General features: G+C 40.6%; 1 protein-coding gene and 2 pseudogenes across 1 annotated transcript; 1 reads left to right on the plus strand and 2 right to left on the minus strand.

Annotated features, from left to right (window-relative positions):
* Nucleotides 1-36,365: 36,365 nt before the first annotated feature.
* LOC116861405 lies at nt 36,366-36,465 on the minus strand (annotated as a pseudogene).
* Nucleotides 36,466-43,239: 6,774 nt separating this feature from the next.
* Nucleotides 43,240-44,809, plus strand: LOC116861400 (translation initiation factor IF-2-like; the record flags this gene model as incomplete). Its single annotated transcript, XM_032847943.1, has 2 exons — nt 43,240-43,812; nt 44,686-44,809. Coding segments are annotated over exons 1-2 (697 nt in total), but the record flags the coding sequence as incomplete, so codon positions are not given.
* A 7,604-nt stretch (nt 44,810-52,413) lies between these two features.
* Nucleotides 52,414-52,569, minus strand: LOC116861402 (annotated as a pseudogene).
* Between the last annotated feature and the right edge of the window lie 19,520 nt (nt 52,570-72,089).

Genomic DNA, 72,089 nt, shown 5'->3' on the forward strand with positions numbered 1-72,089 from the left:
CCAGAGCATGAAGAAGGCAGACAGCTATGGGTGCAAGAGTTCTGCCTGCAAGCTCTGAGGAAAAGTCAACTTGAGAATACTGCAGGGGCAGCACAAAGTTCAGGAGTGAGTCAGGTTTCCAGAAAAGTGGAGGCAGTTCTTGGAGAAGTGGAAGGTGGGTGTGAACATCTTCCAAAAAGAAAATGGAAATGCTCAGGAGGAGAGGAGCAGGGGAGTTTGGGTTAAGGAAAAGGAAACCCAGAGCAGAGGGGCGAAATGTAGGAAAACAGTTGTCCCAAGACAGTCACACCTTGGCCAGGAACCAGAGAAGGCAACAAGATAGAAGATATGGTGGGCTTAGCTGACAGCCAAATATCTCCCCAAAATAAAACCCAGCAGTCATCTTGTAGCGAGGAAAATCCCAGGCCTCTGTGAAGGAGTGAAGCCAGGCTTGCACTGATTGTCCTGTTAAGGGAATCCTGGCCTGTTCCATAGGCATGTTGGGTTAGCTGCTTCTGTGACACTCCTGATGCATGCCAGAGGGACTGGAACACTCTAGCACCTTTGGAAGGAGAGAGCCACGTGCGGTTTAAAGGTGCTTTCCTCTCTTTAGCTGCCATCTTGCGTGACGGAGTAGTAGTATTTTCCATTCACAGGTGAGGCTCAGAGGGCTTAAGAACTTGCTCCAGGCCCTCAGCTAACAAATGGTAGAGGCAGGATTAAGCAAGAATTTTCTCCAAGTTCAGTGTTCTTTGAGATTATAATCCTCAATGTTCTAGGACTATCAACCTCTTACTCACCTCAGACCATGCAGGGAGATGCCAGTGCAACATTCGTAATGTTTTTGAAAATAATAAACTGATCGTTTGTATTCTATTTAACGGCCAAAGTGTAGGTCCTCCTGATTCACATGGTGTACAGGTTGTCAATGAGGGGTGAAGACTGCCCATCTTAGGGATGTTGCAGGGGCCCCTTGGATTGTCACATTGACTCTCAAGTGTTACTGGCGTTAGTAGGGGAAGGTCAGGAATGTGGAGATGTTCAGCAGTGCCTGAGACAGTCCCATCTAATCAATAGTCGTCTTACCCCACATGTCAGTGCTGCTCCCACTGAGAAACACTGGCAGAGCAATGTGGTAGTAGCCTCCAAGATGGCCCCCGCTGATCCCCATCTCCTGGTATTTACACCCTTCTCTTGTCCCTCCCACACTGGAGTAGGGTTGGTCTGTGTGTTGGGTAGAATATGGCAGAGGTGATAATACGCCACTCCTGAGATTAGATTATCTGGAGTCACTCACTCTGGAGGAAGTCATGTCATGGGCAGTCCTACTGCAAAAGGCCCACTAGTGAAGAGCTGAAGCCTCCTTCCAGCATCCACCTGGGTGAGCTTGGAAAAGAATCTTCCAGTCCCAGTCAGGGCTTCAGAGACAATGGTCCCGGGTGCAGTTTGACTACAACCCACCCGCTAAGCTACTTTTTGATACTTGACTCTCAGAAACTGTGTGAGATTATAAACATTTGTTGCTTTAATCGCTAAATTTGGGGGTAATTTCGTTCATGGCAAGACATGATAAGACGGCCACACCCAGGAGACTCCATTTGTAGGGCTCTAACATGAGCTGTAAGAATGGTAATTCAGGATGTGACATAAAGGGAGTTCACAACTACCTAACAAGAAAGGGGAAGTGGGAACTCTTCAGGGAGGAGTTGAGAAGATAAGAGAAGGAGAAGAAAAGAAAGATTTCATGTGTTTGGGTTCTAGCTTCTTCCTCCAGAGCCACTAAAGTGTTGTACAGTTTGCTTGCTGCACAAAGATACCTTGCCAAGGAGTCCAGTAAGGTTGTGTGTCCAGGCCTCGTTCTACTCACCACATTTTGCAGCCTGGCCCAAGGGTATATTCACCGGAAGGATGTCACTGTCTCATTTTTCCAAAGGTTCTATATGGGCTAGTTGCCTCCCTGCCCCCTCAGATGTGGTTAGAGGTTTTCCAGAGCAGGAGGCCTTTCCTAACTTCTCCGGATAAACACTGTGATGATTTCAAGTCCCTTAACGGAGCCCCGGCTTTAACATGCCACAGTCCAAGCTGTTTCCAAGCCCAGCTGGAAATAGCTGAGGAGCAAGTCCAGGTTGGAACTAGCTGAGGAGAGGAGGCCAGAGAATTGCCCCTAACATCTCCCTTGGCTTCCATGTGAAGTTCCCACATGACCCTTGCTGGGGATGACTGAGGAGAGAGCCGGTGACCTGCCAGGAGCTTGCCGAGGCCCCAGGGTAAGAATGGACTTTCCCAACCATGTTGGCTGGGGAGGCAACCAAAGGATTTGCAGTGCCAGCAATAGTCTAGATCTTGGCTGAATCAAGAGAAAGCACACCAGTTTCATAAGCAGAGATTTCAGCAACAGATGTCAGTGAGGTATGCCTGTAACAAGGAGGGAGAAGGGACATCATCCCCCAGCCATCAAAGGCCTATTTTAACCCAGCAGCACCAGGAGAGCTCAAGGACCAGCACCTGCTCATCCAGCCTCGCCTCCAGAATCATTAAGGACATTAAGAAAGACCCGGGGTTGGGGGAGGGTACCCAGAAACAACGCATATTGACCCAAAATGCATGAATTACCAAAAAAACCTATTTTAAAATGAAAGATATTAAAATGTCTTTAACTGACAAGTCTGTGCCGCAGCCTAGCTGCTCATGGAGTAGACTAGAGAGCTATAAGAAATAGTTCATAGAGAAATTTGCTAAAGCTTTTAGTTTTTTTGCACTCTCCAATTTGTAGTGGGTTTTTTTTTTCTTTTAAGAGAGAGAAAAGCACAAAAGTGGGGGGACAGGAAAAGGGGCAGAGGGAGAGAGAGAATATCAAGCAGACTCTGTGCTAAGCAGGGAACCTGACACAGGGCTTGATCCCATCACCCCGAGATCATGACCTAAGCCAAAATCAAGAGTCTGGCACTTAACAGAATGAGCCACCCAGGCACCCCTGTAGTGGGTTACATTTTTGCCCTCACTATAACATCAGTGTAGTAATTACAGCAATTACCTCATTCTTTCCCTCTGAAATTTTTAAAAAAGAAAACACTAAATGCAAATGCAGACTTCCCTTGGCTATAAATCTAATCCCTGCACAGTCAGTCACCCCAAAGCATATTGTCTAATGTGAATGAATGCCAGAAATATTGTGCGTTCTGAACTTCAAATAACGATACTGGGATGGAGCCCCGCGTCAGGCTCCCTGCTCAGCGGGGTGTCTGTCACTCCCCCACCGCAACTTGTGTGCTCCCTCACTCTCTCTCTGTCTTACTCTCTCTCTCCTAAATAAATAAAATCTTTGAAAAAAAATAACAGATTGAGGCAGACACAGGTGCAACAGTGAGTGAGGTATTAGACAAGTTAGAGCCGCTTCTGCCACACCTGATAGTCATTTGAGTTTGTAGTAAGAGATCATTTCCTGTCACTTCCTTTTGTGAGGTTCTGTGCTACTTAACTATCCATGGCTCTTCACCTGTTCTTATCAAATGTTGTTGCGTCTAAAACTGGGGGGTACAGCAGCCTTTTTGTACTTAGAGGGACTCAATATCACCTACGATTGTGAGAGGAGGCTTAATGAATTATCAGCAAGGGTACTCTGTAGGGTTCTAACAGTTGTGCTCTGTAAGACCTGCTGTAAGGACCTTGCCATCTAATTACTCATCAGTCGTCAAAACAGTGATATAATTAAACTGATTTTCACACTACAGCAGAAAGCTAATGGTTTTTTACTCTTCTCTAAAAGATACCCAGGAATAGAGGTGACATCTCAGCAACTTAATAAATTATTGACAGTTAAGATATTCATCAGGACTCTAAAATCTATTTTAATAGAGGAACACATCAAGCTGTCTGAAGTGAGACACAATGGTTTTATTATCCATGAGCATAAAAAAAAAAATCTTGCTTTTTTTCCTTCACTTTTAAGGTAGAAATTCTTATTCTTCTCAAGGGTTGCATTGGTCCTATGATGAAGAGATGCTCAGAGCATAGGTACATAAACCCACATAGACCCAACTCATATTCCATGCATTGTGCCAGCAATGTGTAAGGAAGGAAAGAGACTAGTGAACTCATAAATATAAAGCAATTTGAGATTTCCCATACAAGTTATTCTAGAAATGCCAAATATCTCGTGTATGACAAACCAAGAATTGAAATTTTGGTTGTCATGTTCTCTACCACACAGAAAATGCAGAGTCAAAGACTTTCACATATCAAATAAAATACACATGGAGAGCAAGGGGGAATAGGGTTCATCTTGCTGAAGTTCTGTGAAGCCAAATTATTTAGTTGGTTGTGAATGGAAATAAGATATGGTTGTGAACGTAGAAAACATAACTTTGAGAGAGATAATCTGCTTTTTAGAAGATGAACCTATGGGGTACTGAGGTGGCTCAGTGAGTTAAGCGTCTGCCTTGACTTGGGTCATGATCCCAGGGTCCTGGGATAGAGCCCCTCGTTGGGCTCCCCTCCCTGCTCAGCAGGGAGTCTACCTCTCCCTCTCCTGCCCCTGCTCATGTGCTCTCTCTCTCTCTCTCTCTCAAATAAATAAGTAAAATGCATAAGAAAAAGAAAAAGATGAGCCTATGATTCCACAACAATGACACAGAAACTGAAGTGTGATTTCCTTGTCCTTATTACATTTTAGCTGTCCCTGAAACTGAAGTAATGGAAAAATTATATTCCTATGTACAAAGTGACTATAAATTATCCATTCATTACAGAACATTTTGCCCCTTATCTATTTAGCTACAATTATAGCCTTGCTCTCCAGCATTTTAAAAAAACAGGATGTTGGTTAATAAAAATTCCACTTAAAAGTAAGCACTCATTTTCTCTGAGCTAGTCTTGCTCTTATTTTGTCCCTTATTCTTTCCTCCTAAGCTGGGCAAAAGACGTGTCCCAGTGATCTAACTTTCCTTTTCAAAAATTAGCAGGAGTAATACACAACCCTCTAGCTAAAGTTACCACTCTTTTTATAGTCTTCTGACATTGTCATTCAGTAAAAAGTTTTATATGATGAGCTCTCTAATGCACTGAATCTAGATAGATTAGTAAAACACCAGATAATAGCATTTGGCTGAATTACGCTTTTAATAAAAGTAGACTTTAAAAAATAGTATAAAAATATACTTATTCATATTTTATCTACCTGTGCTCTATAGGTCTATAATTTCTACTAGATTACAAGCTCTGTGAAGGTAGGGACTGAGCCTGTCTTGTTCACTTCCATACTCCCAAAACACAGCATAGTTTCTAGCATATAGTGGTCCTGCAATGCATTTATTTGCTCATTGACTAATCTTTATTGAGTACTACTCCATTCCATGCGCTGTTTCTAGAGGCTGGGGATATAGGCTTAAAGAAAAAAAGAGGAAAAGAAACTTTCTGTTCTCACGGTGGTTTATTCTAGTAGGGATCAACAAGCAAACCAATAAGTAAAACACACAGTAAGCACTTTGAGAAAAAAGCAAGCTGCATAAGGGAGGCAAAGTGATGGGTATGAGATGCTACCAGATCCTGGGTGGTTATCACGGAAGCCTACTACACCGATTCCCCTTTCTGGGTGAGGCACTCATTCCCTAGCTGCCATGAATATTGGCTGCTGACCAGTCACAGCTGAGTCCTCTCCAGGAACTAGTCTCTGCAGGAGGAAGCTGCCTTGCCCAAGGTCATGGCCCTCATGGGGCAGAGCGACCTACATCCGATGACCGATGACCGATGACTATCTCAAGTGGCGGTACAGATCTCTTGTATGGACTGGAACAATTCTGAGGATCCATCCCAGCTCCAGAGCTCCCAGTGGGATCAGCTGCGGATTCTGTTGTAAACGCATCAACAGCTCAGCTGCTCCCACTTGCAGTGCTGCCTCCATCGTCCTCACCCATCACAGACACTGGTCCCAAGTGCACTCCCCCCAGGTCTCAGAGTGGGCGAGGGGGAAAGTGGCATTTGGAGTTCATTCCAAGGAGAGTTGTCAAATAGGCACTTGGTATGTAATTCTGGAGTTCAGGGAAGAAGTGGAGCGGAGGATATAAATTTGGAAGTTGTCAGTAGTAGCGAAAGCCATAGGACTAGATAAAAACCACCCAGGGAGTAAGTATAAATAGAGAATAAAAGAGACCCAAGTGTGGATTTGGGAGCCCTCCAATGCTTAGAGATTAGCAGGGATGGAAAGAAACAGCAAGGAAAACTGAAAAGAAGTGCCATTATGATAGCAGGATCGTGGAATGGTGTCCTGCTTGGAGAAGGAGGGAAGATCAGCTTGGTCAAATGCTACAGACAGATCAAGTTGATGAGAACTGAGTTGGATTAGATTTGGCAACCTGGAGGTCACTAACGACAAGAGTGGTTTCAGTGGAATGGTGGGGCAAGAGCATGATCTGTGGAAAGAGGAGAACATATCCCAGTCAAGATTTACTCGATGCCTGGGATGTAAACTGGCTTTGTACTTCTTCCATATTCGAGAGGGAAGGTTATCTGTATTCCCAGTGCCTGGAACAATACCTTATATGTAGTATGTGCTTAATGCATATTTTTTTTTTGAACGAGTGAGTTACACAGTGCCATTTTTGTATGTGTGCAAGCCTCGCTGACCTTAATAGTATATAATTTTTAACATGAAAAGAGATTATAATCCTTCACTAATTCAACCACCTCTTTTTACAATCCAACAAGGCATAGCCTGGGGAGATTGCCACATAGCTAAGCTGGGGCCAGAATTCAAATCTCGAAGTTGAGTTCTTCATTTTAATCACTGCAACATTCTGGGATATGAGAACGTTTGCTTTTATATAACTGTATGGGCCTACAATCACCTTCAGTTCAAATTAGAGAAAAATCAAAGATTGTTTTCATGATGTTACAATAGTTACTCGCCTAATCCCTCGGTGAGATTTCTTTTTTTTTTTTTTTTAAGATTTTATTTATTTATTTGACAGACAGAGATCACAACTAAGCAGAGAGGCAGGCAGAGAGAGGGGGACGCAGGCTCCCCGCCTAGCAGAGAGCCTGATGTGGGGCTCGATCCCAGGACCCTGAGACCATGACCTGAGCCAAAGGCAGAGGCTTTAACCCACTGAGCCACTCAGGCGCCCCTCAGTGAGATTTCTTAATGCTTCTGACTAGAGTACGTCGCATGAAACTTTCTGATTAAAAATGTTACTTTTTAATTTTGTATTTGTATTTGATAAAATGCTTTATTTGATTAAATGGATTGTGTTTACTTCAAAAGTAACTCTTTGGAAAAAAATAGCATGGGATTTAGGTTCTGTTGTTCTCACTCTAAGCAAAAATTACCTTGCTTCTTTTCAGATAAATTTTTAACAGAGTAATGAAGCATAAACTTTATCGTTTGAACAAACTTTAAAGCACTTTTATATACGTAGAAATCCCTTGATAAATGATTTCAAATGAAGCAATTTGAACTGAAATAAATTTCTATTGTACTAGGCACTTGTACTCAAAAGGGTCTACTTTATTTCCAGAGAATCTAAGTATTTGACATCAAAACCCAGACAGTAAAAAGTGCACTATTGTGAATTTCCTAATTTATTTTATAGAGACAGGTTTCGAATGTCATACTCAGAAAAATACTACTTGTGGGTAATATCACTGAACCAGGCTTTGGCAAAAACTTCAAAAAGAAGCTGTCAAGTGCAAGGAAAGTAGAGACCAGATTAATAAAATTTTAGTCTGGTAAGTTTTGCTATTCGATACTGCTAATGCAGGTACCAAAATCAAAAATATAATTTACTTGTCTCATTGGCTAATATGTTGTATTTCTCGTTTCTGGAAGTGTCAGGTATTCTAGAGAAAACAGAAAATATCAGCTGTATTCAGTTTGGTCATGGAGACAATGAGGAAGCATGAAGTAAGCCTATTTATGTTGGGTCTACACAGGCCAAGACAAAAAGAAAGGAAGCCTTTGTGTAGATAATTCAGACTTCGAGACCCACCAGGCAACAAAAACAGGATTTTAAAAATCATCCAGTGTACTTCAATAAAGTTTATTTTAAATAATATAAAAGTTTCATTTGTAACCACCTAATGTAATTCATTTGGGCAAGGATACAAAATCCATTGGGTGAAAAGTATTTGGGGAACAGGATATTAATCTGGCCTCAAAGAAGCATCTCATGTATTACTTATTAAGGATACTGGGAAATGGTACTCTTATAAGGGAAAGATGCAACAAATACACACATTCATACACATATAGGCATAAATACATCAGTTTAAAAAAAAGTATATACCTCTCTGCAACTTGTTTTTCAAGTAATACCTGAAAGAATTTCTAAATCGACCAGTATCTCTATATCTAATTTGCTATCTCTATCTTTTTCAGTGACTAGACATGCTGTGGTTGTCAGTATAATGTTACTATTTCAACTGATTCCTCCACTGAGGTACATTTTCTTTTTCCATCCAATCTGCGACCTGTATGGACAGCAGTATGAAATAAGCATCCTCGTGCGTATTTCCTGTGTGCTGGTCCTTTATGTCAAATGAAATTAACATCTAAGAATGGGTCAAAGTGTGCCCATGTCTTATATTAATGCAGGTTATCAAATTGCTTTCCAATGGCCTGATAACAGTCTGCAGTATTTCCACAGGAAGTATGAGATTCTTATTCTTCCTTAATCTTATTCCCACCAACAAAAGATTTTGCTCTATAAGTTTCCCACTTGGGTGGAGTAGAAAGTGATATCTCATCGATGCTTTAATTTGCATGCTCTCTCCATGTTTCAGTTTATGTATGTACTTAATTATCTGCCTACCTCACTACCTACCTACCTATTAACCATTTGTCTTTGCTCTTCATATTCCTTGCCTCATTTTCTTTTGGATTGTTGGCCATTTTCTTGTTAACATCTAAGATCACCTTGGGGTATTTTGGGGGTTTGTTTGTTATGTTTATTTATTTATTTGAGAGAGAGAGAGAGCAGGGGGAGGGACAGAGGGAAAGGGAGAGAAGCAGACTCCCCACCGACCGTGGAGGCTGTGGGTTTAATCCCACACCCTGAGATCAGGATCTGAGCTAAAATCAAGAGTCAGAAGCTTAATGGACTGAGCCACCCAGGTGCCCGTAAGATTACCTGGTGTTATCAGAAATATTCATGCTTTGTCACCTGCTGACAATTTTCTTCAAGTATATTATTTTCTCAGTTCATATCATTTATGGCATCTTTGGTTATAAAAGTTCATAATTTTCTGAATACATATATGTTGATATAACATATAGAAAGGTACTTTAGGAGTGCCTTTGTTAGTTAACAAGCCTTCACACCCACTGAGGGAGAAAAATGATTTTACAGTTTTCATATGTAAGTTCTTTGCTTTCCTTATCAAATGTATTTCTAAGTTTTTCATTCTTTATAGTAGGTTTGTTGAGGTATAGCATATATACCCTAAGTAACCCAATGTAAATATATAATTCAATCTTTTTAGTGAATTTATATAATTGTACATCCCTCACCACTCTCCATTTCTAGAACATTTCTACCACCCCAAAATGTTGCTTCTGCCCATTCAGTTAATGGCTTCTTTCGTCTCAGCCCTCGGCAGCCACTGATCTTTCCGACTATAGATTTGCCTTTTCTGGAACTTTCATATAAACAGAATCATACAATATGTGTTTTTTTTGTTTCTGGCTTCATTTTCTTTGTTTAATGTTATGAGGTGATACTAGTTTCCTGAGGGTCCCATAACAAGTGACTACCAACCAGGTAGGTTCAAACAACAGAAATCTACTGTCTCACAGTTCTGGAGGCCAGAGTCCAAAGTCAAGATATGGACAGTGCTACATTCCCTCTGGAGGCTCGACAGAAGAGTCTTGCTCTGCCTCTCACAGCTTCTGGTGGCCGCCAGCATTCCTGGGCATTCTTGGCTTGCAGCCACATCCCTCCAGTCTCTGTCTCAGTCTTTATATCTCCTTCTGCGTGCACCTGTGTCTTTTCCTCTTCTGTCTTTAGATCTCCTCTGTCTTTCTCTTATAAGGACACAGGTCCCTTGTCATTGGATTCAGGGCCCACTTGCATAAAGGATGTGTTCTTCATCGGAAGCTCCGCAACTGAATTATATCTGCAGAGACCTTTTTTCCAAATAAGGTAATATCCACAGGTTTCAGAAATAAGGATTAAGACAGTCTTTTGGAGAGGCTGCCATTCAACTCACTACAGAGGTTCATCCATGGTGTAGAACCTATTCATGTTTCATTCCTTTTTATTGCCAAATAACATTCCATTGTACAGATGAACCATAGTTTGTATTCACTCTTCTGCTAATTGACGTTTGGACTGTTTCTGCTTTTGGCTCTTATTATGAGCAATGCTGCTGTGAACATTCATGTGCAAGTTTTTGTGTGGACATGTTTTCAATCCTCTTGGCTCTATAGAAGTGGAATTGCTGAGACTTATCGTTACTGTATGTTTAATCTTCTCAGATATTGCCAAACTATTTTCCCTAGTGACTATACCATTTTCCATTCTCATCATCAATTTATGAGGGTTCCAGTTTCTATCTACCTACCAATGTTTCTATGGACCATTTGTCTTTGCTCTTCATATTCTTTGCCTGATTTTCTTTTGGATTGTTTTCCATTTTGTTGTTAATATCTAAGACTACCTTGGGGTATTTGGGGGTTTTTTGTTTGTTTGTTTGCTTGTTCTTTAGATTTATTTGTTTATTTGAGAGAAAAAAAAGAAAGAAAGTGAGCAGGGGGAGGGGCAGAGAGAAAGGGAAAGAAGCAGACTCCCCACTGAGCATAGAGGAAGTAGGCTCAGCCCCACAACCATAGCATCTCCAGCATTTGATATTGGCTCTCTTTTTATTACAGTCATTTTAGTGGATGCGAAGTGGTAGCTCATTGTTATGGTTTTAATCTATGTATTTCCTAGCTCTGTTCACTTAGAGAACCTGAAAACACTGATGTTTCTTTTTTTTTTTTTAATTTTTTTTTTTTTTTAAGATTTTATTTATTTATTTGACAGACAGAGATCACAAGTAGGCAGAGAGGCAGGCAGAGAGAGAGAGGAGGAAGCAGGCTCCCTGGTGAGCAGAGAGCCCGATGCGGGGCTCGATCCCAGGACCCTGGGATCATGACCTGAGCTGAAGGCAGAGGCTTTAACCCACTGAGCCACCCAGGTGCCCCAACACTGATGTTTCAATAGCAATCAGCCACACCTAGTACCCAGATCTTGGCTTGTAAATAAATTTTCTTTTAAAGCAAATCAATCTTTCTGGGGCCTCTGGGTGGCTCAGTCTTGTTTTCAGCTCAGGTCATGATCCCAAGGTCATGAGATTGAGCCTGCAACAGGCTCCTTACTGGTTGTGGAGCCTGCTTAAGAATCTCTCTCTCCCTCTGCCCCTCCCCTCTTTCTCTCTCCCTCCTTCTCCCTCTCTCCCCTTCTCCCCCCCGCAAAAAAAAAAGAAAGGAAAGGAAAGAAAAGAAAAGAAAAAGAAAAAGAAAAAGAAAAAGAAAAAGAAAAGGAAAAAGAAAAAGAAAAAGAAAAAAAAAGATATGTACTGGGTCACCTGGTTAGCTCAGTTGATTAGTCTGACTTTGAATCAGGTCATGATCTCAGGGTGGTGAGATTGAGCCCTGCATTGAGCTCTGCACTCAGTGGGGAGTCTGCTTGTCCATCTGCCCCTCCCCTAATCGTTTTCTCTCTCTCTCTCCCACTCTCAAATAAATACAATCTTAAAAAAAAAAAAAGAAATAGATACATACTTATCAATTCCAATGTAGTTAAGGTATTTTTACCACTTTTAGTTATTTCTAAATTTACTGAATTATGATCAGAAAACCATAATTAGGTGTTCTTTAAGGAAACACATATAGTAATTTTTAGAAATCTTCCATGGAATATAAAAAAGTGGATATTCTATATCGGAAGAACTTAAACATCCTCTCTAAATCTATATACAGGTGATTCTCATTATTCCCGGTACATAACTGTGTCCTATAAAGTCACTGCGAGCACTGAACCATTGCTTCTAGGGGAAACACAGGGTTAGAGTCCTGGGAGCTTCTGGTTACAACATTTTCATCAACCAATCAATATGTAACCTTCTTATATACATGTTTCTATTTAAAGACAGATTATTTAATACATATTGATGATTCGTTAGGGTTGAATTCACAGCCAACCCATGCCAGAATGAAATGCATCTCCTATGTGCATTACCTCCACAAGAGCGCATTCCAGCTCTCTTGTGCTTAGGACAGTAGACATTACTCTGGCGCTACACTTGGCAGCCATTTTAAACAGTGAAACCACCAACCAACAGCATAAAAGTGCGAAAAACATGACAGGTAATGTCCTGGGGAAGTGATGCTTGCTTAAAATATGAGAGCTGAAACGAGAAGGCCGAGTGTTACCTTGTTTGACTTGAGCTAGGAATGTGACCTTCGGGCACCTCAGGTTTTCTGCTGCCCTGCCCCATGTCTGTGAATGACTGCAAAGGAGCCACAAATACTGATTTGACAGCTGCAGATACGTTTTAGCGAGTGGGCAAATCCACAAATACGGAATCTACAAATAACAGAGATGATCCTATCTACAGAAAACAAGCATAATGATTCTATTATTTAATTCCTCTATGTCTTTGTCTGTCTACCTCTTGTCTATCTCTGTCTATCAGAACTGGCCAATCCTGATATTCCAAGTCTTTTATGTATAGACTTAAGTGCTTCTTGCTTATATAAGCTATTATCTTGCATTTCTAATTTTTTTTAAAGATTTTATTTATTTATTTGACAGAGATCACAAGTAGGCAGAGACGCAGGCAGAGAGAGAGGAGGAAGCAGGCTCCCTGCTGAGCAGAGAGCCCGATGTGGGACTCTATCCCAGGATCCTGGGATCATGACCTGAGCCGAAGGTAGAGGCTTTAACCCACTGAGCCACCCAAGCGCCCCTGCATTTCTAATGTTTTTTAAATGTGTTTAGCTGCTCTGTTGTTTCATGCATAAAAACTTCTCACTGTTTTCTTCATAAATTATGACTTTTATCGTTACATAAGTTCCCTCTTTTTTATGTTCAGAGATTTTATTTATTTATTTATTAAGGTTTTTATTTAGTTATTTGACAGAGCACAAGCAAGGGGAACAGGACGGGGAGAAACAGACTCCCCACAGAGTTGGGAACCCAATGCAGAGCTTGATCCCAGGATCCTGGGATCATGACCTGAGCCGAAGGGAGACACTCAACTGACTGAGCCACCCAGGTGCCCCATGTTTAGAGATTTTAAACCTAAATTCCATGTTCCACAGAATTAATATTATGACACCTGCTTTGAGAATTTGCTCTTCTTTTGCATTGTGTTAATGGTTACTTGCCTTTCCCAGCCCTCATAGAAAATCAAACCATTATTTCCCTAGTATTGCATGAGAAAAAGACACCAACTTTCCCCACATTGGTTTTAGTACCCCACCAACACTCCCCCACCCACGACACACAACTAGAAGAAAATTTTGTTCACTGCAATTTCCTCCTCGCTCCCCTCCCAAGAGATAAAGCCTTTGGGATATTTGTGCTTCCTTCCTCTTCAGGTCCCTTCTCCCAATTCTTTAGTTTCGCTGAGGTCGTTCAGTTCTTTAAATCCAAGATTATTATTAGAAGTTTCCTTTTTAGTACACTTCTCTATTTCTAGGATCTTTATTTAGTTCTTACCTTACATGTTCCCACTCTATCCTTGTTCGCCCGTTTTAAAGTAGGTATCACAAACTCATCCCTAACTATAGCTTTCTCTCCTGGTCAAGTCTGTTTTATTTTGGGGGTTTTAAATGTTTTACTTATTTAATTTGTTTGTTTGTTTGTTTGTTTTAAGATTTTATTTATTTGACAGAGAGATAGAGAGAGACCACAAGTAGGCAGAGAGGCAGGCAGAGGGAGAGAGAGAAGCAGGCTCTCTGCCGAGCAGGGAGCCCAATGCAGGGCTCGACCCCAGGACCCTGGAATCATGACCCGAGCCGAAGGCAACCACCCAACCAACCGAGCCACTCAGGTGCCCCATGTTTGGGGTTTTTTTTTATTAATAAAGTCTTTCTCTAGTATTTCTCCCAGATGAGTAATGAGATGTGTGACCTCTCTGAATTCATGCATATCCTCAAACATCTTTCTGGTACCCTAACAGTGAGATATATTTTTAAGTTGAAAATGCCCTCCATTGTTTTTCAGCTTCCAGTGTTGCAAAGGAGAATTTCAGGGACAGTCTAATCTTTTTCTTTTATAAATAACTTACAAGCTTCTACACAGAAAGAGTGAGATTTTCCCACTTTATCTTTGGACTCCAAAAGTTTTACCGGAATATGTCTACCCATTTATGTGTGTGTATATACACATATAAATAAATATTATGAATATACACATATAGATAAATATTTATAGTTAAATATGTAGGAATGTCCATATATATCTACATAAGTAAATCGATTGTCATAAATATCATTCCTGCCTGAACCTTGGGGTTCTTTCTTCAATCCAGAGAAATCTTTTTTGTGTGTTTCTTTCTGTTTTGCTTACATATGTCTTCTCCTTCATGTGCATCATTTTCTCTTTCAGGACTCCAGATATTCTCATGTCAACTTTCTTAAACCTCTCTTTCATCTCTCTCATGATTTGCCTTTATTTATTTTTTTTTTTTGCTCTAAGCTTTGTAATATTTCATGCATCCGGTTTCTAGAAGATCAGTTGGATTTCAATAGTTAGCCATTTTCTTCACCAGTGGTTCTGAATTTATAAATCAGGTTTTTGTTGTTTTTACATCCAGAAAGCCTATTCCGTGTACCCCTGTATCTTGGTAGGCATGTATATTACCTTTTCCATTCAAATTTAAGTTATGCTGCCTGCCCTTCAGCAAGTCTAATTCATAGAGAGCCCATTCTGGACATTCAATTTGCTCTTCTCTCCCTGGCTGCTTGGTCTCAAGTGATCTGCTCATGAAGGCTCAGCTCCAGCTGCTGGAGGATATCACACTGTGACATTTCAGTGAACGGTGGCCTGCCTGGAAGCATCTGCCCGGGAGGACCCACGTGGTGACATCGGGCATGTGTCAGTGCCTTGTGAAGGCAGCAGAAGGAAAACTGGTTGCTCCCCATTTTATGGTTTCCCAGGAGAGATGACAGGTCTACCTGTCTAACTCCACCTAGAAGCCAGAAAGAATGTGCACATTCCCCTGGGCTGAGAGACTCTCTCATGCCTAACTTCACCCATTGTATTCTTTTGCTGATGTGTATTTTCTTATTTTTCTACAATTTCATTTGTAGGTTTTTGAAAAAAGAAAAATTTAATCTGAAATGCTACTGCCCTTTCTCTACTTTTAAGCTCTTGTATTCCTTACGAAGAGACTGTACTAAAATTCCTCTGTTACCAGTTTATAGATAAGGAAAGGAGGGGCAGAAAGCGTTTCTGGGGGAGGAAGAGTTTCTGTTTGACATGAGGAGATGTACTTAACAACCGAAAAATGTTGAAGTTACATTAAGCCTCAGTAATGTATTGGTTTCACATGTACATTGAAGAAAGATTGGATGTAGAATTTGGAAGCAAAAGCCTAGAGTGCACCTATAACTCACATTAGAAGCTGTTTTTATCGAAAAATATATGAAAATGATTATTGCCATGCTTATAAGTTTAATGTATTTATTTATTTATTTATTTATTTTGAAAAGATTTATTTATTTATTTGACAGGCAGAGATCACAAGTAGGCAGAGAGGCAGATAGAGAGGGAGAAGCAGGCTCCCTGCTGAGCAGATAGCAGGATGTGGGGCTTGATTCCAGGACCCTGAGATCATGAGCTGAAGGCAGAGGCTTTAACCCACTGAGCCTCCCAAGTGCCCTATAAGTTTTATTTTTTAATATATGAATTAACATTTTAAATTACTTTTTGAAAAAAAAAAAAAAAAGCATAGCTAAGTTGTTTTGCTAAATTATGGTCCTGCCTACAACTTTGTTAAGAACATCAAATTTTGTAGACTCCAAGAAGTACTGGACCTTAGAGAAAACATGCAGTATTTTTCTTCATTTCTCTCTCTTTTTTTAAAATTTTTCTTTTCTTTTTTTTTTCTATAACTAAGGTGAGATTCATACAACATGAAATTAACCACTATATTTTATTTAAGATTTTGTTATTTTTAAGTAATCTCCACAACCAGCATGAGGCTTGAATTTATAGCCCTGAGATCAAGAGTCGTACATTCTATGGACTGACCCCTCCAGATGTCCCTGAAATTAACTATTTTAAAGTGAACATTTCAGTGACATTAAATTCATTTACAGTTGGGTAACAACCACCTCCATCTACTTCCAAACCATTTTTATCACCCCAGAATGAAACTCTGTAACCACTAAGCAGTTATTCCCTAATCTCTCCTTCCCTCAACCCCTGGCAACTACCAATCTGATCTCTTTCTTGTTGGATTTACCTATTCTGAATACTTCATAAAAAGGGAATCATACAACATTTGACTTCTGTGTCTGGTTTCTTTCACTTAGCATGTTTTCAAGATACTTCCACATTGTAGAATCAATCAGGACCTCATTCCTTTTTGTGGCTGAATAATATCCCATTGTATGCATATGCCCCAATTTGCTTATCCTTTCATCCAATCCTGGCCATTCGGGTTTTTTCCACCTCTGGACTACTGAGAATAGTGATGCTAGGAAAATTTATGTACAGTATTTGTATGAATACCTATTTGCAACATTTTTGGGCATCTAAAAGTGAAGTTACTGAATTATACAGTAGTTCTATGTCTGACTTTTTGAGGAATTCTATTTGGTTTTGATTTTGCTCAACTAGCAAGTAGCACTTAACTTGAACCTCTGTTTATTTCTGTTAGATCAATGAATTAACAGTTAGTAGTCTAAGATTTTCAGGAAAATAATGATGCATATTTCTCACCACAGTTTGGCTTGTGGTGCATTTTCTCTTTCCTCATTTTGTCTAAAACTACCTCATGGAGTATTTAAACATCCTAAGAAACCCCCCTGTTCCCAAGTTTACACTAAAAGGCAGATCTTCAGGGGCACCTGGTTGGCCCAGATGGTAAAACATGTGACTCTTGATTTCGGGCCACCAGTTCTAGCCCTACACTGGGGGGTAGAGATTACAAAAAAATAATAAAAAATAAAAAAATAAAAGCCAGATCTTCCAATATAGAATTAAGAAACTTGCTAATAACCAGTAAGGGATTGACAAACACTTGAGCTACAAATTCAAACATTGTGTTAATTATCAAATAAGTCCAGGGGGGAGAGGAGAAAGGCAGGTAGAATAAGAATGTGTGTAAAATTTAATAAAATAATGTGAAATTTTATAAAATAAGATGTTAAAATTTAATTTAAGTCCACGTAGTACCAGCTGATCTTAAATCCACACCTTTGAAATCAAAACATAAGCAGGTACAAGAGAGCCTTTCGGAGCATAATTTTTAAGGAGCACAACACCTTTTTGAAATGTTTTTAACCCTTTTTAACTTTCTGAGAGCTACACATACATACACACACTGATATACACACATGCTGTGGCTGTTTGTTTTGGGTTCTTTTTAAGAAACAGTGGCCTTCCTAAGAAAACTTGGTTTACTTTAGAGGTGTCACTATTTATTTATTTTTTATAAAGATTTTATTTATTTGACAGAGAGAGATCACAAGTAGACAGAGAGGCAGGCAGAGAGAGGGGGAAGCAGGCTCCCTGCTGAGCAAAGAGCCCGATGCAGGGCTCGATCCCAGGATCCTGACCCGAGCCGAAGGCAGAGGCTTAACCCACTGAGCCACCCAGGTGCATTTCAATTTCCATTTTCCTTCATGATGTCTTTCTTTCTTTTTCTTTTCTTCTTTTTTTTCTTCTTCTTCTTCCACTTCTTCCCCTTCTTCTTCTCCTCCCCCTCCCTGTCCTTCTCTCTTTCTTCATCCTCCCCCTCCTCCCCATTCTTCCCCTCTTCCCTGTTTTCCCCCTCCTCCCTGTTCTCCTCCTTTCCCCCTCCTCCCCCTCCCCTCCCCCACCCCTTCTTCCTCTTCCTCCTCCTCCACCTCCTCCTCCTTCTTCTTCTCCTCCTCCTCCTCCTCTTCCTCCTCCTCCTCCTTCTTCCTTAGTTGTCTTGAATGACCAGAAAGAAGACAAATCAAGAGTTGTAAAGAGTGCTGGAGGGGAAACTCAGGGGATCTAACTACCTAATTGTGAATTTCCTGAATGTGCAACTTGACCAACAGCAACTGGGTGTGATTAGTACAGTGGGCCTCACCTCCAGCTGTTCTACAAAAACAAATCAGTGAAGGATTTCCAAGGCACATTTTCCTTTGGACCTGGTTGAAGTTTTAACAATGCCAACAGTGCAGTATTGCTCTTTTTTTTTTTTTTTTTTTTTTTTTTAATAGGTGACAGACTGTCTGAAAAGAAGCAAGAGTTTCCTACAACAAAAGAACTAGCTTGTGGTGCATATAATTTGCTTGTGGTGAATGTGTTTGAATCTGTGTAAAAAAAAATAAATAAATAAAAACTGCAAACCTGTCTCCTATGTGGAACCAAATCTGGAAATATGTGCTCTAGAGGCAACTGTAAAATCATATTTCATTCTGGCATATGGGCCAATGATTGTGTTGTGTGAGTAATGCATATATGTAATCCATGTGGTAAGCTTTGTGGACTGAGAAAAAGTCAGTGTTATTCACTGAGGCTTGGCAAGCAGGAACCATTGATTTAGAAAAATTTACATGGGCTGAAACAATGCGAAAAATGTACTGTCCGGTTTGTCAGCTTGTGAACATAGCAAAACCCTATCACTCCCGATTAGCATGGAGACTGAGAGAAGAAATCTCTTTTTGCTGTTTTCTAATTGACACATACAGAGGAGTGACTCCTCTTGTACAATAAGGGAATTCATAATTAATGCATACTATCTTTCAGAAAATCAAGCAGTCTAAATGGGTATCTGTGGGACCAGAAAAAAAAAATTAGCAATATGATACATTTAGGGGAAAGTAAAAAATCCTTATAGAGTTTATTGTTGTTGTGTTCAGATCAATTCTTAATTGCTTTTAGCTATGGATTCTTGAGTCTCAAAATAATTATAAAATCTTTTTACTAAGTGCATAGTAGCATAAGTTCCAAAGGATGTACATCTTCATAGGAGGGAAAAACCATGAAACTAAGCAAACTCAAAGAACCCCATTAAACTTTGTAAATAGCAAGTTATCATTTAGACAGAAATTTTTTTTCTTAAGTCCAAAGACGTTTAAAAAAGTGGAATCTTCAGATTATAAAGGACCTTAGAAGTGATCCAGAGCAGGTAGGAGAAGAGAGCATGGGCAGTTGGTCGGGGAAACTAGGAGTAAGGGCAGATGGAACTCTTAGTGAAAGGTTGTCTGGGGCTTGGAATTGGGGGAGGAATTGTGTTTTGGTTTCTTTTTTAATCTTTTATTTTATTATTTTATTTTTTTAAAGATTTTTTTAAAATTTATTTGACTGACAGAGATCACAAGTAGGCAGAGAGGCAGGCTCCCCACTGAGCAGAGAGCCCAGTGTGGGGCTTGATCCCAGGATCCTGGGATCATGACCTGAGCCGAAGGCAGAGGCTTTAACCCACTGAGCCACCCAGATGCCCCGGAATTATGGTTTAATAGGTACTGAATTTCTGTTTGGATTAATTTTAAAATTCTGGAAATAGATAATGGTGATAGTTATACAATAATGTGAATGTAGCTCATGCCATTGAAATATATACTTAAAAATGGCTAAAATGGTAAATTTTATGTTATGTATATTTTACCACATAATACCATAGTATTTAATGTTATTTATGTTTCACATTTAAAAAGATTTTAAAAAGAGGGACACCTGGGTGGTGCAGTTGTTTGAACGTCCAACTCTTAGTTTCAGCTCAGATCATGATCTCATGGTCTGGGATGGAGTCCCACGTAGGGCTTCATGTTCAGCATGGAGTCTGCTTGGGATTCTCTCCCCCTTTCCCTCTGCCCCTCCCACTCATACCCGCAAGCTCGCACGTGCTCTCTCTCTCCCCCAAATGAATAAATCTTTTAAACAGTAAAGTCAAATAAAAATGTAAAAAAAAAAAAAAAAGAGCAAGACCCAATTATATGCCACCTACAATAAGCTAATTTTAAACATAAAGACAGAGGTAATTATAAATAAATGTAATGAAGCAATATACCACATAAACATTAATCAAAAGATAGTTGAAATTGTTCTACTTATATCAGACAAATTAGAATTCAGAACAAGAGATTAAAAGGAATACTTCAAAATTATAAGGAGATCAATTTATCAGAAAGAAATAATAATCTTAAATATTCATGCCCTTAGGAACAAAGATTCAAAATGCATAAATCAGGGGCCCCTGGGTGACTCAGTCAGTTAAGCATCCGACTCTTCATCTCAGTTCAGGTCTTGATCTCAGGGTCATGAGTTCAAGCCCTAAAACAAACAAAAAAAAAAATAGCAAAAATTGATAAAATGGAAGAGAAAAAGATAAATCTACAGTTTTCACTGGGGAGTTCAACACTCCTCTTTCAGTAATTCATAGAACAAGCAGATAGCACTAACACTTAAAGCTTGAGCACTAACATTGTTTAAACATTTCATCAAACTATAATAGAATACACATTCTTTTCAAGGGCCAATGGAATGATTACAAAGATAAGCTATATTCTAGGTCTGAAAAGAAGTCTCATAAATTTCCAAGTATTGAGAATATGCAGTGCATGTTCTCAATTATAACAAAATTAGAAATCATTAAGAAAAAGATTTTTGGAAATTTCCCAAACATTTAGGAATTGAACAACACATTTCTAAATAACTCAAAGAAGAAATCACAAAGGAATTAGCATATATTTTGAACTGAATAAGAATGAAACACACCATATCAAAATTTATGGGAGGCAGCTAAAGCAGTGTGCAGAGGGAAATTTATAGCTTTAAATGCCTAATTAAATAGTCTAAGCTTCTACATTAAGAAACTAGGGGAAAAAAGTAATTAAACTTGAACTAAGCAGAGTGAAAGTAATGGTAAAATTGACAACAGACATCAGTGAACTAGGACAGAAGAAATCAATGACACCAAATCCATTTCTTTAAGTGTTCACTTCAGCAGCGCAGATACTAAAATTGGAACAACAACAACAACAAATTCCCTTAAAAGATTTAGCAGAATTGACAAATCTCTATCCTGAATGATCATGAAAGAGAGAACACATAAGTTATCAATCCCTGGAATGAAAACAGGAATGTCATCATAGATACCTCACACAACAGAATAAAAAGGGAATATTATGAACAACTTCATGCCAACAAATTTGACAGCCTAGTTAAAATGGGAAAATTCTTAGAAAAACACAAACCATAGAGGGCTTGAGTGGCACAGTCAGTTAAGCAGACAACTAGGTTTCAGTTCAGGTCGTGACCTCAGGGTCCTAGGATGGAGCCCTGCTTCGGACTCCATGCACAGCATGGAATCCACTTGACACTCTCTCTACCTCTCCCTCTGCCTCCACCCCCACCTCCATCCTTTCATGAGCTCTCTCTCTAAAATAAATTAATAAATTTTTTAAAAAATACGAACTATCAAAACTCATTAAAAAAATAAATTCTCTGTATCTATTTAAAAAATTGAGTTTGTAGTTAAAAACTTTCTTACAGGCATTCCTGCATGGCTGTCAGTTAAGTATCTGCCTTTGGCTCAGGTCATGATCCCAGGGTCCTGGGATCGAGCCCCACATGGAGCTCCACATCAGGTTCCCTGCTCAGCGGGGAGCCTGCTTCTCCCTCTACCTGCTGCTCCCCCTGCTTGTGTGCACTCTCTCTCTCTCTAGCAAATAAATAAATAGAATCTTAAAAAAAAACCCTCACAAACTCCAGTTTCAAATGTTTTCAGTGGTGAGTTCTAAATATTTTAAAAAGATAAACTATCAAATCAATTGTTTTTATGAAACCAGTATTGTGCTGAGGTTAAACCAAAAGCATTACAATATGTATGTTAATGGGCACAAAAACTTTTAACAAAATTTTAACTTATCAAATCTAGCAATATATAAAAATGATAATATGTCATATCCAAGTGAAGTTTATCTCAGGAATGCAAAGTTGTTTTATTGTTTTTTAATTGAGATATAATTTGTATACCATAAAATTCACTCATTTAAAGTGTATAGTGTGGGACACCTGAGTGGCTCAGTGGGTTAAAGCTTCTGCCTTTAGCTTAGGTCATGATCCCAGGGTCCTAGGATCAAGCCCTGCATGGGACTCTCTGCTCAGCAGGGAGCCTGCTTCCCCCACCCCTGCCTGCCTCTCTGCCTACTTGTGATCTCTGTCTGTCAAATAAATAAATAAATAAATAAAATCTTTTTTAAAAAGTGTACAGTGCAATGGTGTTTATTAATGTAGTATATTTACAAAATTGTGTAACCAATCTAATTCCAGGACATTTTTATCACCCTAAAAAAGAAACCCTTAGTAGTCCATTAGTAGTCATTCCCCAATTGTCTCTTCCCTGTCCCTGCAAGCCACTACTAATATGTTCTCTGTCTCTGTGTGTTTGCCTATTGGGGGCATGTCATATCAATGAGATCATACAATATGTGGCCTATGGTGACTGACTTCTTTCAGTTAGCATGATGTTTTTGAGGCTCATTCAAAAAGCTCAGTTTGTAGCATGTATCAGTTCGTTTATTTTTATAACCGAATATTATTCCATTGTATGGATATGTTACATTTTGCTTATCTCTTCATCAGTTGGTGGACATTTGGGTTGCTTCCTCTCTGGGGACTATAATGAATAATACTGCCATGAATATGCATGTACTAATTTTCATGTGGAAATATGGTTTTATTTTCTTGAGTATATATCTAGAGTAGAATTGTGAGGTCATATGATAACACTATGCTTAACTTTTTGAGGAACTCCGAACCTGTTTTCCAAAATGGTTGCACCATTTTACATTTTTCTCAACAATGTATGAGTGTTTCACTTTCTCTACATCCTTACTGACACTTGTTCTTGTCTGTCTTTTTTTTTTTTAAGATTTTATTTATTTATTTGACAGACATCACAAGTAGGCAGAAAGGCAGGCAGAGAGGGAGGGGGAAAGAGGCTCCCTGCTTAGCAGGGATGTGGGGCTCGAGCCCAGGACCCTGAGATCATGACCGAAGGCAGAGGCTTAACCCACTGAGCCACCCAGGTGCCCCTTCTTGTCTGTTTTTTTGATTAGGAGTGGTAATAGGTAGAATGGCTTGATATTTGAAAGTCAATCATTTTAGTAGAGTTAAAAAGAAAAACCATAAGATCATCTCAATAGATGTAGGAAAATCATTTGGCAAAATTCAATACTCATTCTTTATAACTAAACAAATAAGAACTCTCAGCAAACTAAAAACAGAAACTTCTACAACTTGATAAAAGAACATCTCTATAGCTGCTATCTTCATTCGGGACATCACACTGAATGGTGGAAACACTGAATGCTTTTCCCTTAATTTGGGTAAGAAGCAAGGATATTTCTCCTTTTACTTCTATCAGCACTGACCTGGGAGTCCTAATCAGTAAAGAAAGAAAAAGAAATAAAAGGCATAGAGATGGCAAAGAGAGGAGTAAAACTGTATTTACTCACAGAGAACATGATCATGTACATAGAAAAGTTGAATAAATCTCCAAAAACACTACTTGATTTAATAAGTGAGTTTAACAAAATTACAAGAAACAGTATCTGCATACAAAAATTGTTATATTAGCAGCAAACAATTAGAAAGTGAAAATTTTAAATACCATTTGCAACAGCCTCAAAAACATACTTCAGGAAAATTTTAATAAAAAATATACTAGACTTATACACTGAAAACTATGAAAGACTACTCAGAAAATGTGAAGGCCTCCAGAATTAGAGGGCTGTACTATGTTCAATACTATTTATTAGCTAAGATGTCAATTTTTCTCAAACTTACCTGTAGACCCAATGCAATGCTGATCAAAATCCCAAAAACTTTTTGTTTAGAAGTTGAAAAGCTGATTATAAATTATGTATGGAAAGCAAAAAAATCTAAAACAAGAAATACAATTTTGAAAAAGAAGAACAAAGTTGGAAGAGACTTACTGTCTCAAGATTTACTATAAAGCTACATTAATCGAGATTATGGTACCAGAATAAGAGAGACAGAGAGATCAATGGAACAGAATGAAGAGTCCAAAGATAGACTCACATATACAAGATCATTTGTTTTTGACAAAGATGTACCAAGATAATTCAGTAATGAAATAATTGTATTTTCAACAAACAATGATGGAACAATTGTATTTCTTTTTTTTTTTTTTAAAGATCTTATTTATTTATTTGACAGACAGAGATCACAAGTGGGCAGAGGGGCAGGCAGAGAGAGAGAGGAGGAAGCAGGCTCCCTGCCGAGCAGAGAGCCCGATGTGGGACTCAATCCCAGGACCCTGAGATCATGACCTGAGCCGAAGGCAGAGGCTTAACCCACTGAGCCACCCAGGTGCCTGGAACAATTGTATTTCTAGTTGCAAAGGTATGAATCTTATACACCATATTCAAAATGTACCTCCTTCCACATGAAAAAAATGTTCAACATCCAAAACCATTAGGGGAGTGCAAATTACAACTGTGATGATCTACCATGACAGGCCTATGAGAAGGGCCCCAATTTAAAGACTGACAATGCTAAATGTTGGCAGGGGTGTGGAGCAATAGGAAATCTATATGTTGTTGGTAGGAATGTGAGATAGCACACCCATTTTGGCAAAGAGATTGACAGTTTCTTAAAAGGTGAAATGTGCACAGTCTGTGTAACCTAACAATCTCATTCCTAAGGGTTTACCCAAGAGGAGTGAAGACAGATGTCCACAAAAGCATTTGTACATGAATGATCATAGCAGCTTCAAGATAACAAAAATTTGGAAACAGGCCAAATGTCCACCAACACATGAGCGGATAAACAAACTTGGTCTATCGATCCAGTAGACCACCACTGAGCCGTAATTACACATGAACAACTGATCCGGGATACGACAGTGATGAATCTCCAAAACCACGTCCAGGGAAAGAAACCACACATAAAATGTAGGATGACGGGGGCGCCTGGGTGGCTCAGTGGGTTAAAGCCTCTGCCTTTGGCTCAGGTCACGATCCCAGGGTCCTGGGATGGAGCCCCGCATCGGGCTCTCTGCTCAGCGGGGAGCCTGCTTCCTCCTCTCTCTCTCTCTCTGCCTACTTGTGATCTCTGTCAAATAAATAAAATCTTTAAAAAAAAAAAAAAGTAGGATGACGTTCATAGGAAATTCTAGATGTAGCAACCAAAATCATGTCGGTGGCAGGCTAGGGCCACGGGCAACAGTGGGAGATGGACACGGAGGAAAAGGGAATTTTGTGGGGTGATAGGAATGCCCCGGGTTTGTTTGTTTGTTTGTTTTTAAGATTTTATTTATTTATTTGACAGAGAGAAATCACAAGTAGGCAGAGAGGCAGGCAGAGAGAGAGGAGGAAGCAGGCTCCCTGCTGAGCAGAGAGCCCAATGATGTGGCTCTATCCTGGCTCTATCCCAGGACCCTGGAATCATGACCTGAGCCAAAGGCAGAGGCTTAACCCACTGAGCTACCCAGGCGCCCCGTCCTGTATCTTGATTACAGTAGTTACATGGGTGTTTTCATTTGTTAAAATCCCTGAGAATGAACTGCTTGGATGCATTTTTATTGAGAAAGTTGATTTTTAGAAAACTTGTGAAGAAGGCAACCGTTTTGGAGAATGTATGAGTTGTTTCCCTCGCCCACTTGGCTATCCTGTTCTTTCTCCCCCAAGTTTCCTCCCTCACACCCACCCCCAGTTTCTGCTTTAAGCCCCAGCCTTCTTTCATGTGCCGGCTCTCCAAATATTTAGAGGGTTCTTTATCAATGGCTTCCTTCACCAGCCTCCCCCCACCAAAATCTTCTCTTCTGCAGGTTAAACATTTCCAGTTCTTCAGCCATTCACGTGTGATGTCCTTTCCACTCTTGATAAAAGCAGAGCTGGAAAAGCTGGTTGGCTCATGCAGGGAGGCAAGACCTGGAGGAATGGTGATTCCCTACACCTAGGGTGGGTACTAAAAGGGCAAGCAGAACAAAACAAACAAAAATGTGAGTGTTTATAGTGCAAAGGTGTATAGAGACCCAAATCATGGCAGGCACACAAGCCACGAGCAAGATTTCGTTTGCTCTTAAGTAGGTTTTAGAAGAAAAGAGAGGGGATCTACCTGGGGATAGTCTCCCTGCATTGGGCCCAGAGAATTCCTTTCAGCTGGTTTCCCTGGTTGCACACATCAGGATACTAGTATCTAAGCAGCCTGTCATCCTTGCCACAATTTCTCTTTTCAAATTTCCTGCACTCTGTGAAGAACAGTATCTTTAAAACAGTATTTACATTTTGTTTTTTTCTCCCGTGTTCTTTTCTCCTGAACAGCTATCCTGGCTCAATTACATGTAGATTATTTAACTGCTCTCAGTTTTCCCACTTGCAAAATAAAGTATTGGGATGGTAATAGTTTCTAAATGTTGCTATGATGACTACATGCGTTACTATATGGGAAATGCTTTGAATATTTCCCCGCATGTAGTAAGCACTCTTTAAGTATTTTCTGTTATTGTTTACCCAAGGATAAATGAGGGGAAAAAAAATTTTTTTAAGAGAAAGAGAGAGAGCAGGGAAGGGGCAGAGGGAGAGGAAGAGAGAGAATCTTAAGCAGGGTCCATGCCCAGTGAGGAGCCTGACGCGGGGCTCAGTCTGATGACCCAGAGATCACGATCTAAGCCGAAATGAGGAGTCCAACATTCAACCAACTGAGCCATCCGGTCTCCCCAAAGAGGAAGATCTTAGAGGCTTCTTGACAGAATGAATAACTTATCTGTGAAGAGGGTGCAGGTAGAGCTGGGGGAGGGGAATAGACCAGCAGTGAAATTCTTCTTTGCAACTTTAGAAGGTAGGAGGTAGCTTGAATACCTTTCCCTTTAAAGACCCTGTGACCATTTGCTACATATTTCACTTGTCAGAAGGAAAGATATTGCTACATACACGTAACATACATTCCCTACCCTGCAGCAAGCATTCTGTAAGGGTTTTCCCTTGTGGTTACACAGGACCACATCTGTGGCTTCTAATCTACCTTCCTGCATTATAACTATCTTCCGCTCACATTCCCTGCACACCACCTACTGCCACTCCTTCACCTGGCCCACCATCCTCTCTGTTCTTTGCTCACTTAGACTTCAATTATTTCAGCCCCAGGAAGCCAAGAAGCCTTGTTCCATCTAAGTTAATGGATGATCTCTCCCAGTTTGGCCAGGTTTGTGTTAGCTATCAACAGACTTCGATCAGGGGAGTAGGGGAAAAAAAATATGTACATACTTGGGGGGCACCTGGGTGGCTCAGTGGGTGGCTCAAAAGGCCTCTGCCTTCAGCTCGGGTCATGATTCCAGGGTCCTGGGATCAAACCCCTCATTGGGCTCTCTGCTCAGCAGGAAGCCTGCTACCTCCTCTCTCTCTGCCTGCCTCTCTGCCTACTTGTGATCTCTCTGTCAAATAAATAATAAACAATAAAAATCTTAAAAAAAAAAAAAAAGAATATACTTGGCTTACCAAAAATCTTAGGAAATGTAAGAATCCTGGAAAATACCAGAAAAGATTTGGCCGGTTTCATGAGGAAATCTCCCTTGCTTATAATTTTTAAACTCCTAACTGTTATCTAAAAGGATTTCATATAACTGGAAAGTTCATTGTTTTGTGATTTGTATTATTTTTCTAGTTACCCTATTCATTGATCTGATCGGCCTTATTTCTTTAAAAATAAATTATTTCATTATTGCTAAATTTGGGACTGTTTATGAAAACTGAAATTTGAAAATGTAGGCTTTTTCTTTTGAAGAGGAAGAAAAGGTTAAAAAAATCTGAAGCATATTTGCCAAGAATTTTGTCTGAAATTTTTTATAGCAATTTAAGAGGAAAAAGTAGATCTTATGTTTCTGATTCATTTATGCTTAGATCATCAAATTATTTTTTAAAAAGCTATATGATATTCCACTAGTTTTAAATCCTTTAAAACTATTAATGTCTTTTTTTATGCCTCATTGAAGACACTTTGTTCTCCTTGTGGGTTTTATCAGTCAAGTGTGTGCCTAGTATTTAACCCATCCTTATCAAACTGAGAGATTGCTTGAACAGGCTTACTCTTACCTCAGTGTCCTTGCATGGTGCTTCTCTCCGCCTAGAACATTCCTTTCTAGATACCTTCATGGCTAACTTCTTTGTTTCCTTTGTTTCCAAGTCACATTTTCAATAAGGCCTACCTTGACCACCCTATTTCAAATTACAAAAATAAAATGTAGTCTGTGAGGACACATACAAGTGATTGTGTATATCAGCACAAAAACAACATATCCAAGTAAAACTTAGAATCAAAAAAATGTTAGAGAGACTTTGCAGTTCTTCTAGTCCAAATTTCTTACTTTACAGATGAAGGCTCGAGAGGTTAAGTGGCTTCCCTCAGATCAGATAACCAATTACATTCAGAAATAAGTATGTCTAATAGGTGCCTTATACTCAATGTGCCCCAAACTGAAGTCTTGTTTTACCCCCAATCCTGTTCCTCCCACAGCCTTCCCTGTTTTGGTTCATGGCATCATTCTGTCAACTGTTCACACCAAAAACCTTGCACTCATCCTTATCTTTCTTTCTTTTACACCCCCATATCTACTCTGTCAACAAATCTTGTTTGCTCCATCCTCAGGATAGATACGAAATCCTACCACCTTTCCATCTACCACACTCGTGCGCGTCCCTCCTAGATTATTGCAGTAGTCTCCTAACTGGTTTCCCTGCTCCTGCTCTTGCTCCCAATCATCTATTCTCAATCAGTAGCCAGAGAGATCCCTTTACACCTAATCAGTTCTTGCCACTCTTTTTTTTTTTTTTAAAGCAAACTTTATACTTAACATGGGGCTTGAACTCAAAACCCTGAGATTGAGAGTCCCGTGCTCTAGTGACTGAGTCAACCAGTTGCCCCTGTTTTTGCCATTCTTGTGCTACATTCCAAACCTTGTGTTAACTCCCCTTTTCACTCAGGTAGTGTTTACAGAGCCCTCCCCCCATTTGGTCTCCATTTGCCCCAAACTTGACTTCTACTACTCTATCCCTTGCTTGCTACCCTCTGAATATAGTGACCTCCCTGCTATTTCTTAGACAAGCCAGGAACATCCCCACCTTACGGTCTTTCACCGGCTCTCTCCTTGCCTGAAACAATCTTCCTCTAGATATCCCTACAGTGAGTTCCTTCTCTTTTATTCGAAAGGCATCTTCTCAATGACTCTATACTAATCTTCTTACTGAAAATTGTAAACTCCCATTTATATCCCAGTGGCACCTGATTTCTCTAACCACATTCTTCTTTACTTTTTCTTTCAGAACATACCAACTTCTAATATAGTATACCATTTACTTATTCATTATGTTTATCGTTTATTGTCTATCTTCTCCTTGTTATAATGTAAGCTCCACAAGTACAAGAATGTTTATCTGTTTTATCCTCAGTGCCTAGAAGAGGCACAAAGGAGGCATTCAATAAATATTTGTTGCAAGAAAGAAAGTGAGGACAGGTCTCATCTCCCCTAGACATAGAGCCATTGCAGTACTCTACGTTGCCAATACCAAGTGGACAAAACTAACTTCACTGTAGAAAATCTTAAATTAAGAACCAGGGAAACCTTAAATTACCAGGAATTAGGTGGTATTGTTCTTCCTATCCCCTTCCTTGTGCCCTCTTCATCAGGCAAAACTACAACTCTTATCTTTTTATTGCACTCAGAATTTTTCTGATGGAGCTATTCTTTTACCTGACACCATATGAATGTTCTCACTTCAGTTTTGGTTTCCAGTGCAGTATACTTCCTTAGATTACTTGCATTTTAAGAGAAAATAGCAGAGAGGCACCTGGGTGGCTCAGTTGGTTAAGCATCTGTGTTGGGCTCAGGTCATGATCTCAGGGTCCTGGGATTGAGTCCCACATCAGGCTCCTTGCTCTGCAGGGAGCCTACTTCTCCCTCTCTTTGTGCTCTCTCTCTCTCTCAAATAAATAAATAAAATATTTTAAAAAGAGGAAGAGAAAATAGCAGACATAGGTGAATACTTAGCCTGAAGCAGTGAGTTTTTATTTGTAAAATTTTAGGCAGTATGGTATATGATGGTGGGAGAAATCACAATTGCCCAACATAAATATCTATTTACTCTGTGTGAAATTAGTCCACTGGTATGGCTTTGCCAAAATACTTTAAAATTGATGTAAACTATTAATTACAGAAAAAATGCAAAGTAGAAGTGACTGATAAGCCCAGATATGGCAAGGTCAGTGGTGGGGATTAGTAGGATATACTCAGTAAGAAGTTCATGAAATTTAAAAAACAGTGTTCTATTTATTTATTTTAGTTTATTTACTTTTTTTTTAAAGAGAGAGTGTGCATGAGGTGGGGGGGAGGGGCAGAGGGAGAGGAGAATCTTAAGCAGACTCCATAGCCAGGGAGGAGCCCAACGTGAGGTTCAGTCTCATGACCCTGAGATTATGACCTGAGCTGAAATCAAGAGTTGGATGCTTAACTGACTGAGCCAGCCAGGCACCCCATACTTTATTTATTTATTTATTTATTTATTAAGTAATCTCTACACCCGACGTGGTGCTCGAATTAACAACGTCAAGATCAAGAGTCATTTACTCTTCCAACTGAGCCAGCCAGGCACCTCATAAAATGTGGTTTAGAAGAAACTTATAATATGACAAAAGGTAAAATTATATAACAGAAATGTAGATGTGAATATTGAGTGGAGGGAGAAAAAGTTAAGCTAAAGTATGGATGTATAAGGGATGAAAGTTAAGACCTCTCTGATAAACAACCAAGAATTAAATCAACTTTTCAGATATTTTAGGCAAAACAACTTCTCTTGCTTTTTTTTAAAAGATTTTATTTATTTATTTGACAGAGAGAGAGAGATCACAAGTAGTCAGAGAGGCAGGCAGAGAGAGAGGGGAAGCAGGCTCCCTGCTGAACCGAGAGTCCCATGCAGGGCTCAATCCCAGGACCCTGGGATCATGCCCTGAGCCAAAGGCAAAGGCTTAACCCACTGAGCCACCCAGGCTCCCCCTCTCTTGCATTTTTAACCAACGTATGCATTGCAAAACATCAAGGGAGACAAGGTCAAGTTAGAACTATAGACAATGTATTAGAAAATAGATTTGGCTTTGAGTGTGACATCAGGAAAGAAACAGAACTGATTGATTGAAGTATAAGAGTGGGACAGCTTTGGAAGGAGTTAAGAAATTAGATTGTTTACTTCTAAGAATAGACGTAATGTCCCACTTGTGTAATATATTGATAAATTATATTAATAATTTATATATTTGCAACATACAATATACCTCTATATTGTTTGAACACATTCCTTTGAGAACGTATAATCACATAGGAAAAAGCACAACAATTTTAAAGGATAATGTTTAATAAAAGTTTAAGGAAAAATATAAAGTAAGTCTTGATACTACTTCAATCATGAACAGTGGAGCACCTGGCTGGCTCAGTCAGATAAGCTTGGAAATCTTCATCTTGGGTCATGAGTTCAAGCCCCACGTTGGCTATAGCGATGACTTAAATAAACAAAAAAAGTCATGAATAGTATTTCCCTTAGTTATGTAAATTTTAGTACCAAATTTCAATTTTATCTTTAAATCAAATACAATGTACACAATGTCAAATGGATAAGTGCTAACAATTCTTTGAATAGTCCACAAATTCAACCCATTTTCATTTCTTTAAAGACCTGGAACCAAGATGTTAAAAAGATGTTAGTCCTTTTGTTCATGACTTTTAGCAAATAAAAGAAATTAAACTAAGAGCGCTACACAAGGGTTCCTGCTGTTAATAATGGCACACAAATATTTCAGTTCCATTCATCACTCTTTAGGGACCATCTATAATAGTGTCTGTGACAGGCCTTGGGGGTTGCAGGGCTGCTCTCTGCTCTTGAACACCTGAGTGTTGCGAGAGAAGGTAATGAGTGCCGGGCAAGAAAAACTGATCCATGAGGGCAGGGCACTGTCTGTCTTGTTCACTGCTGTTATCCAGAGCACAGTGCCCAGTGCATGATAAGCAGAACCTCAATACATGTTTATTGAATGATTAAATGATGCGAAGATGGGGAGAAAACAAGGAGAAGGTGTAGCATCAGGTAGTGCGGTCAAGGCCCGGGGGCTTTGAGAAGGGCGTTGTGGATGGATGCAGTAAAGGCAGAGGCCGCCTGCTTCATAACACAGGCATCTTCGTGAGTATGCAAGGCATTTATGTGTTCGATGTAAATATATAAAAGATCCCACAACTTCTGTAACCCGTTTTTTGGTTCCTTAATTTTTACTCTACCCAGATCCTTAACAGATGAAAACATGCTCAGACTACCATCAGATGGTACAAGGCTGAGGACAAGCCTGAGCTAGCGGCGGGAGGCACACCATGAGCTGGCGAGGAAAGGATTGCCTTAGAAAGGTCCCCCATTCTGGCTCCCTTTTTGTTCTTTGGCTCACGAGATGGCACTCCTGTAAACACAATACACACACGGGCTTATCTTTCCCCGCCGCTTCCCTTACTTTCATGGAAGGCTGCTGCTCCGGGAGAACGCTTTGCAGAGGGCGAGCCTCCGCTCCTGCTCTCGGTTGGCTAAGGCTCCGGCGCTTGAACCTCTCCCAGTCTCTGGGAGAGATTTGGAGTCCATTTCCACGGAGTGTGGAGAGGAGAGTCTGATTGTTGCCCATCAAGGATGAGGGATGATTGTCATCCCAGAGACTGGGACTCGGAAGCACGTTTTTGGTCTTAGAGCAAAATCTATTTGCTTTAGAAAGAAAAAAAAAATCAGGAAAAAAAGTTTAGCTTGGCTCTTCACATGGAAAATGTTCCTGTATTATAACAATAAAAAAATATACTCCATGCCGTTTTCAACATTCTATCGTGTTCACTTCTCTCTTCCTTTGCTAATCTATTACTGGAACGCCCTCCCTAACCTCTCTGCTTCCCTAATGTCCTTTGCTACGAAATATTCATTCCTCCACTTCTGGGAAATTTACCAGCTATCTTTTGAGAAGTCTCCTCCCCTATTTTTGTCACTGGTTTTGGTGGGATTCAGAGCTGTATTCAGAGCTCTAGAGGTAAGCCCAGATTGTTACTGGTGTTGTTGTTGTTGTTGTTTTTAAAGATCTTATTTATTTATTTGTCAGAGAGAGAGAGAGAGAGAGAGCAGCAAGCAGAGGGAGAAGCAGGCTCCCCCACTGAGAGCCCCATGCAGGGTTCTATCCCAGGACCCTGGGTTCATGACCTGAGCTGAAGGCAGAGGCTTAACTGACTGAGCCACCCAGGTACCCTGGCCCAGATTGGTTTAAAAGCAATCACTATATTCTTTTGCTCAAATCACTGTGATTAGTTTACAGGATTGACACATAATCTAGTTAGAGCCAGCAAGGTGCTAGAATTCATTTATTAGGGATTCTGGGAAAGAGGCACTTCCTTGCTTTCTCTCCAGACTTACTGGAAAAGACTCTGTCTTCTGGAGGATGTGATATAAAGCTATGAAGTCTAGAACTACAGCATGCATTTTGCTGCCAGGAGGGACACCAGCTGAAGAGCAAAGTTAATATTATCTCTCATTTCCTTTACCACAGACTTGGGTACTTTAGTACTAAATCATAACACTAGATAAAGGGCATAGTTATTTATCAATATTATAATAGGAAAATACCAAATATAGTCATTAGAGCTCATGGCTAGATTTAAAGATTTTATTAGATTTAAATCCTAGACATGCCACCATCTAGGTGCACGATGTAAGGAAAATTCCTTAAGTTTTCCATGGCTCTGATCTCTCATCTATGAAATGGTAATAATAAAAGTATATATTAGTTGTAGAGATTTTCACTTCTGGAAAAGCAGTGGACAAAGCTAAAGCTGAAAATCTACCATAAAGAGTGAGAAATGCTGGATAAAATACAATAACAGCAGTAAAGTCTAATGCATATTTAAGTTTGGAAAAAAAAAGTTCTTCTGTGTCATGATTGAAAAGTATCTTATTCTTCTAAAACTTTACTGAGATAGTATCTTATTTTCTTAAGGAGCCTTAACATATCATAGAATATACAAGTCAGTGGTTTGAAGTGTACAATTCAGTGGTTTTTAATCTACTCACAGAGTTGGGCATCCATCAACATAATTAATTTTACAGCATTCTCATTACCCCCCAAACAAACTTACTCCCTTAGCCATTACCCCTTAGACTCTTTGAACCCTGCCAGCCTTAGACAACCACTAATCTACTTTCTTTTTTTTTTTTTTAAGATTTTATTTATTTATTTGACAGAGATCACAAGTAGGCATAGAGGCAGGCAGAGAGAGAGGAAGGGAAGCAGGCTCCCTGCTGAGCAGAGAGCCTGACGCGGGGCTCGATCCCAGGACCCTGGGATCATGACCCGAGCCAAAGGCAGAGGCTTTAATCCACTGAGCTACCCAGGCACCCCAATCTACTTTCTGTCTCTATATTTGCCTATTCTGGACATTTTGTATAAATGGAATAGTACAACATATGGCTTATACAATGGTCTTCTTTCACTTTGCATAATGCTTTTAAGGCTTATTGATATAATAGCTCTATATATCAGTACATTGTTTCTTTTTTATTGCTAAGTAATATTCTATTGTTGGATATACCATATTTTATTTATCACTTCATCAGTTGACTGACCTCTGAATACTTTCCACATTTTTGTTATTATGAAGAATGCTACTATGAACATTTGTGTACAACTTTTTATATGGACATATGTTTTCATTTCTCTTGAATATATAGCTAAGAGAGGAATTGCTGGGTCATGTGGTAATTCTACGTTTAATCCTTTGAGGAAATATAATCATAAAATTGAAAGCTCAGTATGCAAGTTAAAGAGAAAAGTAGACACAGATGAAGGGAGAATTAGTGAACTAGAAGATAGGTTTAAGGAGATTTATGGGAGACAACAAAAAGAGACAAAGAAAGAAATACATGAGAGATTAAGTTCCTACATTTACCTAATAAAAATTCCAAAGGGGGGAAAATTACAAAGAAAATAGAGCTAATGGAGGAGAGACAATATTTGTAGTGATAGTGACTGAGAATTTTCCAGAATGGATGAAGGACTCAGATCCTCAGATTGGATGAGTACACTAAGTCCTATGTAGGATATGTAAAAATAAATTTCTGCCTGAGGTTTTTTTTTTTCTAAAACTTTATTTTTAAGTAATCTCTATACCTAACACGACACTTGAACTCATAACCCAGAGATCAGGAGTTGAATGCTGTACCAACTGAGCCAACCAGGCAACCCCACCTGGGATCTTAATGAACTCAGAGAACTCACAAAAAAGAATTTTAGCTTGGCTTTGTGATAGAGATAATAGAATTTCCAATCTGATGATTCAACAAATATTTATTGGGCATCTGTTATTTCCAAAGCAGTGCTAGACATATTGGAATAAACTAAGACTGATACAATATCAATTATACTCTCAGTCTAGTTGCTCTTAATGTACATGTGATGATTACTTTTATTTTCCAACTTAGCTATGCCTCAGTACCCAACCATTTGGTCAAACACCAGTCTAGATGTCATTGTGAAGGTATTTTTCAGATGATTGAATGTTTAAATCGTTTGAGTAAAAGAGATTATTCTTTATAATGTGGATGGGCCTCATCCAATCAGTTGAAGGCTTTAAAGGAAAAATGGCTGACACATCCAAAGGAAGAGTCTGCCTTCACAGTGCTTTCAGACTCGAGCTGCAACATCAACTCTTTCCTGAGTCTTCTGCCAGCTGCTCTCATAGTCACATGAGCCAATTTCTTAGAATAAATCTCTTTTTATTCCTCTCTCAATCTTTTTATCTACCTACCTATCTATTCTACTGGATCAGTTTCTCTGGAAAACCCCAGTTAATCAAATACAGTACATGATCAAGCTGTGCATTTATATCTCAATGTGTGATGATGTAACTTAAATTACAAATTCTTTAAGGAGAGGGATGTTTAAACTTACTCAGTCTTCCTTGAAATAATTATCATACAGCTGGACAGAAAATGTTGTTTGTTAATCCATGAAAATTAAGTGAAAGAATGTTACTGTATCCTAATAAGCATAAACAATGTATTTGTTGATCCATCACTATAAACTATGGAATTAAAAAATAATTATGGTTAGTTTCACTTGTATTAGTATTATTTTGGTTCAGGAATTTTTAAAACTTCTATTTATTTATTTATTTATTTATTTATTTAGGAATGCCTCACGGATTTGTCTGTCATCCTTATGCAGGGGCTGTGCTAATCTCTGTATTGTTCCAGTTTTAGTACCTGTGTTGCTGAAGTGAGTGTCTGGCTTGGGAATTTTAAACTGAGTTTAGAAAAAGCTATTTCATTCTAAACCCAATATTTTTTTCCTTCAATGTAGTTTGAATTGGTTTCCTGTCACTTGAAGCCAAAGAGTTCTAAATAAAATACCTACCTCCCATAAGGATAGAACAGCATATAATAAAACAGACATAAGATAGGTTCATTAAAATAAGGATTAAATGAATATGAGGTATGTAATAAAACGAGAGGAAGAATGGTCTTACCAGAAATTCCAGGCTAAGGTTAATTGCCGTAATGGAGAACAAAATTTATCTTGACTTTTTTAGCAATGAAGGAAAAAAGGAACCTCCATAAATTACCTTATTCTCATTGTCAAATAAAGGAAGCCTGTTTCTTCATCAAGATAATGGAATATTATTCAACCATCAGAAAGAAGGAAATCTCACTGTTTGCGACATGGTTGGAACTTGAGGGCATTCTGTGAAGTGAAATAAGTCAGACAGAGAAAGACAAATACTGTGTGGTATCACCTGTATGTAGAATCTACAAAAGCCATATGCATGGAAACAGAAAGTGTGATTTATAGACTTTGAGGTATTGGGAGCCAAGGAACCTCTATTTGGTGACCAGTAAAACAGAGTTTGTCCAGGGAGAGGAAGTGGGTGTGTGGTGCTGGCCTTATGGGGTAATTGGGGTGCACTGTCCAAATTCTGGCAAAAGCAGGAAGCTCAGCACAGAGGCAGGTATGATATTAGCTACACTGGCTGGGTGAACAAGTTACTGAACCGGCTGAAGAACATGCTCATTAATTCCCAGGAAACATCTAGAAAGAACCGGGAAGAACACAAAGGGAGTGAGAAACCCTACAATAATGGTGGTTGCCAGAATCAGAGAAAGGGTGTTTATTAATGTTAATGTGACCAAAATGTAACCCCCACACTAGTGAGGTCTGAGACACAGAGAACGTAATATACGAAAGGGTATGTTTTGAAAGGGTATGTTTCGAAGAACTAAAAGAAATATTGTGGTAACTACATAAAAGTCTAGAAGTGATTTCAAATATAATATCCTGCCCTTCAAAAACAGAATGGGCTGTTGCCTTTGTAACAAGTTTACTCTTGTTTTCAACTCATTGCTTCCTGGTCAAATTTCAGAATCTTTCCTTGATCAGAATGGTTTGTATCTAAGCATGTAGCTAAGCTAAAGACATTTTTTTTTTTTTTTTGGCTTCCTTTCTCTGTGAAGACATATTATATCGATCTCTATCTATACCTGTATCTGTATCCACATGTATTTCTATTCAGGGCAGAATTTGAATTTGTTTAAGGAAGATAGTATTTAGCACAGTCGTTAAGAAGAGACTCAGGTATCACACAGAGCACTCAATGTCTTAGGAAGAGAAAGTGACCAAGCGAGTAAATCAGGTGTGAGAGTGGCCAGAGTGCTAACTATGACTATGAAGAAAATCAGACCTGCTGCTCTGTGGTGGTGTGGTTCAGGTAAGTCAGGGGGATGGACAGTCAGAGCTCTTTAAAAAACGTTACCCCAAATTTGCCTCCAATTGGGGAAAAACTACTAATGGTAGTCTTGTCTTGTTTTGCCTTTTTATTAGTGACTTGGATGGCAACATGGAAAGCATGCTTATCATAGTTACCAATGTCACAAAGCCGAAAAAGGTTGTTTGCTGACCAACCCAATGTCCAGAAAATTCCCGATAGGTTGGAATGCGAGAAAAAAACTTACAAATAAAGTTTAATGACATTAAATAGACAACCAATTAACATTAATTAAAATCAAGTAAGATGAAATCAATTGCATTCCTAATACACACAGACTAACCATTTTTTCTGGAAGAGGAAACATGATTTAGTAAGATGGGGAGGCAGCTAAGGAAATCAGCACCATATGGACTTGCAGTGACACAGCGTTTTGTCCAAATTGAAGCTGGAAAGGGTACCACTCTGGGCTTGGGTTCTGATGCTGCCCAAAGCATGAATAGATTATGGATATCCACCTTTCAGAGATGTTGAATCAGTAGGCCCCCAGAAGTGGCAGAAGACAAGGAAGGAGAGAGATCTGGAAGCCATGTGATGAGATAAGGATTCAGCATATCGGAGATGTTTATCCGGGGAAAGGGTCTTCAGGGAACATGTGACCAGGATGGTCAGTTCTTTGGAAAGGAAGTCATGTGGCAGGCCGCTGTTATTACTTTGTCTGCCTCCAGAGGGCAGAAACAGGACCACTGGGGGAAAGTTGCCAGGAGGCAGGTATCTGGACTTGGGGTAGATCTGGAGTTGCTGATAAAAGGCTGTCTCAGCAAGAAACATTTCCCTCTTCCTGGTGGTGTTCGGGCTGGGCTGGGTGCTTAGCTGTGGTGGACATGGGAACAAAGATTCTGCTTTGGGAGGAAGAGCGGGCCAAAAACCTTTAGCTCCCTATCAGCCCTGTGATTTTCTGAGCCCTGGTCATCATACAGCTTCTACCTGGATGATTTCTGACAACTGTGGGATGGATATTCTTGTTTGAAATGACTTTAAAATGTATGTGTGTATGTGTGTGTGTGTGTGTGTGTGTCTATATATATATATATATATATATCGAACTACAATTTGTCCTTGTCTTGCCTTGAACAATAGTGAAGAAGGTGAAGCCACTGCCCTGATTGCTCTTAGATTGTGTTGTTGACTGAACTGGCTGTCCTTTACTCTAGTTAGTATTCTAGTAAATTCTGAACCCTCTTCAAAACAGGATTAATTGGCTTTTTGTCAATGCTCATATTGAAGCTGGTATCAGATCTGGCTCAGGACATCGGAACAAGAAGTAAATGCAAAGAGTTAATGCCCTCTATCTAAGGTCAAGATTGGGTTTCAAGATTAGAGGCAAGACTGAGCCTGCTTGTGAGAAATCTAGCAACCCTAGCTATGGGCAAAGAAAGGAAGGAAGGATATTGAGACTGAGAACCTGGCTAGGTCTTCTAGATACCACATATTACCGGCTGTAGTGATCTCTGAGAAGTTCAAACTTAAACATTTTAGACTTAGAGAAGTATTCAGAGGTTTAATGGTTTGAGATATTTTTAGTGCTACTTTTAAAACTCAATGCTTTCTGATATGTTAAAATTGCCTTTCTTTTGTTATAAGGTATTTGAAATTAGGAAGTATCACTTTGAGGTTTTTTTTTTTTTTTTTTAAATATACTCGGTCCACATTGATTGCACGCAAAGTGGAAAGGCTTACAAGTCTATATTTTGTTACACACCTCAATTTCCAGGCATTTCATTTGGATGTTAATTTTTGTATTTGAGCAAATCCTAAACTGCTTTTGGAGCAAAGTTATGACTGTAATTTCACAATTTAAGACCTCGGGTGGCCAGTGATTTGGGTTACCAAGACCATACCGTGTGACTCACTGCCTCTTATGTAGGCCCTCCTTACTGTTTGCAGACCATCACCCTGGCTTAAGCCTATCATCTCCCACCAGGCTGGGTTCAGCCTTTCTGATGAGACGGCTTGTTCTACATCCTGCTTCCAGGACAGTCCCCTTTGAAACCTACTTCAATCAATCCATGCCTCTATAACCTCATTGTATTATATTTAAATCCTTCAACGTGTAGTTGAGAGCCCTCTCAAAGGTCCCATCTTTTCCCTTGAAGTTTCCAATTTCTGTTCTCTCAATTCCCTCCAGGAAAGACATTTTCATTCATTCATTCAAAGAAAACCACTATTTATTTACACCTGCATCTCAGCTCTTTGAGGCTTTTAATTCTCAGGACTTGAACAGAAGGCAATATCACCATTTAACAAATAAATGTTTATTTAAATGTTTACTTAACAGAGGACTCAGAGAACTTTAATAACTTGCCCAACATTCCTGGCTTTTGTCTGATGATAAGTTCCGTGCTCTTTGCACTACACCATGCTTCCTCTCATTTTGCAAGCATTTATTATGGTTTCTGGGATGTGCCCCAAAAGGTGTAAGGTGTTAGGTTAAGAAGATAAATGAAAAACTGAGATCACATATATGCATACATTTAAAATTTTAAGGCATTTTTGTATACATTGATTCTTCTTCAGTAGAACAAAATCAGTCTACTGCAAGAAGTAGGTAGAAATAACTGAAATCTGGAGGGAATCAGGAATGTGCAAAAAGAAATAAGATTCAAGCATTTGCTGATTTAGGACCCCCCCCCCCAAAAAAAAAGGAATACTGAGAAATAGCTCCTTTCTTTTTGGAATTTAAATTTGATTTTGGAGCTGTGTGGGATAATAGTGAGTGCAGGCAAATAAGGCCTTCCGTCATAATTGGCTTCTTTCACCAAATGTCTCCAAAGGGGCTCTTGAAACCATATTTCTATTATTTATTTATTAATTTTATTATTGTTTTTAAAAAAGATTTTATTTATTTGTCAAAGAGAGAGAGCATGAGCTGAGGGAGTGGCAGGCAGAGGGAGAAGCAGGCTCCCTGCTGAGCAAAGAACCCGGATGTGGGACTTGCTTCCAGAACCTTGGAATCTTGACCTGAGCTGAAGGCAGACAACACTACACCGACTTCGCCACCCAGGCACCATGAAGCCATCTTTCTAAAACATGATTCCAGTCCTGGGTGATAGTCATGCATGGGAAGGGGAAAAAAAGGAAAAGCAGTGGCTCCCCAGCTCCCACCTCAGCTTCTCTAGCTTCGCTTAGAGCATGCCCTTCAGCCCCTGAACTCTCAAGACTTCGAAGCACATCTCTGTCCTTGTGTGCATGCTTTTACTCTGTCTGGAGGGTTCTGTCTTCCTCTTCCTTATCCTGGGATTAGTTCCTCGTCTTTGAGCTCCAGCTAAAATCACTCCCTCCCGCCCCACACAGTTTCATAGCTCTTTTCCCCAGAAGCTCATAATTCTTTTCAGTTCTTCTCACATTTCTCTGAAACTACTGTTTACATCCTCCACTTGATTGGGTCTTGTTTCATTTTTGTATCCCCAGCATCCACCTAGCATTGTGCTCTGAATAAAGTAACCATTATATATATGTTTGTTGAATGAATTACTTGTAAACTACGTGGAAGAATCCGAATGAGTAGAGAAACTGGCAAACTTCAGAGGACACAAGTTTAGATTCAAGTGTGGAAGGACAGGTGTGGCAAAGGTGCTTAAAAGTAGACAAGAGAAACTGAGAAGACTCAGGGTGGTTGTTTGCCCTGAAATTTCAGTTCTCTGCCAGGTTGAAGAAAACTCATTAACATGAAATCTGGACACATCTTCTTTCTTTCTTCTCCCTTCTCCTTGTCCCACACCCCTTCCCTTCTTCAACAGGCAATTGTGACGCTAGTTCCATCTCTCTACATGTCTGAGCTAATATCTGAGTGCTATAACAGCTCTTAAACATTTTTCATCTCAGTATTCTTGTATGTTTTTCTGGTTTTAATACAGTACTATGTACAATAACTTTATCTGATAGATGATTCTTCTTTTTTAAGTCAATGAAAGTAATGCATTGCCTCCTGTCACTACTGAGTACTGCTTTGTGACCAACAGTTGAATGCAGATTGGAATTATTTAGGATACCTGGGAAGCTAAGGAGAGAAGGGGCCTCTGTGGGAGAACTGCCTTCTTGCCCCCTGGATGATTTGAGGGGTGGGATGGGATGCAGCCTGTTAACCATTTTGAGCCTCTACAACAGGAATCCATTACATTTAACCACTTTAAGCTTAACAGTTATCTAGTGAATCACATTATGCACGATGCTATGTTTGACAGTACAGAAATAAAGATACGAGTACCGACCAGTTTCTGCCTTGTGAGTTCATACTGGGTACCGAAAGGGGGAAATAGACATTTTGACTTTGGTGTCATAAAATCTGCTCACGCTACGTTAGTTGTATGAACGAGTGCTGTGGGAAATAGACAAAGCGAATGACAAAATAGCTCACAAGGTTGTGGGGATTTAAAAAAGATGTGTAAATGAAAAAACGTCAGTCTTAGTTCTATTACTCAGCAAACACTGCATTTATATTGGTGTTTGGCGATCTTTTGCAGAACATGCAGCCCTCGTCTTTTAGGAGCTGCTAGTTCCCCTAAGCCTCAGACTTCTTTAGTCTGGCTGAATCAAAGAGAGATTCTCCTCAGCTGTGCAGGCCTGGGAGCAAAGGAGGCTCCCAGTCCCGGGAAGTTGAGACTTTTTTTTGGCGGCGGTTTTACTCTGTAGTTTACGGCAGTGGGCGGGCCCCAAATCCCCATGTGGTCCCGACATCATTGACATGGCGGAATCCCCCATCAAACCCTCCTGGTAGTTATTTGAGCGGCGGCGGCGGCCGGAGGAGGAGGAGAGCGGCGGCGGCGGCGGCGGCGGCAGCGGCAGCGGGAGCAGCGGAGGGGACAGCGGGGATACTCGGGGCTGCCGGCTGGGAAGGCGTGGGCAACCCGGTGTGTGGCGCGCCCGGAGCCCCGCGTTTCAGCCCGAGGGAAGGTAAGGCGTGCAGGATCGGGAGACTGGAGGGGACCGGGACCCCAAGCCTCGGCCACTAGGTCCCGCGCGCTGGAAAGACCCCGCCGGACGCCGAGTCCGCGGGAGTGCGATCTCGTCCCGGAGCGCTCCTGGCGCGCCGGGCTTCCCGGGGAAAACTTGGCGCCGCACTGCTGGGGCACCCTGCGTTCGCCTGGGCACCCCAGGAACACGGGGCCCGGGAGGGGGTTGGCCTCCACTTTGGGGCCGCATCTTGCTGGGCTCCGGCCCCCCGCCTGTCCCCCCCCCCCCCCCCCCCGCTTGCCTGGGCTTGGAGGAGGGAAAGAAGCGGGTAGATTCTTCTTGATGAAAAAAAATCTGGGCAGTGGCTCCCGGGCTCTCCCTCCCCCCTCGCCCTCCCCATCCTTCCCAGCAGATTCTGTCCGAGGAATCCGCTCCCCCTCCCGGAATCTCCGCGGCAAGAACGCTGCCCGGGAGGGGGAGGGCGGGCGGAGAGGCCGAGGAATCTTCGACGTGTCACTTTCAGAGGCTGTAGATTTCCATATGGTGGAGGGAGGAGGGCGGGCGTGCGAAGTGGGGCTGGAAGTTGGGGCCGCCTCTCCGCGCCGGGCGGGGGCGGGCCGGGACCTCGGACCCCGGGATGCTCGCGGGGAGGGTCCGGGCCCACAGCCCCGGGAGCCGTGCCGGCCCCCTGCCCCCGGCCGGGCCTCTCCAGGACACTCCCCGCCCCGCCGCTGGCCACCTCCGTGCGCGCCACGTCCTCCCTCTCCGTCCTGCCCCCCGGGCTCCCCCCGGGCTGGGGGCGGTAACCCGCGGCACCGGCAGGACTCGGCGAGACCAGCGGCTGGAAGATCGGGCGGGGGAGCGGGGCGCGGCGGGAAGGAGCGGGCGACCCGGTGTGTGGGCCAGCGAGCTCCGGTCAGTCGGTCACCCCGAGGGGCGCCCCGGCCGGGGGTGGGGCGGGCGGCGGAATCCGCGTCCGGAGGCGGCCGGGAGGGGCCGCGCGGACCGTCTGGTGCCCGCGGCGGGGCGGGGGCCGGCTGGCGTGGGAAGGGCCTGTCATCCTGGGAGGAAAGTGGGGCCTCCGGCTGTGCCCGCGAACTTTCCCAGAGGTCCGGGTCCGGGCGTCCCCTGGGAGCCCAAGCCCCAGGGCCCGGTGTCCCAGGAGACGGGGCTGGGCCGCCTGGCGGCGCCGTTGGCGGGGAGGCTTCCAGGAGTGCGCGATTTGGAGTTGAGCTTTTCGAATCCCAACTCCCACCCTGCCATCCCAGACGGAGGGAAGCAGTGGCATGTTAACCAGACATTGCCGTTTGCCGACTTCCTTAAAAGTTACAACTTTTTATTTTCTCTTCAGCCGAGCATTTCCTTGAAAAAAAAAATTGGAATTTGGCCGCGATGGGCCGACGCTGAGGCCCCAAACCCACACGTTTATCTCTGCATCCCTGTCGGTTTCTAGTCTCCCTCCCCTTCTCACACCCAGGCTTAATCATATTTTGGAACGGGAGAGATCTTTTGTTGGGTGGGCACCCTTTGATTTGCTTGTCCGTTTATTTTTTAATGTTTGGCTAATTTGATTTGAATTTCCTCCAGTTTCCAGGCCCTGCTAGGGAAAACTAAGGGAGAGGAGTAAGCCACTTTTTTTTTTTTTTGGAAGAGTGGAGAGAGAGGTGGGGCATTGGGAAAGGGGAGGCACCGCCGTTGTGGGCAAAGAGTCAGAGGGAGCAGACAGACCCGGAAGAAAAGGAATCTGCTCTGGAATAACACTTTTTTTTTTTTTTTTTGAGGCTACAGGCCTTGGGCAAAAATGCACCGCTCTGTTCTGATTGCTACTGTCTGAGTTGCTCTTCCACTCTGCAACTTGAAGCTGTGACTCGGGTCCTGGACAGGCGGGAGAAGAGGCCTATACCCCAAGGCAGTCAGTGGCTTTTGTGCCGTGTGTGGGGGCTCTTGGTTCCCACTCATTGGAGGCAGGCTTTGTGGACCTAGCGTTCAGTCAATTTCCTGGTTCCCCGGGGAGCAGCTGTTAACTAGAGTAGTCTTTTGGGCATGTTTCTGGCGCTGCAAGGGGACCTCACCCATGAAGGTGTAATTCTCACTTTGTTTAGACACTTGAAGGTCACCCACAGACTGGGTAAGAATGAGGTATAGTTGGTTAAAAAAAAAATCATTAAAAAGTTCTCAAACTCATGTGCTTTTAAAGTGTTCTGGTTTAAATACTCAGAAAGAAAAACTTATCTGTAAAGATAGTGTTCATTTTAAAAGAGATGTGAAAAGTGCAAGATATCATCGTGGAATAGGGGTTGTAATTTCTAGTTACAGTATATACAGTTTCAGAAGGATATTCCAGTAACCTTTTAAGACAGACTTTATAAATAGCCCACATCAGACTGTAGACTGTTGGAGAGCCAGTCTTCTGGGATTTTTGGAAGAATGCTTGGGATTGGTTAGGAGACTGTAGGAGCCTAGGTAGTAATTTATTCAGGAAGAGATTGTGCCCCGTTTGCTTAACACTTCATTTAACATGGTAGGATTTGATAGTGTCCTTAGATGGTAGCCAGAAGAACTTCTTAAACTTTTCAGTTTAGGAAAATGAGGCTCAGGGGGGGGAAGTGACTGGTCCAGGGTTTCCATCGTTGACCAAAGTCCAATATAGGATTGTATTAATAACTCCTCTTTCTTGAATATCTGATGTGTACTAAGCTGTATGTACTGTGCTTTTTTTTATATATTGTCTCATTAAAATTGTAATAACAGTCTTTTAAATTTATGTGATGTTATGGACATTTTACAGACAATGGTGTTGAGGTTCACAAGAATTTAACATCTGTGAGATCATTTTGCTACCAGTAGGGTTTTCTTTGGTGGTGAAAACGGCTCTGTAGCTGTGTTTTCCAATATGGCAGCCACAAGGCATGTTAGCTGTTGTACCTTTGAAATGTGCCTAGTGCAACTGAGGAACTCCATTTTACATTTTATTTACTTTAAAAAAAAATTGTATTTCCTTTTAATTATTTTAAACTGCGACTTGTGGCTACTGGTTACCGTATTGGAAGTCACAGTGTAGAACTTTCTGACTCTCAAATATGTTTGTGTTTAACAGGATCATACTGCTTTTTAGATCTAGTTCAGTGTTCTTTCTTACCACCAGAAGATGCTTAGATCCAGCCTTCCAGCGGAATTTAAATGCTGAGTCAGCTATACCTCAGTTTTGCTTTTAAACCTGGAGTGGGTAAAATAAGCACCTTTTTTTTTTAAATGCTTACATAACATAGTTTAAACTGATGGACAAAAATTTAAATGACCTTTTTTTTGTTTGGTTAAACTAATCGTTTGTAGGAACAGCTGAAAAGGCAGGGCTTGTTGGTTATTTTAGTATAATGAAAGAGTGTAAATAGGAGGCACTATGAAAAATCACTGATGGGGGTTAAAAAAAAATGACCTGATAACATAACCATGTTTACCTATTCACTGGGTGATTCTTTTCATACGATGTCATGTCAGGTAAATAAAAAGGTGAAACCATCATTAACTTTTCCTTATGTAGTTGCAGAATTAATCCAAAGAATTAAAATCGTTGCTTTACTACCAAAGAATAAATTCAACTATAAAACACTATATTTCATCTGTGAATGGGGAAGAATATATCTAAGAGGAAAACAAGCAACCAGAAGTACTCTTGGTGGCAAACGGTCAAGTAGTTTTCTGATTAGCAAGTTGAATTTATCTTTGTTGCGCTTTAGAATTCATCTGATAGGAGGAATTGCAACAACTTTCATGATTTTGTATGAAATAGTAAAAATTTCAGCTCCTGTTGAAGTAAGCATTTATCTGGATTCTATCTATAAATGTCCAGTAACTGAATACTTTTTGGAGGAGGGAGGGCATGCTACTTTCAGGAAAAGACAAATGATAAAGTTATCTTTTTTTTTTTTAAAGATTTTATTTATTTATTTTGACAGACAGAGATCACAAGTAGGCAGAGAAGCAGAGAGAGAGAGAGGAGGAAGCAGGCTCCCTGCTAAGCAGAGAGCCCCATGTGGGGCTCGATCCTAGGACCCTGGAATCATGACCTGAGCCGAAGGCAGAGGCTTTAACCCACTGAGCCACCCAGGCGCTCCTAAAGTTATCTTTTTATTAGGATTTTTAAAGAAGTAACTTCCAGGTTCAGTATAAATATATCTGAATCTGTGTGCCTTTCATAGTTACTGTACTTCCCAGGATTAATGACAGTTCATGATCCTGGTGCTAGAGCATTATTTGATCCTGAAAAACCTAGACTTGTAAATCAGCTTTAAATTGATCTATATTATTTTAGTGTTTAGGTGAATTGCATGGCCTCCAGCTTTTTCAAACTTGTCAATTCAATTACAGGTGAGTCATTAGTTAATGACACTGTTGAGATAGCTGAAACACCCTTTTCATACCCATTCCTGACCCTTGGGAGCATAGTTATTTTCAAGCAACCAGGATAAACACCACGTTATAAATAGGATTACAGTGTTCTCATGAGTGTGACCAATATGGGAACCACCATTTAACTCACGATACCTGGTTCCATTTGTCTAATCTAACGTCAAGGCATTTAATACAAGTGAGAGACTTACTAAAATCTTAAAAGACAAAAGATGTTGAGAGATGGGCAGATAATGGGCAAAGATTAGAAATCTTAAATGTCTGATGAGGGCTGTCTCTGAGCATCAGTTTGAAATCAGAATCTGCTCTGCCATGGACTGACTTTACTTTTTAACTGTATTTTTGATCCACTTCTGAACCTCTCTCAGTTTGGATTTCCTGATTTTATTATAAAGAGGAAACGTATCATCCATGCCTTTTTTTTTTTCCCCCTGCCAAACGGTTGTCCAAGGAATTAATGAGTCAGTGTATTGAAAAGTGTTTGGTAAAGACTTAAACAAACTCCGTAGTCCCTTATATTCCAGAATAGCTGTTCCTGTTACATTACTTTGCACATTTTTAGAGACCTCCAAATTGCATGTGGACAGTTTGAAAAATAATTTATTTTTCCCTTTTTGGTGAGTAAATAAAGCTTAAAGCTTTACATTGCTGTGTTCATTTTCTCCTTATTCTGATCGAATAGTTGATTTGTGACCTCTCAAAAATTGTACTGTACATAAGTCGTCCCAGCTCCATGTTTTGGGCAAGTTTTTCCTTAGATGTAGCTGATAGCTGGCTAGCATTGCTGACGTGGACATGACAGTCTGCTTGATTTGGGGTTTTTCTTAAGATCAAGGGGAAAAGTGCAGTCTTTTAGAGGAACTTTCAATACTGAATGATAGAGGCATAAGGCTTTAGTCATTGTATATTATCCAAGTAAGCCTATTATTTGAGCTTCCAGTAATTACAGCTGAGGATGGGGGGAAAGAATATTTTCAGGTCCAGGGAGCTTTGCACCTTACCTGTGTTTCCATTTTAGAAGTCATAATTGCCATTTTTTCACATTAATGAGGTTAATCCATTAAATGGGAGTTTTTTGGTAAAAGACATTTTCAAGCAAACCTTATTTCTCATCCTGTGGCTGTTGGGAATATGCCCAAGTGCTTGAGGAGAAGCTGTATTTTATTCTTTAGTTTACTTTGAGTATAGGGAGATAGATATATCTACACATATACAGACATACACACACATGTATATAATATAGGTATATATATATATACTATTTATACATAAATAGTATATGTATACTATACACTTACATATATGTATGTGTCTGTGTATACACCACACACACACCTTTTTTTGCCTTAAAATATAAAGTATGGTGGGGCCCCAGGGTGGCACAGTCGGTTAAGTATGTGACTCTTGGTTTCAGCTCAGGTCAAGATCTTAGTTAGGAGTCTTGACATCAAGCCCCACATAGGGCTCTGTGGTCCGTGACTAGTCTGCTAAAGTTTTTCTTTCCTTCTCCGTACCTCTGCACACTCTGGCAGACTCGCTCTCTCTCTCTCTGTCAAATAAATAAATAATTAAAAGAATATGAGGTGTGGTGTGGTGTTACGTGCTTCAGCAAGGCAGAAAGTACTTGCATCATCATTAGATAGGCAGGTCTCTGTAGAAGTCAAGCACAGGCCCTCTGGGCAGATGACCTGATGCTACTTTGGGGCTTCGCTACTTCCTCAGGAGAGGCTCGTCCCTACTCACGAGCTTATCTGGAGGCAAATTGTTGGTGGTGCAGTTTTACTGTCTAGATCGGTCTCTGTGGACCAAAAAGATGGGGTGTTGGTGAGGGCATGGGGGACAGAAAGTTTTTTAGGCTGCCAGATGTAAATCGGGTAAGGTAGTGTGGGGGTGTTTCTCGTTTTGAAAGTGGATCCATCTTTGAGTCTTTCCTATTTGCCCCTACTCGAGATACGCAAGTCTAGCATTCTGTAACTCCTGGATTGTAATTTTCAGTGCCCTTGGCTGATGAGATGCCCTTGTTGGCAGTGCTCACTGTTGATTCAGGCATTGGCTCCTAATGTTTTGTTTCTTTGATATCTTGACAACTGCTTGTCAGTTTTAAATAACTGGAGGGAGGTTTTAGTAAGATGGTATTTAATTTTATTTCATTCACTTACTTATTGCCTCAGAAAGCATTTCTTGAGTTCTAGACTAGATTCTTTGTTAATGGGATATTCTACTCTGTTTTGACTTTCTTGGGGCAAATGCAAAGCATTTTTTTATTAACTTACAGGGTATTCTGTTTGTATTTTTGGAATGTTGTGTAGACAGTGGTGTCTGCCACCAAACTCCTAGGGCAGGATGGTGGCACCTTCAACTCTTTAATTCTTTCTGAAATTTGAGAAGTGTAAAATTGCAGCACTTACAGGCTATGTTTAAAACTAAATTTATATTAGAATTTAAATCTTCTGATACATCCTCCTTTTAACTCTGGAAGATGAAGATTTTTATAAAGGCAACCAATCAGAAAAGTTTACTTGAACTAAGTTAGTTTGATAGCAACTCATGGTCTTCAATTATGAAGAGCTTTCTGTTGAAATAACTATCTAGAAAATTGTCTTCATACATGAGCAAATGTAAATTTGAGAAGTAATTGAAGACTCTGAAATCCCAGGAAATAGCGTGATTTAATTTATTCTTAAGGGACTTAGCTTCTCCGTAACTGGTGAAGGAGGGGTCTTTATTAAAAATAACTCCATTGTTCTTGATGTAACTAATTAGGAATTTGCAATTATCCAGGCAAGCCTAGGATAAAGTTTGGTTTCCTATTCTCTATGAAAAGGTTTTACTGTTAACAGAAATTTAAATATATCATAAGAGGAAATACTTTCCAAATTAGGAGAACAAACTACTTTTAAGCACTTTGGAAAAATCAGTTGTAAAAACAGTATAAAACTGCAATAGGGGTTGAAGCTGGTTCTCCTGGGGGTGTGTTCAATAGAGACACAGGAGCCCTTCGCATTGTTGATTAACTCAATGCTGTCCCTTGGTAGGAACAGTTTACTAGCAAAAGTTAGAACTATATTTTTGTATGCAGAGCAAAGCACAACAACAAGTAAATATCTTTCACACCTTACCCCACCATTAGACTTCAGTTATGTCTGTTTATTTGTTTTGGAGTTTTTCTGTTGACATTTGCTTCGCTACTTGTTAATTTCTTTTATCACCTGTAAGCACTTGATGGCAGATGGGTGAGAGCAGGTGTTAAAAGTTTAAGAACATCATTATTACTTTTAGTTGCCTATCTCCCTTTCCTAGCCATTTGGGCAAACTTGTGGAAAATCTTGTGTGTAGTATTTAAACAAGCCCATTACGCGCCCTCATCCTCTGCTTTTTCTAAAGCAGGACCTTCCTGGGCAGCTGAAAGAACTGACTGGTAAGAAGAGTAAATTTCTTTAAAAATACTTCGGTATATTTATATCCATTTACTCAGACAATGAAGTTTTCTAGTATATGACTTTTAGGGGTCAGTTTTTACAGTACAAGTTTTATGTGTGGGATACTTCATATATTTTTAGGATATTATGCTTCCTTTAATATTTTGGAAGTTTTTTTGAAGTGTCTCTTCCATTGTTTAAGTTGTTTAGGAGGACAATACTATCTTTAGATACTGCTTTTTCTGGTTTTTCTTTTGTGTTTTTCTCTTGTCTCAAAAATAATTCCATTTTAGAGTAATAGAGTTAAACATTATTCTGAATTAGTGAATCAGAAAAGACTTGAAAGTACATTGACTTGGAACCCTACTGTATTGCTGTTGAGAACATAAAAGGTAGAGCTGCATGGAAAATGGTTTTGTGGTTTCTCAAAAAACTGAATATAGAATTACCTAGCAACTCCATTCTTAGGTATGTACCCAAAATAATTAAAAGCAGTGACTCCGACTGATACTTGAACACCAGTGTTTATAGCAGCGGAGTTTATAATATCAGAAAGTCGGAAACAACCCAAGCATCCATTCACAGATGAATGGATAAACCAAGTGCGGTATATACTTAAAATGGAATATTATTCAGCCATAAAAAGGATTGGACTTCCTCTACATGGTACAAAATGGATGAACCTTGAAAACATGCCGCGTGAGAAAAGCCAGACACAAAAGGACAAATGGTATGTGTTTCCACTTATATGAGGTACCTAGAAGAGATAAATTCATAGTCACAAAGTAGAATAGAGATTACCAGGGCTAGGGGAAGGGGAATAGGAGTTCCTGTTTAGTGGATATAGAGATTCTGTTTGGGATAATGAAGTTTTAGAAAGACTCATGGTGATGGTTGTGCAACATAGTGAATGTACTTAATGCCACTGAAATTGTATGCTTAAAGAGGTCAAAATGATAAATGTGTTGTCATGTATATTTTACCATAATAAAATACAAGAAAAGATACTGAAGGAGATTTATTCCACACCATCTCCATTTGTCTCTTGTTGCTCCGCCTTGGTCTACCTCCTTACTGCTATGCAGGTGTTTTTTTGTCTGTTTGTTTTTCTTTCCTCCTCCTCCTCTTGCATTCTTTTTTTTTTTTTTTTAAGATTTTATTTATTTATTTGACAGACAGAGATCACAAGTAGTCAGAGAGACAGGCAGAGAGAGGAGGAAGCAGGCTCCCTGCTGAGCAGAGAGCCCTATGCGGGGCTCTCCCAGGACCCTGGGACCATGACCTGAGCTGAAGGCAGAGGCTTTAACCCCCTGAGCCACCCAGGCGCCCCCTCCTCTTGCATTCTAAAGGAAGATTCCCCTAGGCCATTTTTAGAGATCAGAGTGTCCTCATTTTATTAACTGACTTGAATTTAAGACACTGTTTGAAAGTAGTAGATCTCTGGAGGGAGGGGAAAAGACATTTTAATATTTAGATGAACCCGGTAGTTTATTAATACCCAAAGACAATGTAGGCACTTAAAGGTAAAGTAATCTATCCTGAATTTCACTGTGAGTCAGCCAAAAATCAGGGATGTGCACTTGGACTTGTCATATTTTCTATTCCATTTGCTCTTCAGTACTTTAGGAAAAAGTTTGATTTCCACTCAGAAACATTCTAAGTCATTTCAGTTAGTACGCACGTTTGAAGTGTTTAGGCGCTAACATTCTTCCAGTCCTTAGACTAAACCCTGTTGGAAGGGATAGAGTGAAGAAAGCATGTAGTATTCTGTTTTATTCATTATTAGCAGTAATCATGCCTCAGATAAACCTCATTGGCTACGATACTGCCACTGCGTAAAGGTTTTTTCAATCATTATGAACTTGTCCCTTGCGGCTAGTAATTTTGTGGTAGTTACTGCTCCCTGAATGTTGGTGGTTTGTTTTTTGTTTTTTGCTCCTGTGATACTGCTGTTGAGTTTGGGTAGGTCACTTATAAAAAGATGGTGGGATTTCCATTAAGTGATTAAGTATAAAACTTAAACATCAGGTATAAAGTGCATGTTAGGAATATGAGAAATACAAAAATTCAAGTGGAAAGATTTAAGCTCATACACAAATAAGTTATAGGGAAAATTACATTACTTTAATTATATATGAATGTAATTAAAGTAATAAAAAAAGTATTTGTCGTCCATAAGAGTTCATTAATTCCTGAACTCCTGGAAAACAGTATAAAGTTGCAAGGGTATATGATGGTACTGAGCGTGTGCTCTGCTCACTCTGTGGTGTACTGTATTTTCTTTGCTGTGTATATGTAAACGGTATTCATGCCATAGCAGGTGATTTTGTGGCCTACTAATTACTCCCTCCAGAGGCACTCTCATGACCAACTGATATCAAAAGGCAGTGAGAGCCGTGATCTCTTTATATCTAGTAGAGATATGAAGAATCATAACATGTTTGCAGAGTAGTCTTTTTTTGTTGTTGCTAAAGATTTTATTTATTTGACAGAGAGAGTGAGATCACAAGTAGGCAGAGAGGCAGGCAGAGAAAGAAGGGGAAGCAGACTCCCCACTGAGCAGAGAGCCCAATGCTGGGCTGGATCCCAGGACCCTGAGATCATGACGGGAGCCAAAGGCAGAGGCTTAACCCACTGAGCCACCCAGGCACCCCGGAGTGCTCTTCATTGATTTTTGCCTGCTCCAAAGAAAAGAATGTCCTATTCCATTTTACATACCCTCATTATGTTCCAGAGCCTCCTCCTAGGTCATTTGTAGTTTTCTTTCCATTCTTCTAGGACTTTAACTGTGCTTTGGAGACCATTTGTCCTTTTCAGTGTTGTCTGATTGTCTCCTTGCCCCCCTAATTTGAATGTGGGAGTGATAACTGATTTAGGGTCTTTCATGGTGAGTGCATAATAAGTGTCCCCTGGGTGGTCAGATGGATGGATTCCCTGCTGGAATGTGCCATTTACACGTCATGCCTTTCCTCAGGTGCTCTCTGTCAGTATTTTCTTCTACTGAAATTGACCTTTTTGAAACATGGGCCATGTTGTGGACATTTTTATTTCCAGCAGTGTTCCTGAGTTGTTTTTTTCTCATAGTAGGCATCTAATAAATATTTAAACAAAGTAAAACAAAGGCATGAGTCACCTTCAGTGCAAGTCTGGCTTTGCATTTATTACTATTTTAAAGAAACGAAAGGGGCACGGGGCTGGCCCAGACGGTAGAGCATGCAACTCTTAATTTTGGGGTCGTGAGTTCAAGCCCCATGTTGGGTGCAGAGTTTACTTAAAAAAAAAAAAAAAAGAAAGGAAAAAAGAAAAAAAAAAAAAACAAAACTGAAAGTTTTCCAGAGAATAAATGGGCTTTTTCATGTCTGTATTAGGTTCCTCATGGATTTTAAAAATTTTAACAAATAGCTTCTATTGTTATTCCCTAAAAATGTGGTCCTTGATTATATATATCTTGTATATACATTGGACTCAGTTTGGGAATTAATAGGTAAAAATATGAAAAAGATAACTTTTTAGAGATTGTGGTAGTTCAAAGTCCTCCTTTTATAGGGAAATTCTAGACAGGTGACATGAAGGGATAGAAATAAACCAAAATGTGCCTTGTTGAGGTATTGGGGGTCCATCTGAAAGAGGGGATTCTGCTAGACTAGTGGCCAGAGTGTTTGGTGTAAAACTAAGTCACGGAGAAAGAGTCAAAGAGCATATCTTGAAAACCTGAGAAGCATGACCTCAGCTATTTGAAGGTAAGGAGTTTTACCTTATTCAGAAGGTGGAGTTAAAGTGTGTTGAAGAGTAGAGTCTCCTGGAGCATTATAGCGTGAGTGGGGTGGAGGGTGCAAGGGGCTCTTATTCATTATGGTCTGGGGTGGCATCTGGGAGTCTTTGTTTTATCAAGTGTTTCAGATGGATGATATGATCAGGCAGGTCTGGGAAATTGACCTTCTTGACCAGTGGCTGATGAGAAGTTGTGGAAAGAGTGCTTAGGAGACCAGAAGGACTCCAGTTCAGAATGAGGGCAGAATTGAAGGGTTTGGACTTAAAATGGTTTTATCATCCTATTCTGCGGGGCAAAACGATCACCAGCTCTTGGCAGTTTTATATAGAAATGAGTTCAGGACACTTGTCATTTGTGCACCAAACTTAGAAACACTCCGTGGCCACAAATAAGATATAAAACGTAGTAAGTGACCAGTAACTGTCAAGCATCTACCACACACCAGCCATATTCATAAACCTAACCTGGAAGGTTGGTGGTGTTTTCTGTTTTTCTGTATGTTTCCAGTATCTGCAGCAGAAGCTGGTAGATACCAGGTGCCCTATAAATGTTAGGTGAATCAAAGATTAGAAAGGCATAGAAGGTTCGAAATATCACCTAGACTGTTCGCAGAATTTTTCAGCTGCATCACACTGCTCCTCAGTAGTTCCCATGAAATACCTTATTTGTATATCCAGACATGGAGTAGTGTTCTGCTCCCAGGTAACTAGCTGGATTCTAAGGCTAAGTATTGGTTGATGACCTTCCATGTGCTCAACCTATTGCCCAGAAACCTAAAATTTATTTTTAAAACAATCATAAGGGGCACATGGGTAGCTCAGTTGGTTAAGCGTCTGCTTAAGACTCAGGTTATGATTCTGGGGTCCTGGGATTGAGCCCCACATGGGCTCCTTGCTTAGCGGAGAGCCGCCTTCTCCCTCGCCGCCCCGCTTCTCCCTCGCCGCCCCGCTTCTCCCTCGCCGCCCCGCTTCTCCCTCTCTCTGTTTCTATCTCAATCTCTGTCTCTTTCTCTCTCAAGTAAATAAATAAAATCTTAAAAAAAATAATAATATTCTGGACATTTCCCAAGAGATTTTTCCTAGATTGTTTTCTGTGATAGCGACTTAATCTTGGGATGAGAGAAACTGGATAATAGTGTACTTTGTAGACATACATAAGAAACTCAATATAGTGAATGGAAAAAATCTAGAGCAGTCGGTTAGGAAATGATAGTGAAGTTTTTACCTTCTTCAGACATTAGAAAAACTCAGATTTAAGAAATCACTGAGTAGCAAGCAGTACAGTTTTGTTCATCTTAAATCCATCTCCCCGAAGCCTTTCATTTAAGTTAATTTATACAGAGCAAGATCCTGTACTTAAAATTTGCACCTGGAAAAGCAGAGCCTGCTACTGCTAATACTAACCCTTTCTCTCCTTTTAAGGCTATAGTTTGTGGTGTTTGGGTTGTCCCAGAGGCGACCACAGAGATGGGACCAGCACAGCAGTGACTAGAGGGAGCCTCTCCTATGAGCTCAAAGAAGCGGCTCCTGTGGTTAATGAAAGGTGACCTCAGGATTCAGAGGAGCCCTGTTGCTTTCCCAGACGGCCCAGGCTAAACCTGGGGAGCTGGCAACCCTAAATGCTTCCTTTGTTAGAAATCATTTAGTTCTCTACTCCATCTTTAGAAAGTGAGTTCACTGAGGTGAGTTAAGGACAAGGCTCTGAAGTGGGGCCCAACTTGCTTTTGTTCCCTGTGTGGGGTGGTGTGGACTCAGACACTAATGAAGATGCCTCCCTCAGGCTGTCTTACCTCAAGGTTTCCTGCTGCTTCCCGGAAATGCCCCTCTGGGCCCAGAAGGAGCTCTGCCCTGCTCTGGGGATTGTGTTCCCACAGAACTGGGAGGGCTCTTGGAACCTCCTTTCCTTCTTTTTCTTCTGAGCAGGAGGAAGGCTGTAAATGGGGAAGCATGTGGAGAAGTGCTGCTCCAAGCTGGGCTGCCTGAGCGGCCTCCTCTTTGGGGAACTGGGAACTTGGAAGCAGGGGACTTCTCTCCTGCTCTCAGCTTTCAAGGCTTGCTGGGTGCAGGTCTGCAGATGCAGATTACCCTGGCTATAACTCACAGGAGGACTTTTAAAAATCTGGGATGCCTGGGTGGCTCAGTTAGCTAATAAGCATCTGCCCTCAGCTCCAGTGGTGATCCCAAGGTCTGGGGATTGAGCCCGGCATCAGGCTTCTTGGTCAGCTGGGAGCCTGCTTCTCCCTCTGCCTCCTGCTCCCCTTGCTTGTGTGCCCTCTTTCTCTCTCTGACAAATAACTAAATAAAATCTTTAAAAAAAAAAATTCTGTTGTGTCCCATAAGATGTAAAGAGAACAGTTTCAGGCATTTATTAAAAAAGGAATATGTTAATTTTAGGATTTGAGCATTTTATTTGCTTATTTTTATTTTAAATTGCTCAGACCCTCTTCGGTCTAACCCTTACACACTTTCGCCACCATCACCTGAAGGTGGAAATTTACTTCATTTTGGGTAAGGAATACTACAACTCGCCTGTGTATGTAGACTCATGTTCAAAGAAATTACACAGTCAGTAGTTTTAGCCTCTTAGAAAGGAAGTAAGTTTAATTGTTAAAATGTTGTTTTTTCTTTTGTTTTCCTTTTTTTTTTTTTTTAAAGGAGAAGTATGGAGAAGAGAAAAGAAATGGGTAGCAACTTTTAAGGCTTATATTTTATTTCAGTCTTCAATTAGCAGCGGATATCTTAATTTACTATAAAATTTCTTCACTAATGAAGAAACACAGCTATTTCCAGGTCTGTTTACTTTTCCATATTTTAATCCTGCTATGTGCTTACTGAGCCATTCCTTTAACTGGATCTTAATGATACCTGTCAGAATCTGAAGAATTTTAAAACCTAACTTTTTAGACATTAAATTTAAACATGGAGACCGTGTCCTTTCCTATTTATATTTCGCTTTCTGATTCTCTTCAATTAAGTTAGTGTTCCCCGGAGTTTGCTTAAACCTATCAGGGCATAGTAGTTGATTCAGAAGTGAAAGAATTAAGGATTCAAATAAATTTCATTTCATTTGGGGTAATTTTGGGTTCCAGGTGTTTGTTGTTAACTTGCTAGTTTTGCAGGTTTTCCTTCTTTGCTCTTTGTGAGGAGCCGGGATTGTAGCCTGAGGAGAGGAGGCCAGGGTTTGGGAAGGACGTAGCACCCACAAAGGTGAACGAGTTTGTTCCTATTTCATGTGGGATGGCAGGTTTTCCAAATTCTAGTTTCCACTGAGTCATCCATGAGTTCAGGAGAGGGACAGTTTCTAGTCTGCTGTCAGATACTCTGCTTGGCAGATGAACAGAGAAACTTAAAAAAAAAGTGTTTTTTAACACACATTGCTGTGTTTGTGTATCTTCAGTAAGTTTCAAGAAATTGATAACGTTTTTCATGAAAAAGTATAGAATGATTTTCTAGAAAGTTTGATTGCAAGGTAAGGTAGATTAAAAGGAAACATCTTTTAAAGGAGATCCTTCTTGGAAATTAGTCAGCTGCTGTCTATGAAAGCAGATTTCCATACGATTTTTATATTAGGGCATGGGAAACTATAGATTTAACTTGGGATTAATATTTTTGGTAATAACCGTCATTTGTAGTGGAATGACTGAACCCGTGTGCTCTGGAGAAGACCTAAGCTTGAGACCGCACTGTGTGGACTAAGTCTGACTTTGGTTATGTTAATCTCCATGGCTCTTTAAACAGGAATTATTAGGGCTCTCTGGCTTGGCACAGAGCTTTGAACAAGGGCTTAGCAAGTGATAGCTGCTATTATATTATTTTATTCACTGAATACAGACCAGTGTAACTGTTGGACATACTTCTTAATAGGATGATCGTTAGGTAAAAAATGTTCCCAATTATTTTTATTTTATTTTATTTTTATTTTTTTATAAACATATATTTTTATCCCCAGGGGTACAGGTCTGTGAATCACCAGGTTTACTCACTTCACAGCACTCACCATAGCACATACCCTCCCCAATGTCCATAACACCCCCCGCCCCCCGCCATCAATCCTCAGTTTGTTTTGTGAGATTAAGAGTCACTTATGGTTTGTCTCCCTCCCAGTCCCATCTTGTTTCATTTACTCTTCTCCTACCCCCTTAACCCCCCATGTTGCATCTCCTCTCCCTCATATCAGGGAGATCATATGATAGTTGTCTTTCTCCGATTGACTTACTTCGCTAAGCATGATACCCTCTAGTTCCATCCACGTTGTCACAAATGGCAAGATTTCATTTCTTTTGATGGCTGCATAGTATTCCATTGTGTATATATACCGCATCTTCTTTATCCATTCGTCTGTTGATGGACATCTAGGTTCTTTCCATAGTTTGGCTATTGTAGACATTGCTGCTGTAAACATTCGGGTGCACGTGCCCCTTCGGATCACTACGTTTGTATCTTTAGGGTAAATACCCAGCAGTGCAATTGCTGGGTCATAAGGTAGTTCTATTTTCAGCATTTTGAGGAACCTCCATGCTGTTTTCCAGAGTGGTTGCACCAGCTTGCATTCCCACCAACAGTGTAGGAGGGTTCCCCTTTCTCCGCATCCTCGCCAGCATCTGTCATTTCCGGACTTGTTAATTTTAGCCATTCTGACTGGTGTGAGGTGATACCTCATTGTGGTTTTGATTTGTAGTGTTCCCAATTATTTTAAATGTATATGGATATTAACCATCAGTTTTGTCTTGGCCTTGCCATTGATTGACTCCTTGAGTATCCTTGTACACATGACAGCTTTACCACTGTTCTCTAAAGCCAGACTTAGAGTCTGCCTTCCTTAGTAACATAGTAGGGGTAGGAAATGAAGTAATATATGGAGCCCTTTGGGGGGAAAAAGAAGCCTGTCTGAATGTCAAGCAGTTTTAGTTATTACAAGTGCAACTTCTACCCATATTTTTCTTCACTCTTGCCCCTGCAAAGAGAGGTTTTCCCTTTTTAAATAGATGTGTGACAGCTCTGCTTGCTCTCCTAAAGTCTAGGATCAAAGGAGAGTTGTAATAAAGGAAGAGTCCCTCCCTCCTGTCCCCTCTTGCTTTTCTCGTGGATGATGTTCTAACCGTTTTTAAGAGAGAAGAGCAGGACTTGACATCAGTGGGTGAGACCATGGGGCTCCGGAGACCTGCCTTTCATCTTTGGGTCACCACCTCTGTTCCTCATTTCTGTAATGGCATAAAGCCTCCGCTGCAGGTTCACATGTTGAAGTGTTTCTTGAAATCGTAGCCACCTTTGCTGCTCACTTTTTGGATGCTCATTTCTTTAGTGTGACACACACTGTTTGGTAGAGGTGTCAGTGAATAGAATAATTTTTTCTGCTTTGGCCATTCCTGAACCTCACCAACTTCTTAAAAATTGGAAGCCTAGGTCCAAAAGAGAGAAGAAAAACAGAACCGAGTTTTAGCGGGGTTGTTTACTGGCAGGGTTTTTCTAGACATAAACACAGTTGAATGGAAAGGATAATAGGGATTGGAGCCTGTCTTGCTTGGTAAGAATGAATGAGCCAGTGTTAGACCTTAACGTTGGAGAAAAAAAAATAACCTTCACCTTTATTAGAAAAACAAAAACAAAACCCAGGCAGGCAGTGTAGGCTAACTGGTGAAAATTAAAAGTCAGTTTCTTCAGTGCCCCACCTCCGTGCATGCCTCGGGCCATGTTAATAATGGCAGTCCTATTATTTTCTTACAGTAGGCAGGAAATGCTGTCTGCACCCATTAGATTTGTTTGAGAAGCCCTGGCTGGAAATGAAGAAAATTAAATTTTCTAACTTGCAGGGAGAAAAAAAAAAAAAAAGTCATACAATGCAGCATAGACGTTGACTGTTGGGCTGGGAGAACAATGGTATTAAAAAAAAAAAAAAACCACCTTGATATTCTTAATCTCCATTATAGGGAGGTTTGGCCCTTATCCACATGGAAATCATGAGTAGATGTCTGTAAGTTAGGTGTGTAGAAGACCTTTCTGAGTACTCTCAGAACTGGCACGGTTCTAGGCGTTACACTACAGGTTTGCAAACTGCCCCGTTTCTCACATTCCCCACTGGCTGTTGGAAACTTGCTTGAAGGAAGACTTTGTCACAGCTTCCCCCCCTCCCCCAGAAGATGAATTTGCTTTTCACAGGCATCATTCATGTTGAGGAAAATCTGTTTATTCTTTAGGGCAGTCAGTTACTCTGTGGTCTTAATAACAAGAAGAGAAAGTTGGTATTAGTTAATGTGACAGAGAAAATATGTCAGCCTGTCCCTGCTTATCCTAATCATACTGCCTTTCAGAGTCACACCCGCTCATCTCACAGCTCACTTGATTTCCACTCCTTTTGTGTCTTTGTCTTTGTTTTAGATGATCTTTTAAAATGATTTTTTTTTTTTTTGGCAAGTTGATACCCCTCCTCTCTTTTTCTGAACAAGGCAAAAGATCTTTATTGCTATTTTGATGTTTGCTTTATTGGGATGTTCTGTTACAGATTCTCAGTTGGTATATAATTCATTCTTCTGAGACATTGAAAAGCTTTTGGATTTTCCCAGAAATATGTGATGAAAGGAGGATCTTACATTGAAGGGACTTGCTTAAAAATCACAGGAGTAGCCAGTGCTGGAAGAAGCAGATGTTTCAGTCTTTTTGTCTAGAGGAGGTAAAAGAAGTGATCTTTAGTTCATGTAGAACAGAATGTCTTGTGTTCTGTAGCTGAAGCACCATAACTTAAGGTCATCGTATTGTCGCATTGACTTCATTCCCGGAGCTTTTTCTTTGCTTCCTAAGATGATCTATTAGAAAGGAGTTTGTAATATCCTTATGGGAAGAGAAAAGTGAACCAAGGGATCCTTTGTGAATGTTGTCCTTTCTCTTTGTCTTAATCCCTAAAACCTTTTAGCAGTTTGCCTACAGTGGTGACCCTTTTGCTCCTAATGGTTTGCTTCTGGTTATCACCAGCCACGACCTACTACTTTTACATGATGTTTATTTTCCTCATTCATTTGTCACTATAATTATGTACAAGAATAAGCAAAGCATATGATTCTTTCATAGTAATTCTAGTATATATAGCTTATCTATGTTTTGTAAATTACATTTAACAGTAGCACATGACCTAGAATGTATCTTGGGGACGTTTTTTAAATCCATATTTGTATTTCATTTGTAAAAGAAATATGGCTTTCTATTAGCTTCTTCCATAATAAGAGTCTCAGGAACCATTGACTCCCCCAGGTTTTTTTTCGGTTTTTCTTTTTTTTTTCTTTTCTTTCTTTCTTTCTTTTTTTTTTTTTTTTTTTTTGACAACTCTGAGATTAGTGCTCCTCAGTGCACCTGCCACTAATTGCACCCTATGGCATGGGGAATTTGAAATTTACATATAAAAATATTTTAAGGGCTTTGAGAAATTTTACCTGATATTCAGAGAGTATTTGGGAGTTGAATGTTTTGATCTGAAAAACTGTTTTCCTGATTAGGAATTTAGGTTTGAAATAGTTGTATTCTATTTGGATTATGTATTATGTATGGGTTATTAACCGACTAGCTGGAATTTGTTATAGATTGTCTGACTCATTTATTTGAAATACTTCTGGTGTATTTAGGTTTGTCCAGAAATCAAGACAAAGATACAACTTAGGAGTTATTGTTTATTTTCCTTAATCAGTAACGCAGTTCGTGTTTTGCCATGGAAAAGTAATCATTGGAAACATTATACCTGATAGCCTATATAAACTTGATTAACCTTTAGCATAATGATATTTTTTCCAGGATACTAAGTGGATGATTGCGTATAAAGATGTTTATCTATAGTTCAGTGAATTCAAGCTTTTAGACAAATAGAAGCCATGTAGCACTTCTTCCCTAGCGCTGTTCTTTTGAGTGATTTGGTTAGTGAGAATCTTCATTTTGAAATGTTTTAAACCACTTGTGCATCTGATGACCTCTATCTTCCTGCCTTCAGCTTTCGGGAATACATGTTTGAATTTGCAGGAATGTGAAGATGTAACCAGCTCTTCAGTTCCTGTTTGTTGTGAGAGGTCTTTGTCCTCAATTGGTGTTGCTTATTAAAAGGTGTTGTGTAATGTGCTTCCATCTTGAAGGGAAGACCCTTGTAATGAACCAGTTGACACTTAGTTCTCTGATGTTCTCTTAGGATTCTCATGACTCCGTTTTGTAGTGACCCTCTGAAATAAGTAAAAGTGAAAGATGGTTGGGGCACCTGGATGGCTCAGGCAGTAGAGCATATCACTCGATCTCAGGGTTGTGAGTTTGTGCCCCATATTGGGTATAGAGATTACTTAAAAAATAAAATCTTAAAAATAAAAAAGAAAGATAGTGGATTTTAATTAGAAGTGATAAGTTGCTCTCTTCTGTGTCGGTCAGTCCCATAGCTCCGGTCTAGGGGGCTGGTAGTTGTATGTTCACAGTTGTAGGTGGTGGTCAGGTGAGAGTTGGTGGTGGTAGAAGACAGAAGGTAAGGCATATTTATGAGTTGGACCCATGCCCAAACTTTTTTCGGTGTCCCCTGGGTTTTGATGCTGATTACCCACTGTGATGAGAGAAAACCGTAGTGGCCCACATCCTACTTTTCATTTCTCCTTTAGAAGTAGAAGACTGTAGGAACTGTTGGGTAGCATGAACCAGTACCTGAAGCTTAGGGAGCCTTCGGTTCAGTTAGAAGTAGCTAGTCTGTCCAGGCGTGTGGCAAGGAAAGGAGCAGGGAGACTTCTAATTCCTCTTTGTGTTCTCCACTAACAGAAGTTCCTGGAGGGCAGGCACCATGTCTTTCTTTTTTAAAAAATATTTATTTATTTGAGAGGGAGAGAGAGAGCGTGCGAGAGCAAGTGAGCAGGAGGAGGGGCAGAGGGACAAGCAGACTCTCTGCTGAGCCAGGAGCCTGACTCCGGGCTTGATCCCAGGACCCTGAGATCATGACCTGAACTGAAATGATGAAGAGTCACTTGGGTGCACTTCCTCCCGCCCTCTTTTTTTTTATACAGTGTTTGGCAAACAGTAAGTATTGAGTAAGTGTTTACTGAGTAAATGACTTATCCACAGCAATACATTGATACCGATACTCCATGTGTTTGAACCAGGAGGAAACTTGCTTGGTATTAATTTTAAAGCTGTGTTCCAATTCTGATTCTTGGAAGTATGTGAGATTTTCACTTTAAAATAACTGAGGTAGGGGGTGGTTCCTGGGTGGCTCAGTTGGTTTACGTGTCTGGCTTGGCTTAGGTCATGATCTCAGGATCCTGGGATAGAAATGTGGTGGGCTCCGGTGGGTTCTGGGCTCACTGGAGTTGGTTTGTTGTGTCGTCACACCCTCCCCCCACCCCCGCCTCATGCTTGCGCTCTCTCTCTCTCAAATAAATAAATACATAAATAAATCCCCAGGTTGCTTTAAAAAAATAAAATAACTGGGGTGGGGTGCCTGCCTGGCTCAGTTAGTGGAGCTTGTGACTCTTCAGATGGCTGGGTTGTATGTTCGTGCCCCACATGGGGGTGTGGAGAGTACTTAAAAATAACATCTTTAAAAAATAAAATTATTGAAATGCCTGAAAATATGTGAAGATCGAAAGATTTTTGGTGTAATAGTCAAGAATTATTTGTCTTGCAAATAAACCAACTCAAACTAGCTTAAGCAAAAAAAATAGTTGAATCCGTTGTACAAGAAACGAGGGCAGTGTTCCTGGACCACTTGAGGTCATGGAACCAGTCCTGGAAAGTTGCTGGGAACCACGGTTGCTTTTCATTCTCTTCTCTCTCTCTCTCCTTCCTTTTTGATTTGATACTTCTCCCTTTTTAAAGTCCATCCTATGTGAATGGTCGTGCTTCTGAACTTGTAAAGGTTTATCAGTTTTTATTTTTTACCTTCCAAAATGGCAGGGTCTGCACATTATGTTTTAATAATGAATTGAAGGTATGGATGGTAGATACATTGTTACAGTCATTTTGAAGCAAATTCTTTTCCAGTGTGTCATTTGCAGTCTGTTTGTGGGAGGAAACTTAAGTGAAGAAAGAATGACCACTATTCAGTCAAACAATGATATCTATATTTTCCCGTTTCTTGTTTCTTTAAAATGAACTGCAGTCAGACTGGCCAGGTTGATTTCTTCCCTTAAATCCTCTTAGAAACTGTGCCCAGTCCATTAATTGCTTTGTTCAGTGCTCAGGAAGTGACTATGTTTGTACAAGTTACGCAATCTTGACTAAGTTGGAGCAAAGAACCAAAAAGATCTCTGATCTTTTTTCACAGAATTAACTTTTCTGGTCCACAAACTTAATGCATGAAGCATGAACCTGGTTACTGGGGGACACTTAGCAAAAATTCTGATTTATGTATCAGCATAGCTCCCTGTTTCTGAGAAAAACGGTCGCATGAGATCCTTATGCTGGTACGGAGGTTAAGTTTGTGCAGTTTTACTTCCTTCTTAATAGTTTCTTACGCATGCAATAAAGATGTCTGAAGCTTGTGAGCTGCTGGCATTACCACGACGAGTCAGGCCCCACAACCCCCCTCGCGGGCCATTTGGAAATTTTACTCTTTCTATTCTGTGGTTGGCACGTTCCCCCTCCTCACCTCTGTGTCCATGCCTGTTACTTGCCTCTGGTATCCCAGTCATCTGCTATTTTTCTGCTTCCTGAGAGTGGGATTTTTCTGTCACTATTTGATGATTCTTTAAGCATTACGATTGACATTTTGCAGTTTAAACAGAGCTGATTTTTTTTTTTTTAAAGATTTTATTTATTTATTTGTCAGAGAGAGTGAGAGAGTATGAGCAGAAGGAAAGGCAGACAGAGGGAGAAGCAGCCTCCCTGCTGAGCCGGGAGCCCGATACAGCACTTGATCCAGGATCCTGGGATCATGACCTGAGCCGAAGGCAGATGTTTCACCTACTGAGCCACCCAGGCTTCCCAGAGCTGATTTTATGTATAGTATTTCTAAGTACTTTTCTCATCTGCCCATTCATTCATTCAGTCATCCTTCGCCCTACTGTCATTTTGATTTCTGTTATTTCCTAAAGCCCATATATCACTGAGAGAAAATAGAATCTTTATTAAGTGAAGAACAGAGATCAAAGTGAGAGGAAAATGAACGAAGAAGTGAATTTAGGTGGAGTCAGAAGATCGTTTCCTTCTATAAAATACTAGATACTGATCACTCCTTTGAAAGAGGGAGATTTGCTGTATCAGTTGCATGTGAATGTACTCTCTTTAGATCATTAAGGTTTTTCTTTGGAGTGATCTGTTGCCATTCTTGTTGGCTTGTATCTTGCTTCCTTTCTTCTTTGTTAAATACTTTTGAGGCAAGCCTTAATTTTTTTTTTTTTTTAAGATTTTATCTATCTATTTGACTGAGATCACAAGTAGGCAGAGAGGCAGGTAGAGAGAGAGGAAGGGAAGCAGGGTCCCCGCTAAGCAGAGAGCCCCATGCGGGCCTCGATTCCAGGACCCTGAGATCATGACCTGAGCCGAAGGCAGAGGCTTTAACCCACTGAGCCACCCAGGCGCCCAGGCCTTAATTTTTGATATTTTTGTTTCTTCAAATGTTCGTAGTACGTAGCATTCTTGGTGTTGCTTGCAGTCTGTTCTTTGCACTTCACCAAATAACCCGCCTCAGCCCAAAATGTCTTCAAAAAGTCCCACTTTTCCTTATAAGTCTTTCTCTTGTTCAGAATCTTGCAGTTGTCGATGCCCTCTCCTCCTGCTCCATTCCTCCCGGAAGTTGATGGTGGTACTTGCCTTGGAATTTCCACTTGAGCCTGTTAAACCCTTGGGAGGAGGGAAGATGAGTCCATCAGCATTCACTTTCTTTCTCCTATGTCAGAGGGGGACAAGGAATCCTCCTCATGCGTTCTTGTGCTGAGGATTCCACTCTGCAGTTTCTGCTCCAGGACCTGAATTCTCTCACCACCATTCCTGATAAGATTGCACGTCTCTTCCCTGTTCTCAGGACAGGACAGAAGGATTCCATTTGGAGTTGGCTCAGGACAGTCAGATACCAGTAATTTGGTAATGATTACTTGACGCTTTGAAGGCAGATACACAAAATAAATAGCTTCTTTATGAAGTGAGCTGGGTAAAATCAGGGTGGGATGATCTTGAATGAGTTTTCCAGCTCTCTTAACTCTGAATCTGTGAATTCATCCTCAAGCAAGAGTTTGTTCATCAGAAGAGTGAGACCCGTAATTGCCTATTTCCTACTTACTTGTGGTATATCTGCAGTTTAATTTTGTGAGCATTGTTCAGCAACTTTGCTCATCTGTAAAACTCCTTACAACTTCTCTCTGTAAGAAACAGCCTGCTGCTGGACAAATTTTCAGATTGTTCAGTTTTAAAATGTTTTTCTTAAAGGATAAGCTAGTTTCCCAGTGGAAGGTGTGACTTTTGAGATAACTGCCATGTCTTTGAAATCTGGAAAGAAATATTTGCAGGAAGTCCTTAGCCATTGCTGGTCAACGTCTTTCTGCTTAGAACACTTCTGGGGCGGATTACCAAATTTAAGCCTCTGAACTTTAATGTTACTCTTATTCTGAGCATATTACATGAAATTGGTCTCGAACTTTTCATGTTCTTGGCGGAGATGTTGAGAAGCTCCATTTCCATCCACCATTATTGTGTGTACCTGGCATGTCGTAGGCTCTCCATTTGGTTCATTGGATGAATGAAGAAAGTGATCCTGCTCTTTGGTCAACAGGGTTGAGAAAGAAGTCTGCACCAACTTTACAGATACCATTGAGCTTGGGTTCACCCCTGTTTCCCTGTGTATTACATGACCCCACGATTATTGCAATCTTACCGACGTCTCTGTCATTGCAGGGGACAGACTCGAAGTATCTAGTAGATTTCCATGGGCCATTTCTGGAGAACTGAAATATTGACACACGTAGGTTTCTTTCTAATTTAGAGCTGGCTCTTAGTGAAACTTGCAGAAGGTCCTACTTCCTGCCTCTGAGATAGGGTGATAGCATCACACCCTAAAAATGCCGCCTTGTTCAGAAGTGACATGATCGCTTTTCAGTTTGGAATATTGGTAAGCGGGCAGATTTATGTGGAAGCACTTTGTTTTTACTACATGTGTAAAACTCCAGGGAACACTGACTAGGATATGAGGTGCTCCCTTCTGGCTGTGCATTAGCAACGTGGCAGTTACTGATCTGTCATTTACTTTGAAAAGGAATTGCGAAGTTTTGGCCTCATGCCTGGAGTAGCTCCAGATGGTCAGAAAAGATTTTTGTACTGAAGTCAAAGAGTATATTGCAGTGATAGAATTGGGCTTGTCATGTTTATATGAGAACATTGACTTCTTACTTTATTCCTCAAGTTTTTATTTAATTTTTTTTTCCCCTGAGGAGGCGAGTAGAATTTGGAATCTTAATATCTGGAATGCATTTGTTCTTCATGATAGTGATTTAGAAGGAGGTTTGTGGTCTGTACACTTGCTTTGTCAACCTCAGTGCCCCCTGATATTTAGTATTTACAAAGGGTGCATGAAGAGTTGGCATGTAGAGATCTACCAAGACCATTCTAGCTGATTTGGGAAACGTGGGTCAGAAGCTTCATTTGGGTCGTGTGCGCTTATGTGATAAGCTGGCTGTTAGCCCACAACTGTTGTTTAGTGGCTTTCCTTAGTCGTTTGGCCCATCTCTGATGGGAGCTGGTGTTCATCTCTTCTCATGTTTCTCCATGATTCTGTGGCTGATGGGGTCACAGGGAAGTATAAGTGTTCCAAGTATGGGTGGGAGGTGAGACCTGGGGAGATGAGCAGGGGAGAGGTCACGGTACTGACCCACACTTCCCAAGCTTCGCTCTTCTGGGCCCTAGAGCTTTGGTTCCACACGTGACCTTAATTCTGTACCTTCATGTCAGTCCCGGAAGGGGAATGATGTGATTCATCTTTTCAGATGAGAAAGCTGAGATTCAGAGAGAGAATAATCTGTGCAAGGTAATAACCAGATAATTCTCTTTTGCTGTCTATACAGTTTTGGAGACATTTATTGCAAGTTTCCTTTCAGGTTAGAGGTGACCCTGGGTTTCAGGAAATAAAGCTCATTTTCCTCTGGGAAACCTGGAGCTTGCTGAAGCTGAGCCTTTTAGTAAAGCCTGGTCACAGGGCTCAGATTAGGACCTAAGCCTGCAGGCAGGCTGCTGCTCCCACAGTGTTTTCGGTTACTCTTGTGGTTATTGGGTAACTCGGTGAGTCTGAAGAACGCCAACAAAATTTCTGTCTTCGAAGAAAATGCGACCCATGGGGAAGTGACAGTCCGTTGCATACCACACAAAGGAGTTTCGATCTCTTTGAGATGGTCGGTATGTAAGTTGAGAACAGTGAGGACAAATCTAGAATTTTGATTGTTGTCCTCTCCTTTGATTGGCCAGGTGTTTGACGGAGGTCGCCCTTTTGAAGCCCTTGTGTGGAGAGACAGTCTGCAAGCCCGCGGTCTGCCTCAGCGGGCTTGTGCCTGCTTGCCCTTTTCTGACTGTCGCTCCTTCCGAGTCCCTGCTTGGCACGGGCTAGTTTCTAAATTGGGGCTTTTCTCTGCAGACCCGAGACCTGGTTAGCCGTTTTTTCCCCTCTGATTCAGTCTTCCATGAGCGTCCAGAATTATCCTCTAGGTTGTTACTCTGCTTCTCAGTTTTGTCTTTCTAAATCTGCCGTTTAGGTACTGTTTAGGCAGTATTATTTTTCTCTCTCTGTGCTGCGGCACTGAGTGCTTTTGGGATTGGGTCCTAAACTGCAGGAACACCTTATTGTAGTTGATGGCGCTTTTTGAAGTGGTGCTACCTTTTTGATGAGAAGGATCAAAGTGGAGTGGAGGTGGCTTAGTGTGGCACAGTGTAAATCTCATCACAGAGGCTTTGCCACATTCATTTCACAAAGGCCCAGATTGGGGCTTTCCTTTTAGTTGCTGTTACTTCATTATTACAATTAATGAATGGCACACCAGTGCTATTATTTTATAAACGATCATAAAATAAAGGTGTATTTTCTTAGTGTTAAAAAAAAAAAAAAACCAAAACTACCGGGAGACCTAGAGCTACAGTTACATCAGGAATTTTTGATCTGATACAGTCTTGGGTGGGGTTTTGGTGCAGTCTCCTGGTATCAGGGGAGTGGAATGTCATCACCCTTAAGAAGAATATTACTTGAGGCCTATTAAGAGTCTGTAGGAGATTGTTGCTCCATAGTGGCTTGTGGTCTAGGAGGTAGTCCTATAGAACAAGTTCTTTCAGAGCCCTTGGGAAACCAGTAGTCTTCCCTACTGCTTTAGCCTCATGACTTATTAAATATACTTTAAGGGGTTTCCCCCTCCTGTTTTTTTGAAGAGACTTCCTCTGAGAATGAATAGCAAAATACTTGTTTTTAGGTGTCCTCCCCTCCCCCCACCCCAGAGGATGTGGTATTGTCACTGTTTCATGTTGTGTGTTGTGGTATTACCCAAAGGCTCCTGAGCGTGGGCAGCGTTTAGGGCATCTCCTTCCTTCGCCTCTGTGCCCACGTGCTCCCCAGGGACCCCTCAGCCTCCCGCTCAGGAATCTGTCTGTGTGCCGTTGCCTGGAGAACGTCCTCGACTCATTGGCCCTTCAGTCGTAGGGTGACCCCCTGGATTTTAATCCACATTTCGGAACGCTCAGGCCCATCCGAGTGGAACCCACGTTACAGCCCCCACAGCTTTTTCCAGGGGCTTCTGTTCTGTCTTTCCCACTGCTATCATTACCTATCTGTTCTTTCCCTCCCCGAACTCAGATTCTGGGCTCTTCTGGAGGAATTGTAGGCTCACCTTTAAGGTCTCTGGCGTCAGAGATGATGCCATGCTGACCAAGTAAGGAAGAGCGTGAAGAAGATAAGAAGTTCATGGTTGGCTATCCTGAGCCTGGCTCCCCGTACTCTCAGCATGCAGGCCCTCTTTTCCCTCAAGCATTTTGTTCCCTCAAGCACTTTACTTGAAGGAGTGTGTGTGGTTCTCTCCTTCCAAACCACTGAGCAGATATTTGGGCCAGAATATTTTCTGAGGAGTCCTTATTTATAGCAAGAATAAAAACGGTTTGTGGGAAATTTAATAGTAATAATAATAATCAACACAGACGGAGTCCTTGGTACACGCTGGACACTGCTTTCTGCGCCTTTTTTTTTTTTTTTTTTTTTTTTTTTTAACCTCATCTGCAGTTTTTGAAGGTAGGTACCTTATCCTCTGTTCTGTAAATGAACTAGCTGGGGCACTGAGAGGGCTGGCAAACTGTGGAGTCAGGATTTGAAGGCAGTTGTGATTTTTAGGTAAGTTGTACTGGGTAAGAGAGGGCCTAATAACATCCTCTCCTGAAACTCCATATTCCTCTTGAACTCTTTTCTGTGTTACATACTGTGTTGCTTGTGAAGTCACTTTGGTCAACTTCTTGTGTTTTTACCGAGAAACATCATTGTCCACATCCTTGACCTGGTAACTGCCTGTTGATGGCCTGTTGGAGAAGGTAAGCACAGTTAAGCCTCCGGAGATGGCCAGTTAGGCTAGTTTTGCATCTCTTAATGAGCTTCAATCAGAATTTCTTTGGTATTTATTTATTCATTCTGCTTTGGTAAGCAAAATGTTTTGTAAAATGTTTGCTGGCTTTTATGAAGCCCAAGTGAGCAAATGCAGAGTTAACACTACTAGGCAGAGGTTAGCTCCTCAAAGAGTTAGTGAGTCTTAGAAGTTATTGTCAAGGGCCTTTAACCTAGGTGGCCAGCTTTCAGTTCCTGAGCCCCTCAGAACCCCCTTTCCGTTCACTACTCAGAGTACCGGGATGCCTCACCCACTGGCACTGAGTAGTAGCTAGATGCTGGCTGGATGGCTCATGTTTCTTCATCCCTGGGAAGGAGTCGTGGAATCTGGCTAACAGTTGCATTTCATCCTTGTCATTGAATTGGCCCTTTTTCCCCTTTCCGTTCTAAGTAGGGGAATAGTTTGAAACCATCTTTGGAGGGGCTACTAAAGTCATTTGCAAGCTGATGGCCTTCTATTCAAATAGTACTTTACTTGCAAAGCCTTTTTCTATGTATTCTCTATTGTGTCATTTTCACAGGACCCTGGGAAGTTAACAAAGTGAGGATTGTCCCAGTTCACAGATGGGAAAACCCAAACTGAGAAGGCATGCTGCTATTCCTAGGGATGCCTCAGCAAATAAAGGGACGAATCAGGCAGTAATTCCGATAGCAGTTTTTGATTCTAGATCCCCGCTCTTACTTCCCAGTGCATTGTATTATCTCAAAAGTAAGAACCTCTCACTGAAAATCCATAGGTGCATAGATTCTGCACTTTCAATGATAAGAACGTGGAAATATTTTTCTGTGCTAACATTTTCCCAGGCTGTTAGTAGAATATTTTGACATCTTTATAAATGATGAATAGAGTTAGAAATCACTTAGGTTACCATAATTTTGTGATTTTTTAGATGTTTAAATATTAAACTGGGATCCATCAACAGAATGCAGCCAATTGATAGCCTTAAAAAAAAAAGGGGCACATCTTGAGTCAGGAATTATTATATTAAAATAAGGCTGGAGTATGTTGGCTGATCTGCCTTGCGGTTTTCTTTCTCTGG

The sequence above is a fragment of the Lontra canadensis genome, unplaced genomic scaffold (genome assembly GCF_010015895.1).
Source record: "Lontra canadensis isolate GAN:19392208 unplaced genomic scaffold, GSC_riverotter_1.0 scaffold196, whole genome shotgun sequence".
NCBI classification, from domain to species: domain Eukaryota; kingdom Metazoa; phylum Chordata; class Mammalia; order Carnivora; family Mustelidae; genus Lontra; species Lontra canadensis.